At 46.8% G+C, this 60948-nt stretch overlaps 3 protein-coding genes across 6 annotated transcripts in view; 1 reads left to right on the top strand and 2 right to left on the bottom strand.

Annotated features, from left to right (window-relative positions):
• Positions 1-1810: 1810 nt before the first annotated feature.
• Positions 1811-31476, top strand: COG8 (component of oligomeric golgi complex 8). Of its 3 annotated transcripts, XM_038754898.1 has the most exons (7): positions 1950-2301; positions 13039-13246; positions 14939-15772; positions 15986-16154; positions 17659-17870; positions 28732-28942; positions 31139-31476. In XM_038754898.1, exons 1-7 carry the CDS (start codon positions 1964-1966, stop codon positions 31141-31143), a joined length of 1977 nt encoding a protein of 658 aa, XP_038610826.1. In that variant the 5' UTR covers positions 1950-1963; the 3' UTR covers positions 31144-31476. The 3 variants fall into 3 exon arrangements, with proteins under 3 accessions (XP_038610825.1, XP_038610826.1, XP_038610827.1); XM_038754897.1 differs by lacking the exons at positions 28732-28942; positions 31139-31476 and having other exon boundaries at positions 1811-2301; positions 17659-18201; XM_038754899.1 differs by lacking the exons at positions 28732-28942; positions 31139-31476 and having other exon boundaries at positions 16015-16154; positions 17659-18309.
• On the bottom strand, positions 31450-49968 carry VPS4A (vacuolar protein sorting 4 homolog A). Of its 2 annotated transcripts, none has more exons than XM_038754900.1 (11): positions 49896-49968; positions 42210-42321; positions 41968-42115; positions 40195-40256; positions 39989-40108; positions 39295-39451; positions 38719-38867; positions 37875-37956; positions 37062-37281; positions 34939-35079; positions 31450-34396 (listed from the first exon to the last, which is right to left on the bottom strand). In XM_038754900.1, the coding sequence occupies exons 1-11, from the start codon at positions 49914-49916 to the stop codon at positions 34295-34297; spliced, it is 1314 nt and encodes a 437-aa protein (XP_038610828.1). In that variant the 5' UTR covers positions 49917-49968; the 3' UTR covers positions 31450-34294. The 2 variants fall into 2 exon arrangements, with proteins under 2 accessions (XP_038610828.1, XP_038610829.1); XM_038754901.1 differs by having other exon boundaries at positions 39295-39328.
• Positions 49969-59340: 9372 nt separating this feature from the next.
• The window catches only part of SNTB2 (syntrophin beta 2), a 64953-nt gene continuing 63345 nt past the window's right edge, over positions 59341-60948 (bottom strand). Inside the window, exon 7 of the mRNA XM_038754833.1 lies at positions 59341-60948. This exon is cut by the window's right edge and continues 431 nt beyond it. The gene's annotated coding sequence lies outside the window, so the exon portion shown is untranslated.

Raw genomic sequence — 60948 nt, 5'->3', positions numbered from 1 at the left:
TTCTGTTTATTCTGATGGTATTGACACCTGTCTGCTTGATTTGTTTTGCTGTTGGTCTCCCCCTTTTAGACTGTGAGCCCGTTGTTGGGTGGGGACTGTCTCCGTTGTCGAATTGTACTTTCATTCATTCAATCATAAGGAGAAGCAGCGTGGCTCAATGGAAAGAGCGCGGGCTTTGGAGTCCGAGGTCATGGGTTCAAATCCCTGCTCTGCCAATTGTCAGCTGTGTGATTTTGGGCAAGTCACTTCACTTCAGTGCTTGGCAGTCCCTGAGCGACTGAACGAATGAATGAAATCGGATTGAATGAATGAATGAAATCAGATTGAATGAATGAATGAAATCGGATTGATTGATTGGATGAATGAAGTCGGCTTGATTGAATGAATGAAATCGGATTGATTGAATGAATGAATGAAATCAGATTGAACGAATGAATGAAATCGGATTGATTGATTGAATGAATGAAGTCGGCTTGATTGAATGAATGAAATCGGATTGATTGAATGAATGGATGAAATCGGATTGATTGAATGAATGAAGTCGGCTTGATTGAGTGAATGAATGAAATCGGATTGAAAGAATGAAATCGGATTGATCGAATGAATGAATGAAATCGGATTGATTGAATGAATGGATGAAATCGGATTGATTAAATGAAGTCGGCTTGAATGAATGAATGAAATCGGACTGAAGGAATGAATGAAATCGGATTGAATGAATGAAATCGGATTGATTGAATGAATGGATGAAATCGGATTGATTGAATGAATGGATGAAATCGGATTGATCGATTGAATGAATGAAGTCGACTTGATTGATTGAATGGATGAAATCGGATTGATTGATAGAATGAATGAAGTCGGCTTGATTGAATGAGTGAATGAAATCGGATTGAAAGAATGAAATCGGATTGATTGAATGAATGGATGAAATCGGATTGATCGATTGAATGAATGAAGTCGGCTTGATTGAATGAGTGAATGAAATCGGATTGAAAGAATGAAATCGGATTGATTGAATGAATGGATGAAATCGGATTGATCGATTGAATGAATGAAGTCGACTTGATTGAATGAATGGATGAAATCGGATTGATTGATAGAATGAATGAAGTCGGCTTGATTGAATGAGTGAATGAAATCGGATTGAATGAATGAAGTCGGCTTGATTGAATGAATGAATGAATGAAATCGGCTTGACTGAACGAACGCATGAAATCGGGTTGCCTGAGCGACTGAGCGAAATCGGGTTGACTGAATGAATGAAGGAAATCGGACTGAGGGAGCGAAATCGGGTCGACTGACGAATGACTGAACGAAATCGGCTTGACGGAATGAACGCATGAAATCGGATTGCCTAGCGACTGAGCGAAATCGGGTTGGCTGACGAATGAATGAATGAAATCGGCTTGCCTGAATGAATGAAATCGGCTTGCCTGAATGAACGCATGAAATCGGACTGACTGACTGAATGAAGGAAATCGGACTGAGCGATCAGGCGAGCGAAATCGGGTCGACTGACGAATGAACGAATGAAACCGGCTCGACGGAATGAACGCGTGAAATGGGGTTGCCTAGCGACTGAGCGAAATCGGGTCGGCTGACGAATGAATGAAGGAAATCGGACTGACTGAATGAACGCGTGAAATCGGGTTGCCTGAGCGACGGAGCGAAATCGGGTTGACTGAATGAATGAAGGAAATCGGACTGAGGGAGCGAAATCGGGTCGACTGACGAACGACTGATTGAAACCGGCTTGACGGAATGAAATCGGACTGACTGACTGAATGAAGGAAATCGGACCGACTGACTGACGAACGAGGAGAGCAGTCGGATAGACGGCGGGTCCCAGGCCGGAAGTCCGCGCCCGCGGCGGCGCCCCCCAGCGGCGGCGCCCGTAACGACGCCGACGGCCGTGAGGAGAACGACGACGACGACGCCGACGACGCCGACGAGGGCCGTAATGGCGGCGGAGGCTGAGGAGGAGGGCCTGCTGGCGTCCGTGTTGGAGGCCGGCGTGTGGGCGGGCGGCGATGGCGGCGACGGAGCCCGCGAGTCGGTGGTGCGGTACCTGCGGGAGCTGAGCGGGTCGGGGCTGGAGCGGCTGCGGCGGGAGCCGGAGCGGCTGCGGGAGGAGCGGGCCCAGCTGGGCCAGCAGACGCGGGCCTTGGCCTGCCGCAACTACCAGACCTTCATCCGCGGCGCCCGCTGCACCCAGCAGGTCCACGGGCTCTTCGCCACCGTGGAGGACGCGCTCGCCCGCCTGCTCGCCCGCCTGCCCGACTTCCAGCACCGCTGCAGGTGAGCCAGCCGTCCGTCCGTCCATCCGTCCATCCATCCATCGATCATCAATCGATCGTATTGATCGTATTGATTGAGACCCGTCCATCAATCAATCAATCATATTGATTGAGCGCTTACCGTGTGCACCGCACTGGACTAAGCGCTCGGAAAGTCCCAAGTTGGCCACATCGAGAGACGGTCCCTACCCGACAGTGGGCTCGCAGTAGGGGGAGACGGAAAACCAAACATACTCACAAAATAAAATAGAATAGATATGTACAAGTAAAATAAATAGAGTGATTGGTGATGATGGCATTTATGAAGCGCTTACTGTGTGCCAAGCACTGTCCTAATTATAATGATGGCATTTGTTAAGGCCACATCGAGAGACAGTCCCTACCCAACAGTGGGCTCGCAGTAGGGGGAGACGGAAAACCAAACCAAACATACTAATAAAATAAATAGAATAGATATGTACAAGTAAAATAAATAAAAATAGAGTAATAGGTGATGATGATGGCATTTATGAAGCGCTTACTGTGTGCCAAGCACCGTTCTAATAATAATGATGGCATTTGTTAAGGCCACATCGAGAGACAGTCCCTACCCAACAGTGGGCTCGCAGTAGGGGGAGACAGAAAACAAAATCAAGCATACTAATAAAATAAATAGAATAGAAATGTACAAGTAAAATAAATAAAAATAGAGTAATAGGTGATGATGATGGCATTTATGAAGCGCTTACTGTGTGCCGAGCACTCTTCTAATAATAACGATGGCATTTGTTAAGGCCACATAGAGAGACAGTCCCTACCCAACAGTGGGCTCGCAGTAGGGGGAGACAGAAAACAAAACAAAACATACTAATAAAATAAATAGAATAGATATGTACAAGTAAAATAAATAAAAATAGAGTAATAGGTGATGATGATGGCATTTATGAAGCGCTTACTGTGTGCCAAGCACTGTCCTAATAATGATAATGATGATGGCATTTGTTAAGGCCACATCGAGAGACATTCCCGGCTCACAGTAGGGGGAGACGGAAAACCAAACCAAACATACTCACAAAATAAAATAGAATAGATATGTACAAGTAAAATAAATAGAGTAATAGGTGATGGTGGCATTTATGAAGCGCTTACTGTGTGCCAAGCACTGCTCTAATAATAATGATGGCATTTGTTAAGGCCACATCGAGAGACAGTCCCTACCCAACAGTGGGCTCGCGGTAGGGGGAGACGGAAAACCAAACCAAACATACTCACAAAATAAATAGAATAGATATGTACAAGTAAAATAAATAAAAATAGAGTAATAGGTGATGATGATGGCATTTATGAAGCGCTTACTGTGTGCCAAGCACTGTCCTAATAATGATAATGATGATGGCATTTGTTAAGGCCACATCGAGAGACAGTCCCGGCTCACAGTAGGGGGAGACAGAAAACCTGACCAAACATACTCACAAAATAAAATAGAATAGATATGTACAAGTAAAATAAATAGAGTGATAGGTGATGATGGCATTTATGAAGCGCTTACTGTGTGCCAAGCACTGCTCTAATAATAATAATAACGATGGCATTTGTTAAGGCCGCATCGAGAGACAGTCCCGGCTCACAGTAGGGGGAGACGGAAAACCAAACCAAACATACTCACAAAATAAAATAGAATAGATATGTACAAGTAAAGTAAATAAAAATAGAGTAATAGGTGATGATGGCATTTATGAAGTGCTTACTGTGTGCCAAGCACTGTCCTAATAATAATGATGGCATTTGTTAAGGCCACATCGAGAGACAGTCCCTACCCAACAGTGGGCTCGCAGTAGGGGGAGACGGAAAACCAAACCAAACATACTCACAAAATAAATAGAATAGATATGTACAAGTAAAATAAATAAAAATAGAGTAATAGGTGATGATGATGGCATTTATGAAGTGCTTACTGTGTGCCAAGCACTGTCCTAATAATGATAATGATGATGGCATTTGTTAAGGCCACATCGAGAGACAGTCCCGGCTCACAGTAGGGGGAGACAGAAAACCAAACCAAACATACTCACAAAATAAAATAGAATAGATATGTACAAGTAAAATAAATAGAGTAATAGGTGATGATGGCATTTATGAAGCGCTTACTGTGTGCCAAGCACTGTCCTAATAATAATGATGGTATTTGTTAAGGCCACATCGAGAGACAGTCCCGGCTCACAGTAGGGGGAGACGGAAAACCAAACCAAACATACTCACAAAATAAAATAGAATAGGTATGTGCAAGTTAGAGTAATAGGTGATGATGGCATTTATGAAGCGCTTACTGTGTGCCAAGCACTCTTCTAATAATAACGATGGCATTTGTTAAGGCCACATCGAGAGACAGTCCCTACCCGACAGTGGGCTCGCAGTAGGGGGAGACAGAAAACCTGTCCGAACATACTCACAAAATAAAATAGAATAGATATGGACAAGTAAAATAAATAAAAATGGAGTAATAGGCGATGATGATGGCATTTATGAAGCGCTTGCTATGTGCCAAGCACCGTTCTAATAATAATAATGGCATTTGTTAAGGCCACATCGAGAGACAGTCCCTACCCAACAGTGGGCTCGCAGTAGGGGGAGACAGAAAACCAAACCAAACATACTCACAAAATAAAATAGAATAGATATATACAAGTAAAATAAATAAAAATAGAGTAATAGGTGATGATGGCATTTATGAAGCACTTACTGTGTGCCAAGCACTGTCCTAATAATAATAATAATAATAATGATGGCATTTGTTAAGGCCACATCGAGAGACAGTCCCGGCTCACAGTAGGGGGAGACAGAAAACCAAACCAAACATACTAACAAAATAAAATAGAATAGATATGTACAAGTAAAATAAATAAAAATAGAGTAATAGGTGATGATGGCATTTATGAAGCGCTTACTGTGTGCCAAGCACTGTCCTAATAATAATGATGGCATTTGTTAAGGCCACATCGAGAGACAGTCCCTACCCAACAGTGGGCTCGCAGTAGGGGGAGACGGAAAACCAAACCAAACATACTCACAAAATAAATAGAATAGATATGTACAAGTAAAATAAATAAAAATAGAGTAATAGGTGATGATGATGGCATTTATGAAGCGCTTACTGTGTGCCAAGCACTGTCCTAATAATGATAATGATGATGGCATTTGTTAAGGCCACATCGAGAGACAGTCCCGGCTCACAGTAGGGGGAGACAGAAAACCTGACCAAACATACTCACAAAATAAAATAGAATAGATATGTACAAGTAAAATAAATAGAGTGATAGGTGATGATGGCATTTATGAAGCGCTTACTGTGTGCCAAGCACTGTTCTAATAATAACGATGGCATTTGTTAAGGCCACATCGAGAGACAGTCCCTACCCGACAGTGGGCTCGCAGTAGGGGGAGACGGAAAACCAAACCAAACATACTCACAAAATAAAATAGAATAGGTATGTGCAAGTAAAATAAATAGAGTGATAGGTGGTGATGATGGCATTTATGAAGCGCTTACTGTGTGCCAAGCACTGTTCTAATAATAATGATGGCATTTGTTAAGGCCACATCGAGAGACAGTCCCTACCCAACAGTGGGCTCGCAGTAGGGGGAGACGGAAAACAAAACCAAACATACTCACAAAATAAAACGAATAGATATATACAAGTAAAATAAATAAAAATAGAGTAATAGGCGATGATGATGGCATTTATGAAGCGCTTACTGTGTGCCAAGCACTGTCCTAATAATAATAATAATAATGATGGCATTTGTTAAGGCCACATCGAGAGACAGTCGCGGCTCACAGTAGGGGGAGACGGAAAACCAAACCAGACATACTCACAAAATAAAATAGAATAGATATGTACATGTAAAATAAATAGAGTAATAGGTGATGATGATGGCATTTATGAAGCGCTTGCTGTGTGCCAAGCACTGTCCTAATAATAATAATGATGGCATTTGTTAAGGCCACATCGAGAGACAGTCCCTACCCAACAGTGGGCTCGCAGTAGGGGGAGACAGAAAACCAAACATACTAACTAAATAAAATGAATAGATATGTACAAGTAAAATAAATAAAAATAGAGTAATAGGTGATGATGATGGCATTTATGAAGCGCTTACTGTGTGCCAAGCACTGTCCTAATAATAATGATGGCATTTGTTAAGGCCACATAGAGAGACAACAGTGGGCTCACAGTAGGGGGAGACAGAAAACCAAACCAAGCATACTAACAAAATAAAATAAATAGAATAGATATGTGCAAGTAAAATAAATAAATAGAGTAATAGGTGATGATGGCATTTATGAAGCGCTTACTGTGTGCCAAGCACTGTCCTAATAATAATAATGATGATGGCATTTGTTAAGGCCTCATAGAGAGACAGTCCCTACCCAACAGTGGGCTCACAGTAGGGGGAGACAGAAAACCAAACCAAACATACTCACAAAATAAAATAGAATAGATATGTACAAGTAAAATAAATAAAAATGGAGTAATAGGCGATGATGATGGCATTTATGAAGCGCTTACTGTGTGCCAAGCACTGTCCTAATAATAATGATGGCATTTGTTAAGGCCACATCGAGAGACAGTCCCTACCCAACAGTGGGCTCGCAGTAGGGGGAGACAGAAAACAAAACCAAGCATACTAATAAAATAAATAGAATAGAAATGTACAAGTAAAATAAATAAAAATAGAGTAATAGGTGATGATGATGGCATTTATGAAGCGCTTACTGTGTGCCGAGCACTCTTCTAATAATAACGATGGCATTTGTTAGGGCCACATAGAGAGACAGTCCCTACCCAACAGTGGGCTCACAGTAGGGGGAGACAGAAAACAAAACATACTAATAAAATAAATAGAATAGATATGTACAAGTAAAATAAATAAAAATAGAGTAATAGGTGATGATGATGGCATTTATGAAGCGCTTACTGTGTGCCAAGCACTGTCCTAATAATGATAATGATGATGGCATTTGTTAAGGCCACATCGAGAGACAGTCCCGGCTCATAGTAGGGGGAGACAGAAAACCAAACCAAACATACTCACAAAATAAAATAGAATAGATATGTACAAGTAAAATAAATAGAGTAATAGGTGATGATGGCATTTATGAAGCGCTTACTGTGTGCCAAGCACTGTCCTAATAATAATAATGGCATTTGTTAAGGCCACATCGAGAGACAGTCCCTACCCAACAGTGGGCTCGCAGTAGGGGGAGACGGAAAACCGAACCAAACATACTCACAAAATAGAATAGGTATGTACAAGTAAAATAAATAGAGTAATAGGTGATGATGATGACATTTATGAAGCGCTTACTGTGTGCCAAGCACTGTCCTAATAATAATAATGATGGCATTTGTTAAGGCCACATCGAGAGACAGTCCCTACCCGACAGTGGGCTCGCAGTAGGGGGAGACGGAAAACCAAACCAAACATACTCACAAAATAAAATAAAATAGATATGTACAAGTAAAATCAATAAATAGAGTAATAGGTGATGATGGCATTTATGAAGCGCTTACTGTGTGCCAAGCACTGTCCTAATAATGATAATGATGATGGCATTTGTTAAGGCCACATCGAGAGACAGTCCCGGCTCACAGTAGGGGGAGACAGAAAACCAAACCAAACATACTCACAAAATAAAATAGAATAGATATGTACAAGTAAAATAAATAGAGTAATAGGTGATGATGATGGCATTTGTTAAGGCCACATCGAGAGACAGTCCCTACCCAACAGTGGGCTCGCAGTAGGGGGAGACGGAAAACAAAACAAAACATACTAATAAAATAAATAGAATAGATATGTACAAGTAAAATAAATAAAAATAGAGTAATAGGTGATGATGATGGCATTTATGAAGCGCTTACTGTGTGCCAAGCACTGTCCTAATAATGATAATGATGATGGCATTTGTTAAGGCCACATAGAGAGACAGTCCCGGTTCACAGTAGGGGGAGACGGAAAACCAAACCAAACATACTAACAAAATAAAATAGAATAGATATGTACAAGTAAAATAAATAAAAATAGAGTAATAGGTGATGATGGCATTTATGAAGCGCTTACTGTGTGCCAAGCACTGTCCTAATAATAATGATGGCATTTGTTAAGGCCACATCGAGAGACAGTCCCGGCTCACAGTAGGGGGAGACAGAAAACCAAACCAAACATACTCACAAAATAAAATAGAATAGATATGTACAAGTAAAATAAATAAAAATAGAGTAATAGGTGATGATGGCATTTATGAAGCGCTTACTGTGTGCCAAGCACTGTCCTAATAATGATGATGGCATTTGTTAAGGCCACATCGAGAGACAGTCCCTACCCAACAGTGGGCTCGCAGTAGGGGGAGACGGAAAACAAAACAAAACATACTAATAAAATAAATAGAATAGATATGTACAAGTAAAATAAATAAAAATAGAGTAATAGGTGATGATGATGGCATTTATGAAGCGCTTACTGTGTGCCAAGCACTGTCCTAATAATGATAATGATGATGGCATTTGTTAAGGCCACATAGAGAGACAGTCCCGGTTCACAGTAGGGGGAGACGGAAAACCAAACCAAACATACTAACAAAATAAAGTAGAATAGATATGTACAAGTAAAATAAATAAAAATAGAGTAATAGGTGATGATGGCATTTATGAAGCGCTTACTGTGTGCCAAGCACTGTCCTAATAATAATGATGGCATTTGTTAAGGCCACATCGAGAGACAGTCCCGGCTCACAGTAGGGGGAGACAGAAAACCAAACCAAACATACTCACAAAATAAAATAGAATAGATATGTACAAGTAAAATAAATAAAAATAGAGTAATAGGTGATGATGGCATTTATGAAGCGCTTACTGTGTGCCAAGCACTGTCCTAATAATGATGATGGCATTTGTTAAGGCCACATCGAGAGACAGTCCCTACCCAACAGTGGGCTCGCAGTAGGGGGAGACGGAAAACAAAACAAAACATACTAATAAAATAAATAGAATAGATATGTACAAGTAAAATAAATAAAAATAGAGTAATAGGTGATGATGATGGCATTTATGAAGCGCTTACTGTGTGCCAAGCACTGTCCTAATAATGATAATGATGATGGCATTTGTTAAGGCCACATAGAGAGACAGTCCCGGTTCACAGTAGGGGGAGACGGAAAACCAAACCAAACATACTAACAAAATAAAATAGAATAGATATGTACAAGTAAAATAAATAAAAATAGAGTAATAGGTGATGATGGCATTTATGAAGCGCTTACTGTGTGCCAAGCACTGTCCTAATAATAATGATGGCATTTGTTAAGGCCACATCGAGAGACAGTCCCGGCTCACAGTAGGGGGAGACAGAAAACCAAACCAAACATACTCACAAAATAAAATAGAATAGATATGTACAAGTAAAATAAATAAAAATAGAGTAATAGGTGATGATGGCATTTATGAAGCGCTTACTGTGTGCCAAGCACTGTCCTAATAATAACGATGGCATTTGTTAAGGCCACATCGAGAGACAGTCCCGGCTCACAGTAGGGGGAGACAGAAAACCAAACCAAACATACTCACAAAATAAAATAGAATAGATATGTACAAGTAAAATAAATAGAGTAATAGGTGATGATGATGGCATTTATGAAGCGCTTAGTATGTGCCAAGCACTGTTCTAATAGTAATAATAATGATGGCATTTGTTAAGGCCACATAGAGAGACAGTCCCTACCCAACAGTGGGCTCACAGTAGGGGGAGACAGAAAACCAAACCAAACATACTAACAAAATAAATAGAATAGATATGTACAAGTAAAATAAATAAAAATAGAGTAATAGGTGATGATGGCATTTATGAAGTGCTTACTATGTGCCAAGCACTGTCCTAATAATAATAATAATGATGATGGCATTTGTTAAGCGCTTACTATGTGCAAAGCACTGTTCTAAGCGCTCGGGGGGGGATACAGTGTGATCAAGTTTTCCCCCGTGGGGCTCACAGTCTTCATCCCCATTTTTACAGATGAGGGAACTGAGGCTCAGTGAAGTGACTTGCCCAAGGTCACACAGCAGACTTGTGGTGGAGCTGGGAATCGAACCCACGACCTCTGACTCCAAAGCCCGGGCTCTTTCCACTGAGCCACGCTGCTTCTCTGGGGAAGAGAGTTCCCCTTCTGACTGCTGGGGAGGTGACAGGGTCATCAGGTTGGCCCACGGGGGGGCTCACGCTCTTCATCCCCATTTTACAGATGAGGGAACTGAGGCCCAGAGAAGTGACTTGCCCAAAGTCACCCAGCTGACAATTGGCAGAGCCGGGATTTGAACCCATGACCTCTGACTCCAAAGCCCAGGCTCTTTCCGCAGAGCCACGCTGCAGGTGACCCACGGCCGAGACGAAAACCATCATCATCATGGCATTTGGGAAGCGCTTACTACGTGCCAAGCACTGTTCTAAGCGCTGGGGAGGATCCGAGCTCGTCAGGTTGTCCCCCGGGGGACCCACAGTCTTCACCCCCATTTTACAGAGGTCACTGAGGCCCAGAGAAGAAGAATAGTGGCATTTGTTAAGTGCTTACTATGTGCTAAGCGCTGGGGAGGATCCGAGCTCATCAGGTTGTTCCCCGGGGGGCTCACAGTCTTCATCCCCATTTTACAGAGGAGGTCACTGAGGCCCAGAGAAGAAGAATAATGGCATTTGTTAAGCGCTTACTACATGCCAAGCACTGTTCTAAGCACTGGGGAGGATCAGGTCTTCATCTCCATTTTACAGAGGAAGTCACTGAGGCCCAGAGAAGAAGAAGAATGTCATTTCTTAAGCGCTTACTACGTGCCAAGCACTGTTCTAAACACTGGGGAGGATACATGGTCATCAGGTTGTCCCCCGGGGGGCCCACAGTCTTCATCCCCATTTTACAGATGAGGGAACTGAGGCCCAGAGAAGAAGAATAATGGCATTTGTTAAGCACTTACTACGTGCGAAGCACTGTTCTAAGCGCCGGGGAGGTCACAAGGTGACCAGGCTGTTCCCCGGGGGGCTCACAGTCTTCATCCCCATTTTACAGAGGAGGTCACTGAGGCCCAGAGAAGAATAATGGCATTTGTTAAGCGCTTACTACGTGCCAAGCACTGTTCTAAGCACTGGGGAGGTTACAAGGTCATCAGGTTGTCCCCAGTGGGGCTCCCAGTCTTCACCCGCATTTTACAGAGGAGGGAACTGAGGCTCAGAGAAGTTAAGTGACTTGCCCAAGGTCACACAGCAGACGTGGCGGAGCCGGGATTAGAACCCACGGCCTCTGACTCCCAAGTTAAGTGAGAAGCAGCGTGGCTCAGTGGAAAGAACACAGGCTTGGGAGTCAGAGGTTGTGGGTTCAAATTCTGGCTCTGCCATTTGCCAGGAGTGACTTGGGGCAAGTCACTTCACTTCTCTGGGCCTCAGCGACCTCATCTGGAAAATGGGGATGAAGAGTTTGAGCCCCACGTGGGACAACCTGATCACCTGGCATCCTTCCCAGGGCATAAAACAGTGCTTTGCACAGAGTAAGCGCTTAACAGATGCCATCGTTATTATTAAGTGACTTTTCCAAAGTCACACAGCAGACAAGCGGGGGGAGCCGGGATTTAAGCGTTTACTCTGGGCCCAGCACTGTTCTAAGCGCTGGGGGGGATACAAGGTGATCAGGTTGTCCCACGGGGGACCCCCAGACTTCATCCCCATTTTCCAGGTGCGGTCACTGAGGCACAGAGAAGTGAAGTGAGTTGTCCAAGGTCACACAGCTGACGAGTGGACCCCCCTCACCCCCCGCTTCAAAGCCTTATTGAAGGCACACCTCTTCCCAGAGGCCTTCCTAGACTAGGCCCTCACTTCCACTTCTCCCACTCCTTTTTCCGTCGCCCTGGTATTTGGATTTGTTCCCTTTAGTCCCCTCAGCCTCACAGCACTTATGTACGTAGCCATAATTTACTTAGATTAATGCCCGTCTCCCCTTCTAGACTGTAAGCTCGCTGTGGGCAGGGACCCCGTGTCTACCTACTCTGTTGTATGGTGCTCTCCCAAGCGCTTAGCACAGTGCTCTACTATAATATTATTATAATAATATAATTAATATTGTAATATTATTACAATATTAGTAGTGTAGTGTAATATTAGTAGTGTTAGTATTGTCCCCCGGGGGGCCCACACTCTTCATCCCCATTTTACAGATGAGGGAACTGAGGCCCAGAGAAGAAGAATAATGGCATTTGTTACTATTACAAATAAATAGTAATTATTTATTACTATTACTAGTGTTAGTAATATTAGTAGTGTAATATTATTACTCTATTCATTTATTATTACTCTATTCATTTATTTATTTATTTTACTTGTACATGTCTATTCTATTTATTTTATTTTGTTAGTATGTTTGGTTTTGTTCTCTGTCTCCCCCTTTTAGACTGTGAGCCCACTGTTGGGTAGGGACTGTCTCTATATGTTGCCAATTTGTACTTCCCAAGCGCTCAGTACAGTGCTCTGCACATAGTAAGCGCTCAATAAATACGATTGATGATGATGATGCTCTGCGCACAGTAAGTGCTCAGAAAATTGATTGTGGGGACAGGCGACTGTGGCTAGGGAATCCGGGGCTTTCTGCGGAAGGTCAGAGAGGCCCTTTGGGATCCCCCTTGGGTTTTGACGGCCGTAAAAGTCGGGCCCCTTTCCCGTTCCCTGTCAGGAACTTTGTGAAGGAAGCAGAGGAGATTGGTTCCAGCCGCCGTATGAATAGCCTGACGTTGAACCGGCACACGGAGATCCTGGAAATCCTGGAGATCCCTCAGCTCATGGACACCTGTGTCCGCAATGGCTACTACGAGGAGGCCCTGGAGCTTGCCGCTTACGTGCGCCGGTTGGAGAGGAAGTACTCTGCTATTCCCGTTATCCAGGTATCCCTCCTGGAAACGACCCGGGTGGATCCCCACCCTGCGCCACCGTTCAGTACCATTTTACTCTGTTGCTGTAGCGGAATAATCATCATCATCGTCATCATCAATCGTATTTATTGAGCGCTTACTGTGTGCAGAGCACTGGACTAAGCGCTTGGGAAGTACAAATTGGCAACATATAGAGAAAGTCCCTACCCAACAGTGGGCTCACAGTCTAATCCCTCAGTGGCATTTATTGAGCGCTTACTGTGTTCAGGCCACTGTACCAAGTGCTTAGGGGAGTGACACACAAAGGGGGAGGTCTGGACGATTCCTGCCCTCAAGGAACTTACAGACTAGAGGGGGAGACAGACATTAAAATAAAGGCCCTACTGAGAGCTCACCTCCTCCAGGAGGCCTTCCCAGACTGAGCCCCTTCCTTCCTCTCCCCCTCGTCCCCCTCTCCATCCCCCCCATCTTTCCTCCTTCCCTTCCCCACAGCACCTGTATATATGTCTATACATATTTATTACTCTATTTATTTATTTATTTTACTTGTACATATCTAGTCTATTTTATTTTGTTAATATATTTGGTTTTGTTCTCGGTCTCCCCCCTCTAGACTGTGAGCCCACTGTTGGGTAGGGACTGTCTCTATATGTTGCCATCTTGTACTTCCCAAGTGCTTAGTCCAGTGCTCGGCACACAGTAAGTGCTCAATAAATACAACTGATTGATTGATTGATTGACAGATGAATATGTACACAAGTGCCGGGAGTTGGGGAGGGGAGAATATCCAAGGGCTTACGGAGTGCGAACCCAAGGAGACAAAAAAAAGAGGGATGATAATAATAATCATTGTGGTATTCGTCAAGCGCTTACTAGGTGCCAAGCACCGTCCTGAGCCCTGGGGTAGATGGAAGCAGATCGGGTGGGATACAGTCCCTGTCCCACATGGGGGTCACGGTCTCCATCCCCATTGTACAGATGAGGGAAAACCGAGGCACGGAGAAGTGAAGTGACTTGCCTGAGGTCACACAGCAGACGAGTGGCGGAGCCAGGATCGGAACCCATGACCTGCCGGCTCCTAGGCGCCTGCTCTACTCCGCTGGGCTAAGAGAGTGGTGAGGACTTAGTCTTGGAAGTCCTCTTGGAGATGTGATTTTAGTGGGACTTTGAAAACGGGGAGAGAAGTGGTCAGTCAGAAAGAAAGGGGGTGGACTTTCAAGGCCGAGGAATAATAATAATAATAATGATGGCATTTATTAAGCGCTTACTATGTGCAAAGCACTGTTCTAAGCACTGGGGAGGTTACAAGGTGATCAGGTTGTCCCAAGTGGGGCTCACAGTCTCAATCCCCATTTTACAGATGAGGTAGCTGAGGCACAGAGAAGTTAAGTGACTTGCCCAAGGTCCCACAGCTGACAGTTGGCAGAGCCGGGGTTTGAACCCCTGACCTCTGACTCCAAAGCCCGGGCTCTTCTCCACTGAGCCAAGGACACGGGTAAGGGGGCGGTGGCGAGAGACATGAGCGAGGAGGCTGGGGGGAGAGGAGCCAAGAGGTAAAGCCCCGCGACCGACGGACCGTCTCTGTGTGTTGCCAACTTGCGCTTCCCAAGCGCTCTGCACACAGTAAGCGCTCAGTAAATACGATGGATTGATTGATTGATTGGACGTGCCGTTGACGGGCCCCTCCCCTGCCTTGGCTCGCAGGGCATCGTGAACGAGGTCCGCCAGTCCACGCAGCTGATGCTGAGCCAGCTGATCCAGCAGCTGCGCACCAACATCCAGCTCCCGGCCTGCCTGCGAGTCATCGGCTACCTGCGGCGCATGGACGTCTTCACCGAAGCGGAGCTGCGCATCAAGTTCCTGCAGGCGCGCGACGCGTGGCTGCGCTGCATCCTGGCGGCCGTCCCCGGCGACGACCCCTACTTCCACATCACCAAGACCATCGAGGCCTGCCGCGTCCACCTCTTCGACATCGTCACGCAGTACCGGGCCATCTTCTCGGACGAGGAGCCGCCGCCGCCGCCGCCGCCCCCGGCCGCGGGCGAGCGCCCCGTGAACGAGAGTGCCATCTTCCACGGCTGGGTGCTGCAGAAGGTGTCGCGGTTCCTGCGAGCGCTGGAGGCCGACCTCCGCCGGGGGGTGGGAGGCCGCCTGGACTCCCTCCTGGGCCAGTGCATGTACTTCGGCCTGTCCTTCAGCCGGGTGGGGGCCGATTTCCGCGGCCAGCTGGCCCCCGTGTTCCAGCAGGTCGCCGTGGGCACCTTCAGGAGGGCCGTCGACGAAGCGGTGGAGAAGTTCCGGGAGGAGATGAACTGCTACACCCTGATCTCCGCCCCGGCCATCCTGGGCAGTACCGCGCCCCCCGGACCCCCCGGCACGCAGCCCGGGACCCTGCAGCCGCCCATGGTGCTCCTGGATTTCCCGCCCCTCGCCTGCTTCCTCAACAACATCCTGGTTTCGTTCAACGAGCTGCGCCTCTGTTGCCCCGTGGCTCTGGCCCGGGACGTGACGGTGTCTCTGGAGGACGCTCTTGTAAAGGTGGGGGGCCTCCGGGGGATTTACCCCCCGAGTCTCTAGCCCCGTTTTACCGACGAGGCGACCGAGGCCCGGAGTCAGCGAAGCGGCTTGCCCGAGGTCACGCGGCTGACAAGTGGCGGGGCCGGGATGCGGGCTCCGCGCACGGGGCCACGCTGCTCGTCCCGGGTGCGGGGTCGGGTGGGGTGACTGACGCCGTCTCCACCGTTGTTTCAGGTGACAGAGATCATCCTGGCCTTCCACAGGGCGGAGAAGGCGGCCTTCAGCAGCCGGGAGCAGGAGCTGTTCGTCCAGTTCTGCACCGTCTTCCTGGAAGACTTGGTCCCCTACCTCAATCGATGTCTTCAGGTCCTTTTCCCACCGGCTCAGATTGCACAGACTTTAGGTAGGGTAGCAAGGAGGAGGAGCCCTCGAAGCTCTCTTTTTTTTTTTTTATCACTTTCCCTCTCTTCTCTTTTTCTGAAAGTGTTCGACTCCTCGCTTTGGGGAAAGTCCCCACTTTGCGGAAACAGCGGAAGCACTTGCCAAGGGGTAGCGAGATCCTTCTGTCGGCCCGTTCTCTAACGCGGTTTGTGTTGTGATCTCCCCATATAACACAGTCGACCGTAGAAGGCTCTCCTGGGGTGTTGTAGCTCTACCGGTGCGGTTCATTAGCTGGAACCCAGATGCTCTAGCTGCCTCTTCTCCTATTTCTCATGGAAAGGGGCAGTCTTCCATTACCAAGGGTCTTTGGGTAGCGTGTGACTTTGGGCAAGTCACTTCACTTCTCTGTGCCTCAGTTCCCGCCTCTGTAAAATGGGGATGAAGACTGTGAGCCCCCTGTGGGACAACCTAATCATCTTGTAACTTCCCCAGCGCTTAGAACAGTGCTTTGCACATAGTAAGCGCTTAACAAATGCCATTATTATTATTACCAATCATCAGTCAGTCGAACATCATCGACTCTGCCTCCCAGCCCCACCACCTTGGCATTATCCTCATCTCATCCCGCTCTCTCTCAGCCCCCGTAGCCGCTGTCACCAGATTCAGCCGGTTCATCCTTCACATTTCCAGGTGTCCCTTCCTCTCTTTCCGAATGACCGCCACACTGGCCCGGGCACTTGTCGTACCTCTGCTTCGTGGCCGCGTCGACCTCCTTGCTCCTCTCCCTGACTCCAGTCTCTCCCCTTGCCAGCCCCGTACTTTGCTGTCCTGATGATTTTTCTGTAGCGTTTTCTGCACACATCTCTCCGTCACTCCAAAATATCGGATAGTTGTCCTTTCCTCCCTGCGTCGAGCGGAAACTCTTGACCAGTGGCTTTAAGGCTCCCAATCAGCTCTCTTCCTCCTACTTAATGCTCTTCTCTCTTCTGCTCACACTCTTTAAGTTAACGCCCTCACTGAACTTTTGTTCTTAGCTCTCACAACGGCCCCTTGCTCCTTTCCTTTCCACACACAGGAGACCAGCCCTCTCTCTGTCTGATATCCCCCAACTGCCACCCCACCCAAACGCTTTTAAGGGCTCCTGACTCACTTTTGTAGATATCGCATATACTCTGTTGCTTCCTATTTGTGATTTATTTGTCTCCCCAACTAGATAGTAAACTCCTTGAGGGTATGGATCGTGTAAACTAACTTCTGTTGTGTGCTTAGTTCAGCGCTGGGCACACAGGTGCTCAATAACGCTTTTCATTGATTACTGATTGATCCCGAGCACCCAAGTGCGGAGCACTGTACTAAGCATCCGGGAGCCAACGACAGAAGCAAAACACGTGTTTCCTCGTCTTGAGAAGCTTATGATCGAACGGAGGTGTCTCACTCTCCCTTAAAGGCTTCTCTGAATGACATTGGTTTGTGACGGACTCCTTGGGTAACTTTGCTTCTCCCGTTTTTCTCCCTTACTGAATCAGGTGTCCCCCCCACTCAGCTCTCCAAGTTTGGGAATCTCGGACACGTGAACGTCAGCGTGGTCCAGGAGCCGCTGGCCTCTGTCCTGCCAAAGAGGGAAATTGTCTTCCCTCCGGACGAAAAGGAGCTTCTCCCGGAGCCCCCGGGAGCGAGTTCGGAACTTCCGGAACCGGAGCGGACTCCGGAACCCGCCAGCCAACCTTCCCTCGGGACCGTGGAAGACGAGACTCAAGAAGAAGAGGAGGAAGAGCCTTTGCAGGTCGACCCTTCGGCGGGGCCTGCCTAAATTCAAGGAGGTGGAGTCCACGGGACTTCAAAACGGGACGTTTTACGAGCCGCAGCTGGGATTCTGGTGCCGGGCGCGGTGGTTTGGTCAGGCGGGGGAGTTCTCCAGGGTTTGGTGTCTGTCCAGACTCCGTGAACTTAAATTCAGCCCAGCCAGCGAGAAAGGAGATTGCCTTAAATGATTTAAAAATCTTTTCTCCTGAGACTGGCTCCCTGAAATTATGCCCCGAGAAAGCGAGACAGTTCAGAGAAGACGGTGGGTGAGTCAAGTCACTTCTTGGGTTTAAAGTCGTCGGGTGATGTGTATATATGCAGAGATGGAATACTTTGAGCACAGCTGAAATAAGGAATAAACCTGATTAACCTTAGGCTGATCCCCGAGTAGTTATCGTCGAGGATTGAAAATAGGCTGTTTCCCCCGTCCCTGCCACGCAGCGATAAGCAGCGTGGCTTAGTGGCAAGATCGTGGGCTCGGGAGTCAGCGGTTGTGGGTTCTAATCCTGACTCCGCCCCCTGTCCTTTGTGACCTTGGGCAAGTCAGTTAAGTCCTCTGTGCCTCAGTTTCCCCACCTGTAAAATGGGGGCGAAGACCGTGAGCCCTACGTGGGACAACTTGATTACCTTGTATCATCATCATCATCATCATCAATTGTATTTATTGAGTGCTTACTATGTGCAGAGCACTGTACTAAGCGCTTGGGAAGTACAAATTGGCAACATATAGAGACAGTCCCTACCCAACAGTGGGCTCACAGTCTAGAAGGGGGAGACACACTTAGAACCGTGCTTGGCACAACACCCATTCATTCATTCGGTCGGATTTATTGAGCGCCAACTGGGTGCAGAGCGCTGGACTAAGCGCTTGGAAAGTACCATTATTAATCTGTTTATTTATTTTACTTGTACATATTTATTCTATTTATTTTATTTTGTTAATGTTTTGTTTTGTTGTCCGTCTCCCCCTTCTAGACTGTGAGCCTGCTGTTGGGTAGGGACCGTCTCTAGATGTTGCCAACTTGGACTTCCCAAGCGCTTAGTACATGCTGTGCATACAGTAAGCGCTCAAGAAATACGATTGAATGAATGAATAGTAAGCAAATCATTATTATCATTAGGAGCCGTCGAGTTGTTTCCGATTCACAGCAACTCAGTGAATATACTTTTTCCAGAACGTCCTGTCCTCTGCCTTAATCCGCAACATTTCTAATTCATTCAGTCGTGTTTATTGAGCGCTTACTGTGTGCAGAGCACTGTACTAAGCGCTTGGGAAGTACAGTTCCGCCCCAGATAGAGACAACCCCTGCCCTAATGGTTCTTCCGTTATCGTTATTAGGGTCTCTATCCATCTAGCTACCCGTCTGCCTCTTTCGCATTTTCCCCGGACTTCTCCAAGCATTATTTTCCAGAAAATCAGTCTTCCTGATGATGGTTCCAAAACATGCTCCTCCAAGTCGAGTCATTTGGCCTTCCAAAGACCATTTTGGTTGAAATTGCTCTAAAATCCATTTGTCCGTCTTTGAGGCAGTCCGTGGCAAAAGCCTTCTCCAGCATCACATTTTGAAGGAATGGATGTTCTCTCCTGTTTTTTTACCGAAGCAGCGTGGCTTAGTGGAAGGAGCCCGGGCTTGGGAGTCAGAGGTCGCGGGTTCTAATCCCGGCCCTGCCACTTGGCAGCTGTGTGCCTCGCTTCTCTGTGCCTCAGTTCCCTCATCTGTCAAATGGGGATGAAGACTGTGAGCCCCACGTGGGACAACCTGATCACCTCGTATCTCCCCCAGCGCTTAGAACAGTGCTTGGCACACAGCGCGTAGCAAATGTGAGCCCACTGTTGGGTAGGGACAGTCTCTATATGTTGCCAACTTGTACTTCCCAAGCGCTTAGCCCAGTGCTCTGCACACAGTAAGGGCTCAATAAATACGATTGAGTGAATGAATGAATGAAATACCATCATCGTCATTATTAATCATTCATTCTCTGCGCGCTTACTGTGTGCAGAGCACTGGACTAAGCACTTTCTAGACTGTGAGCCCACTGTTGGGTAGGGACCGTCTCTATATGTTGCCAACTTGTGCTTCCCAAGCGCTTAGTACAGTGCTCTGCACACAGTAAGCGCTCAATAAGTACGATTGAATGAATGAATGAATGAAATACCATCATCGTCATTATTAATCATTCATTCAATCATATTTGTGGCGCGCTTACTGTGTGCAGAGCACCGGACTAAGCACTTTCTAGACTGTGAGCCCGCAGTTGGGTAGGGACCGTCTCTATATGTTGCCAACTTGTCCTTCCCAAGCGCTTAGTCCAGTGCTCTGCACACAGTAAGCGCTCAATAAATACGATTGATTGATTGATTGGGAAGTACAAATCGGCAACATACAGAGACGGTCCCTACCCACCAACGGGCTCACAGTCTAGAAGGGGGAGACAGACAACAAAACAAAACAAGTAGACAGGTGTCAATACCATCAGGATAGCTGGAATTATAGCGAGATACACATCATTGATAAAATAGAGTAATAAATATGTACAAATGAAATGAGTAATAACAAATTATACAAGTGTTGCAGGGAGGGGAAGACTTGGGATTCGAACTTTTAGACTGTGAGCCCACTGTTGGGTAGGGACTGTCTCTATATGTTGCCAACTTGTACTTCCCAAGCGTTTAGTACAGTGCTCTGCACACAGTAAGCGCTCAATAAATACGATTGATGATGATGGCGGGACAGGCGAGAATGAGGCCCGGTAAGGAGGTAAGTGGAGGCAGAGGAGCGGAGGGTGCGGGCTGGGCTGGAGAAGGAGAGAAGGGAGGTGAGGTAGGAGGGGGCGAGGGGATGGATGGACAGCCTGGAAGCCCAGGGTGAGTTTTTGCTTCATGCGAAGGCTGACAGGCAACCACTGGAGATCTTTGAGGAGGGGAGTGACGTAATAGTAATAATGACATTTGTTAAGCGCTTACTATGTGCAAAGCACTGTTCTAAGCGCTGGGCAAGATACAAAGTGATCAGATTGTCCCCCATGGGGCCCCCAGTCCTCATCCCCATTTTCCAGAGGAGGTCACTGAAGCCCAGAGAAGTGAAGTGACTTGCCCAAAGTCACCCAGCTGGCAAGGGGGGAGCTGGGATAATGATGGTATCTGTTAAGCGCTTACTATGTGCCAAGCACTGTTCTAAGTGCTAGGGTAGACTTCTAGACCCCTTCTAGACTGTGAGCCCACTGTTGGGCTCTATATGTTGCCAACTTGTACTTCCCAAGCGCTTAGTACAGGGCTCTGTACACAGGAAGCGCTCAATAAATACGATGGACTGATTGATAGGGAGGATCCAAAGTGATCAGACTGTCCCCCATGGGGCTCACAGTCCCCATTTTCCAGAGGAGGTCACTGAGGCCCAGAGAAGTGAAGTGACTTGCCCGGAGTCATCCAGCTGACAAGAGGCGGAGCCGGGATTAGAACCCACAACCTCTGACTCCCAAGCCCGGGCTGTTTCCACTGAACCACGCTGCTTCTCAATTGGACTTTCCAAGCGCTTAGCCCGGTGCTCTGCACACAGTAAGCCCTCAATCAATATTATAATTCTATTTATTCTGACGGTTTTGACACCTGTCTGTGTTTTGTGGTGTCTGTCTCCCCCTTCTATAACAATAATAATAATAATGATGGCATTTGTTAAGCGCTTACTATGTGCAAAGCACTGTTCTAACTGCTGGGGGGGGATAAAAGGTGATCAGATTGTCCACGTGGGGCTCACGGTCTTCATCTGGCTTTGGAGTCAGAGGTCATGGGTTCGAATCCTTCTCTGCCACTTGTCAGCTGTGTGACTTTGGGCAAGTCACTTGCCTTTGCTGGGCCTCAGTTACCTCATCTGTAAAATGGGGATTAAGTCTGAGCCCCACGTGGGACACCCCAGGGCTTAGAACAGTGCTTTGCACATAGTAAGAGAAGCAGCATGGCTTGGTGGAAAGAGCCCGGGCTTTGGAGTCAGAGGTCATGGGTTCAAATCCCAGCTCTGCCAATTGTCAGCTGTGTGACTTTGGGTAAGTCGCTTAACTTCTCTGTGCCTCAGTGACCTCATCTGGAAAATGGGGATGAAGACTGTGAGCCCCCCGTGGGACCACCTGATCACCTTGTAACCTCCCCAGCACTTAGAACAGTGCTTTGCACATAGGAAGTGCTTAATAAATGCCACCATTATTATTGTTAGTAAGCAATTAATAAATGCTATTATTATTTATTTATTTAATGTAGCAAATATATAAATGAACATATAATATATAAAATATTTTATTTATTTGTTTATTAAAAATAAATTTTCCAGATGAGGTCACTGAGGCGCAGAGAAGTGAAGTGACTTGCCCAGAGTCACCCAGCTGACAGGAGATGGAGGCGGGATTAGAACCCACGACCTGTGACTCCCGAGCCCGGGTTCTTAATAATCATGGTGGTATTTGTTAAGCGCTTACCATGTGCATAGCACTGTTCTAAGCGCTGTGGGGGGGCTACAAGGTGATCAGGTTGTCCCACTTGGGGCTCACAGTCTTAATCCCCATTTTCCAAATGAGGTAACTGAGGCACAGAGAAGTTAAGTGGCTTGCCCAAGGTCACATAGCTGACAAGTGACAGGGTCGGAATTCGAACCCATGACCTCTGACTCCCAAGCCCTCTCTCTTTCCACTGAGCCACGCTGCTTCTCTCCCTCCAGCGTTTTCCGTCCAGCTTTCGGCGGCCCAGAATGATGGTGATGGCATTTGTTAAGCGCTTACTATGTGCAAAGCACTGTTCTAAGCGCTGGGGAGGATACAAAGTAAGAAGGGAGGTCGGGGCGGACTACAACTCCCAGCATCCTTGGCGCCGGAAGTGGCACCCATCCTTCCGGCGCGGAGCCCCAGCCTGAGCGGGCCTGGTCCGGAAGTTGCCCGAGGTGAGGGACTGCGCCTGCGCGCCGCGCCTCGGAGAGGAAAGGGACTGCGCCTGCGCGCCGCGCCTCGGGGAGGAACGGGACTGCGCCTGCGCGTCGAGCCTCGGCGAGGACCGGGACTGCGCCTGCGCGCCGCGCCTCGGTGAGGACCAGGACTGCGCCTGCGCGTCGCGCCTCGTGGAGGCCTGCACGTCGAGGGGTCCACGGACTGTCTCCATCTGGTGCCAACTTGGGCTCTGCAAAGCGCTCAGTCCAGTGTCCTGCACCCAGTCGGCGCTCAATAAGTACAATTGAATGGATGAATGAATGAAAGGATGGCACTCTTCCCTCTCCAGGACTTCCCAACGCCCACCTCCGCACCCAGCCCGAAGGCTTCTCCCCCCGCTGCCAGGCTGTCCACAGCCCAGGTGGGTCGGTCCTAATCATCATCATCATCATAATTACCGTGTTAAGCCCTTGATATTTATTCATTCAATCGTATTTAATAATGCTAATAATAATAATAATAATGATAATGAGCCCCCTCCTTCCTCTCCCCCTCCTTCCCCTCCCCGCAGCACCTTTCATTCATTCATTTTTTTAAAATGGCATTTATTAAGCGCTTACTATGTGCAGAGCACTGTTCTAAGCGCAGGGAAATTTACAAGGTGATCAGGTTGTCCCATGCGGGGCTCACAGTCTTAATCCCCATTTTACAGATGAGGGACCTGAGGCCCAGAGAAGTTAAGTGACTTCATCATCATCATCAATCGTATTTATTGAGCGCTTACTGTGTGCAGAGCACTGTACTAAGCGCTCGGGAAGTACAAGTTGGCAACATATAGAGACAGTCCCTACCCAACAGTGGGCTCACAGTCTAGAAGGGGGAGACAGAGAACAAAACCAAACATATTAACAAAATAAAATAGAATAGATATGTACAGGTAAAATAAATAAATAAATAGAGTAATAAATATGTACAAACATATATACAGGTGCTATGGGGAAGGGAAGGAGGTAAGATGGGGGGACGGAGAGGGGGAGGCGGGGGAGAGGAAGGAGGGGGCTCAGTCTGGGAAGGCCTCCTGGAGGAGGTGAGCTCTCAGTAGGGCCTTGACTACTGTGTGACTTGTCCAAAGTCACACAGCTGACGAGTGGTGGAGTTTGGATTTCAACCCATGACCTCTGACTCCAAAGCCCGGGCTCTTTCCACTGAGCCACGCTGCTTCTCTCATTCAATTCATTCACTCAATCGTATTTATTGAGCGCTTACTGTGTGCAGAGCACTGGACTAAGCGCATGGGAAGTCCAAGTTGGCAACATAATAATAATAATAATGATGGTATTTGTTAAGCGCTTACTATGTGCAAAGCACTGTTCTAAGCGCTGGGGAGGTTACAAGGTGAGCAGGTTGTCCCCCGGGGGGGTTTCACAGTCTTCATCCCCCTTTACAGATGAGGGAACTGAGGCACAGAGAATAATAATAATGATGGTATTAAGCGCTTATTTATGTGCAAAGCACTGTTCTAAGCGCTGGGGAGGTTACAAGGTGAGCAGGTTGTCCCACGGGGGGTTTCACAGTCTTCATCCCCCTTTACAGATGAGGGAACTGAGGCCCAGAGAATAATAATAATGATGGTATTTGTTAAGTGCTTACTATGTGCAAAGCACTGTTCTAAGCGCCAGGGAGGTTGCAAGGTGAGCAGGTTGTCCCCCGGGGGGCTCCCAGTCTTCATCCCTCCCTCCCCACATCTGCCAAGCTCGCTGTCTTCCTCCCTTCAAAGCCCTACTGAGGGCTCACCTCCTCCAGGAGGCCTTCCCACACTGAGCCCCCTTTATCCTCTCCTCCTCCCCATCCCCCCGGCCCTACCTCCTTCCCCTCCTCACAGCACCTTTATTTATGTATATATATTTGTACGTATCTATTACCCTATTTATTTTATTTGTACATATTTATTCTATTTATTTTATTTTGTTAATATGGAATGCCCTCCCTCCACACATCCACCAAGCTAGCTCTTTTCCTCCCTTCAAAGCCCTACTGAAAGCTCACCTCCTCCAGGAGGCCTTCCCACACTGAGCCCCCCTTTTCCTCTCCCCCTCCCCATCCCCCCGGCCTTACCTCCTTCCCCTCCCCACAGCACCTGTATATATGTTTGTGCAGATTTATTACTCTATTTTACTTGTACATATTTACTGTTCTATTTATTTTGTTAATGATGTGCATCTAACTTTACTTCTATTTATTCTGATGACTTGACACCTGTCCACACGTTTTCTGTTGTCTTTCTCCCCCTTTTAGACTGTGAGCCCGTTGTTGGTTAGGGACCGTCTCTATATGTTGCCAACTTGTACTTCCAAAGCGCTTAGTCCAGTGCTCTGCACACAGTAAGCGCTTAATAAATACAATTGAATGAATGAATGAATCCCCCTTTACAGATGAGGGAACTGAGGCACAGAGAATAATAATAATGATGGCATTTGTTAAGTGCTTACTATGTGCAAAGCACTGTTCTAAGTGCTGGGGAGGTTACAAGGTGAGCAGGTTGTCCCACTGGGGGCTCCCAGTCTTCATCCCCATTTGACAGATGAGGTCACTGAGGCACAGAGAATAATAATAATGATGACGGCATTTGTTAATTGCTTACTATGTGCCAAGCACTGTCCTAAGCACTGGGGGAGATCCGAGGTCATCAGGTTGTCCCACGTGGGGCACACAGTCTTCATCCCCATTTTACAGATGAGGGAACTGAGGCACAGAGAATAATAATAATGATGGCATTTTTTAAGCGCTTATTATGTGCCAAGCACTGTTCTAAGCACTGGGGGAGATGCGAGGTCATCAGGTTGTCCCACGTGGGGCTCACAGTCTTCATCCCCATTTGACAGATGATGGAACAAGGCGCAGAGAAGCTAAGTGACTTGCCCAGGGTCACACAGCAGACGAGTGGTGGGGGCCGAATTAGAACCCACGACCTCTGACTCCCAAGCCACGCCGCTTCTCACGTTCATTCATTCAGTCGTATTTATCGAGCGCCTACTGTGTGCAGAGCACTGGACTAAGCGCTTGGAAACTACAATTTGGTAACAGATAGAGACGGTCCCTACCCAACAACGGTAGGGACTTTCTAGACCGTGAGCCCACTGTTGGGTAGGGACCGTCTCTAGATGTGGCCAACTTAGTACTTCCCGAGAGCTTAGTACAGTGCTCTGCACACAGTAAGCGCTCAATAAATACGACTGAATGAATGAACAACGGGCTCACAGTTTAGAAGGGGGAGACAGACAACAAAACAAGTCAACGGGCATCAGAGCGTCAAGAGAAATAGAATTATAAATGTATACGCACATCAAAACAAGTAAACAGGCAGCAACAGCACCAATATAAATAGAATTATAGATATATAGACATCGGAACAAGTAAACAGGCATTAATATAAGTAAATAGAATTACAGATATATTTATGTATACGCAAGTGCTGTGGGGCGGAAAGGGGGTAGAGCAAAGGGAGCGAGTTGGGGCGATGGGGAGTCGAGGAAAAGGGGGGCTCAGTGTGGGAAGGCCTCCTGGAGGAGGTGAGCTTTCAGTAGGGATTTGAAGGGGGGAATTGGGATTGGCGGATTTGGGAAGGGCGGGCATTCAAGGCCATTCATTCATTCATTCATTCGATCGTATTGATTGAGCGCTTACTGTGTGCAGAGCACTGGACTAAACCCTTGGGAAGTTCATTCATTCATTCAATCGTATTGATTGAGCGCTTACTGTGTACAGAGCACTGGACTAAGCCCTTGGGAAGTTCATTCATTCATTCAATCGTATTGATTGAGCGCTTACTGTGTACAGAGCACTGGACTAAGCCCTTGGGAAGTTCATTCATTCATTCAGTCGTATTTATTGAGCGCTTACTGTGTACAGAGCACTGGACTAAGCCCTTGGGAAGTTCATTCATTCATTCTAATTGTATTTAATTGAGCGCTTACTGTGTGCAGAGCACTGTACTAAGCGCTTGGGAAGTCCAAGTTGGCAACATCTAGAGACGGTCCCTACCCAACAGTGGGCTCACAGTCTAGAAGGGGGAGGCAGAGATCAAAACAAAACATATTGACCAAATAAAATAAATAGAATAAATAAGTACAAATAAAATATAAATAGAGTAATAAATCTGTACAAACATATATACGTATATACAGGTGCTGTGGGGAGGGGAAGGAGGTAAGACTGTGAGCCCACTGTTGGGTAGGGACCGTCTCTATATATTGCCAACCTGTACTTCCCCAGCGCTTAGTACAGTGCTCTGCACACAGTAAGCGCTCAATAAATACGATTGAATGAATGAACGAATGAAAGTAAGGCGGGGGGGGGATGGGGAAGGGGAGAGGAAGGGGGGGGGCTCAGTCTGGGAGTTGGCAACATATAGAGATGGTCCCTACCCAATCAATCAATCAATCAATCAATCAATCGTATTCATTGAGCGCTTACTATGTGCAGAGCACTGTACTAAGCGCTTGGGAAGTACAAATTGGCAACACATAGAGACAGTCCCTACCCAACAGTGGGCTCACAGTCTAAAAGGGGGAGACAGAGCACAGAACCAAACATACCAACAAAATAAAATAAATAGGATAGAAATGTACAAGTAAAATAAATAAATAAATAAATAGAGTAATAAATATGTACAATCATATATACGTATATACAGGTGCTGTGGGGAAGGGAAGGAGGTAAGGTGGGGGGATGGAGAGGGGGACGAGGGGGAGAGGAAGGAAGGGGCTCAGTCTGGGAAGGCCTCCTGGAGGAGGTGAGCTCTCAGCAGGGCCTTGAAGGGAGGAAGAGAGCGAGCTTGGCGGAGGGGCAGAGGGAGGGCATTCCAGGCCCGGGGGAGGACCCAACAGCGGGCTCACAGTCTGGGAAGGGCGTGGGCCAATCTCCCAACTGCTTAGTACAGTCCTTTGCATGCGCACAATTGATTGAATGAATGAATGAATGAATGAGTGAACCTCCACCCAGGAAGAGTGACCCCCTGTCCATCCATCCCCACCCAATCTGGGCCCAGCCTCGAGCTTTAAGCTCCGAGCTTTACACCTGACACTTTGGAGGGGCCTCGGGGAAGCCAGTGTGGCAGGAGATGCAAGTCAAAGCGGACCATCTTTTACCCCTTGTTCTAGGCTGGAATAACACCCGTGCCCCGCGCAGAACTTCCACAAGCACACCGCGAACACATCGGCAGCTTTGGAGGTGGTGGGATTAAGTATAGGGATGCCGGTCGGGCCCGGAGGACAGACATACCCGGCCATCACGCTCTTCCTAGTGCGGTGAATTTCCCCAGATGAGGAACTTCCCAAATATGTCAAAGCTGGGAGAGTAACTTGGTTTCACATCGATGGGGACCTTATCGAAAGGAGAGACGTTTAATTGTTACCTTGTATCTTCCCCAGCTTTTAGAATAGTGTTTGGCACGTGGTAAGTGCTTAACAAATGCCACGATTAATTATTATTATTATATTATGGCATCACCTTTGCCCCTTCTTCAAAGCTCAGGTTCTTATCAGAGGTTAGGGGAAACAATCACTTTATAACCATAGGAAACTACAGGTAATATTTTCCCTGTCCTTTCTCTGGAAGAAGACAGCTGTGAGCTGTCAGAACTAAACCCGTGTACTACCTAGGTTTAATAGCACATTATATGCCACGTGAGAGAGAGAGGGGTGAGCTGTTTTCTAAAATAAGCCCTTGGCGATGCCCAATGTGTAAATCACCGGGGTGACAGGTGACAGGCGGGGAAGTGGTGTCCGGTTGGAAATCGTGAACGATTCTTAGCACAAAGTGGTATGAAAACGGCAATGCCGAGTACGTTGATTTGCCCGTGTTATGACTTCTCTGCAGGGCTGAATGAGAATGGAGAGCCTGTGGTGTGGCCGGCCGGCGTCATCCAGCACGAGATGGACGACTTGCAGGGCATCCCCTACGTTGATAAAATGGACAGCAGGACTTTCACAAACGTACGGTGGGTGGAGGCGAATGACCGAATTCCCCCTCTCCTGATCGCTCCTTCCTCACACAATTTCCTGGATCTCCGGCTTCAGGTCGAGCTTCTCGGGATTTGGGGTAAGCTTTCAGCTGGCCCATTTAATAATAATAATAATAATGATGGTATTTATTAAGCGCTTACTACGTGCAAAGCACTGTTATAAGCTCTGGGGAGGTTACAAGGTGATCAGGTTGTCCCACAGGGGGCTCACAGTCTTCATCCCCATTTTACAGATGAGGTAACTGAGGCACAGAGAAGTGACTTGCCCAAAGTCACACAGCTGACAATTGGCAGAGCCGGGATTTGAACCCATGACCTCTGACTTCAAAGCCCGGACTCTTTCCACCGAGCCACGCTGCTTCTGTACATAGCAGCGTGAAAGCTAAATAAACGACCAAAGAAAACTCAGCCACCCGTCCTGCGTTGACACTAGATTGTGGATTCTGATGAGGAAAGTCTCTGTCCTTATTAAAATTAGGGCCTTGGGCCCTCCAAGGTGAGAAATAAATGCCTCTGAATTCTGACTGGACGCGGATCCATTTTCCTGGCAGACTTGCTATCTGAAGTAGAGCGAGGCAAGAAGGCAGCTCCTGAGAGCTGCTCGTAGAAAATGGTTTTGTGCTGTTTAGGGTTATGTTTTAATAGGGTCTAGACTTGCGATAAAATCGAGCATTTTGCGGACTTAGTTGTCTAGAGCAGATAATAACGGTCCTGCTGTTTGCCGGCTGGCACCTTGATGCAGAGTTCTCGATTTTTACATTTTTGGGCACGGAAAGCTGCCACTTTTGTTGTCTTGAGGCTTCAGGAGCCCCGAGACCCAGTGCAGAGTCAGGCTGGTCGCCTCCCTTCCCTCACGTTTGGGTTAGGCAAGCTCACCCTTTATTTTTGTTGCCAATTTAGGGGTGGAAAGTGCTGCTACATCCAATCACCATGGCATTTGTTGAGCCCTTACTATGTGCCAAGCACTGTGGTAGATATAAAATAATCAGGTCCTGCGAGGGGTTCACCTTCTAAGTAGGAGGGAGAACGGGTACTGAACCTCCTTTTGCAGGTGAGGCAACCGAGGCACGGAGAAGTTGTGACTTGCGGCAGGTAAGCGGTGGAACTGGGATTGGAACTCAGGTCTTCTGACTCAGGCCCGTGCTCTTTTCACTAGACCATGCTGCTTCAGTTCTTCATTCTATAAAACTTCAGCCACTGAATTTCTTGATTGTTTTTAATTCCAAATCGGACCTTATCGGCTTTCAGCAGAAAGCTAAGCTGTTGAATCGGCCCTGATGATAATCTGTCTGACATTCTAGAGTTGGGCAGTGGCTGGGTGAAAAGATGGCACAGTAGGGGGAAGGGGCATCCTGAGATACTTTTCCCCCCTGCCCCGGCCATTAATAATAATAATAATGGCATTTATTAAGCGCTTACTATGTGCAAAGCACTGTTCTAAGCACTGGGGGATACAAGGTGATCAGGTTGTCCCACGTGGGGCTCACAGTCTTAATCCCATTTTTTTACAGATGAGGTAACTGAGGCACAGAGAAGTTAAGTGGCTTGTCCAAGGCCCCACAGCTGACAAGTGGCGGAGTCGGGATTCGAACTATTCGTAGGTGCCCACCTTTCTTCCCATGGTAGATTGCTTGGGAAGGTGAAGGGACACGGAATCTTGTTATTGAAGGGAAAACAAGGCCCTGCTCCCGAAGGCAGGATCAATTTGTCCGTGAGGGAGTGCAAAAACTCCCAATTAAGTGCCCGTGAAGGGAACAAGCAAAAGCACACTGGCCCTCAGCTCAGTAAGATGCAGTTAATGGCAATCTTTATCAAAGTAAATACCCCCTCCCGCCCCCAAAAGTGGTATCAGGCTCAGAAAATTTTCTATTTTCTGGCTTCTCCAGCGCTTAGAACAGTGCTTTGCACATAGTAAGTGCTTAATAAATGCTATTATTATTATTATTATTATTAATGGTTTCAGGAGGCTGAGGAAACAGCTCTTCCTTTCATCAAAAGCTCTACCCCAGCGTAACTGGGTCAGCTAGTCACCAGGTGCCGGGCGCCCGAGGGACTTAAACGGTAGAGATGAGCCTCTCCGTCATATTTTGGATCATTAAAAGCCTAAAATCTACCGCAGTATCTCACCGTTTTTGATTTCCAGCACGTCAACAGAATAGACCAAGGAGAGGAAGCATTTTTTTCACGAGGCACTTGCTGCTGAGACCAGTGGGCAACTTTATTTGCATACTGACTGATTTCTAACTTTTGTCTCTCCGATCTTTTTTGTCCAGGCTAAGTAGTGTGAAATGGGAAAATGAAGCAAGACTGTTAGGACGTGTTGGGAATACCGTATAAGCAGAAGAAAGTCTGAGAGAGTGTAGGGGTGGAAGAAAGCGTCTGAAGCTTTGTTACCTAAGCCTCGGAAAGGCCCTGTCTACCGCCTCCAAATTCTGAATATTGTGGTCCCAGAGTAGGCCAGCGAAGCAGAGCTAGAATTGGTCTGCCTCATCGGGAGAAATAATCTGACCACGTTCAGGTGAGTGGACTCGGCTACAAGAGAAGGAGCAAAGGGGAAGCACCAGTTAAAATTCAGGGTCACTTGTTTGTGCTCAATAAATATTTATTGTTGTTGGAAAACATTCAGAGGGAGTTTTTTTCCAAAGACATCCAAAAACTTAAAATTAAACTCACTTGTGTCGTTACCTGTTATCTGAACAGTAGTGGTATCACACTTTAGCTGCTTGCATTTTTACCGAGATCAACAAATCTTCATAACCCCGATGAGGTAAGTAGGTTTTTGTCCATTTTCCAAATACAGGATCCAAAACGTGTCTAAGGTTAGAATACTGAGACAACTAGAGATATCGGAGGTTCTAGTGCCTGGTACAGTGCTTGGCCCAAAGTAAGCACTTAACGAACACCACAATTACTATTATTATTGTTCTGCCAGTCCCCTTAGGAGGGATTGAGGCTGCACCTTTCTCCTGAAGTGCTATTTCAGCAGTCTTCCCCATTCCTGATGTATCTGCCGCGCCAATACCTTCGCCCCACTTAAAGATTGTGAGCACACCTCCCCACCCCCCAGGGCCAGGGACCATCTCTGTTAATAATAAAGAATATTTGTTAAGCGCTTACTACGTGCCAAGCACTGTTCTAAGCACTGGGGTAGATACCGGTTAACCTGGTTGGACACAGAGACTCTCAAATTCCCACTTGCGTATTCTCTTCCAGCATTTAGTGGAGTGCTCGCCACACAGCGAGCACTTAATAAATACTCTACTGTCTCTATCACGCCAACCAGGGAAATTTCCCGATCCCCAAGTAATTTCGGCAAGAGTCGCATTCTTAGAAAGATGATTGGAACCACTCAGCAGTGTAGAAGCCAAAGTACACTGCCCCTTTTTTGCCTCAGTGAGTACAATGGCCTCAATGGAGTACAAATTGTAAAGAAAGAATTTTGGAGAAGTTGGCTGGAAGGTCTGATTAGTTTCTTAGGGCAGGGTAATCTACAGATGCCAAGGTACTGAGTTTGGAATGAAAGTCCCAGAGTTAAGTTAAAACCATCAAAAGGTAGCCCAGGAGGAGGAATGCAAAAGAAATCTGCCACCTTCAATTAGTCTAAAGAAAGACGGAAGTCAGAATGCATAGCTCCTTCACTGAGAAATAAATCAATGTGGACTGAGATCAGTATTTCAAAACATTTATAATTTTGTTCAATGGCAAGCTGCCGATAAGGTCAAGTACTAGGATACCAAGAAGGGCAGTAGAAATGGGCACTAGAAGGCAGGGGAGGCTTCTGGGCCAAAGTGGGCGAGAGAAAAAGCCTCGTGAAAAGAAGAGTTACTGGTATAGTTGGCTGAACAGTGTTTGAGTTTAAAGAGGAGCGTCCTATTATTCAAACTTGATTCCAGCATAACAGAAATAAAAGCCGGCGGTTAAGGGAACAAAATAACCAATCACCCATATAAGGTACCCCATTTTACTGTGAAGAGAATTCTCTTAGCTGAATGGGTCCCCTGCTGATTTCAGAGTCAGGGACAGTTCTTATTTAAAAAGAAAAGGTAATAACAAATCCTGAGTTAACCACTTGGGCCCGAGATTGTCCCCACTCCCCTTTTCATCAATCGTTGCTTTCATCAAGCACGGAGAATGAAGCAACACCGCGCTGCAGGAAACTAAGGCTGTAACGTGCCTTCTTTGGATTATTCACGTTATCTCTGTTATTTCTTCAGCCTGGAGATCAGAGCAGCCCACTGTTGGGTAGGGACTGTATATGTTGCCAACTTGTACTTCCCAAGCGCTTAGTACAGTGCTCTGCACACAGTAAGCGCTCAATAAATACGATTTATGATGATGATGATGAGGCATTTCCATGGTTGCCAGCTCTTTAGCTTGTGAGTTAACCCAGCCAGTGTAAAAAGAACTATTAATTCCTGTTAAAATCCTACCAAACGAGGGCCGCAAACCAAACTCCTGCGATCTTAGAACCCAGGGTCAAAAACCACAAAACACAAACCTGAGAACAGCTGCAGATATTTGGAGACTAAGTGGGACTATTATTGCAGAAGCTAGGTGCCACATTTTACGTTCGCTCACCCACTCTTCACTCAAGAACATTTTTACTGGAAGATAACGAGTTTCACAGGAGCTAGGCGTATCGGATTATGGCTTGGGGGAAGGGCTAGAGAAAGGTGAACAGTCAAGTGGGTGAGAAGGGGGGGACATTAATTAGACGCCTTTTCCAGGAAGGGGTCCCTTAAGACACCAATTTGCAGGGCATAATTTGGCGTTCCCTAAAGGCAATGGGGGAAGATGAGCTATTTCACTTGAAGAAGTCTCACCGCCTTCCTCAGGAGAAACACGCTCCCTTGTACCTAACCTCACAGCCGGGCCGGCCAGAAATCCGTAATTTTAGAAGTCCCGGAACTGGGATCCACAGGGACACAGCCGAACGTTTCCCAACTGGGAGGGGGAAGCAGGAAGGGTGCAGCCTAGCAGGCAGCTCAGAGGAACCCAGCGACTGGCCGAGCCGACCGCTTCAGGAACAAGGGTGTTTCCACTCCTTGAGGTTTTTGGGTGATTTTATTTTTACTTAGAAACAAGACAAAAATCCAAGCAGCATTAATTTAGGGAGAAAAAAAGTTTTTTTTGTTTTTTTTTAAAAAAGGACAAAGCAGAGCAGGAAAAGGAGCTAGATAGCACCGGGGGAGGAAGCATGTAGGACCGGGCTTCCCCCGGGGCCAGCTGGGCTCCCTACTGTCTCTGAGGAGGCAGAGGAAGCGCTTCTTCCTCGCACCCCCCAGCTGGTTGCCAGACGGCAAGGTGGATTTGGTAGGGATTTTAGAATTAGCCCTGTTGGGCCCCGCCTGACGGCCAGCACCAGGGATGCTGTGGACGTGCCCTCATCAACCTCCTGCCCTCACCGTCACCCCAAAAGAGAAGCTTTTTTAACCTTCTTGTCCAAAGTCCTCTGAGAATTTTTTCACTTTCAGCAGGTCTTCGTCGTTTACAGTGGGACGGGTGGTGACCAGAGACCGCAGCATATCTGTCTGCAAACACAAGTGACACCTGGAACTGACGGTTCGGGCTGGAGGTGGGGTTTCCCCCGCCGCCCTCCGTGCTATGGAGAATCGTTCCAGGCAGCTGAATAAATTCAGTACGGGGATTCTAGCCTTTCACCTCAAAAGACACTAGGTCAGCCCTGCAGCTCACTAGGAGTCCCCAATCCCCCTCCCGCCACACAGGTAATTCACTTGATCAAAAATGGGGTCTGCAGGTAGACAGAAAGGAATGGAGTGAGGTAGAGGGCTTGACTATTGTCAGTCAAAAGTCACACCCAAGCACTGAGAGCCAACTTCCTTTCCCTTGCTTTTTTTACTTTTTCTTTTGCTAAGTGAAACCGAGGTTGCTTTTTCCTTCCTTGGGAGTCCCCTCCCACTTAGACTAATAGGGTTTTTTGTTCAAGATGTTCACTGCAATGAAGTGGAGCAATCCTGGAATTTTACTCTTGCCCCAAGATCCAGGATTTCCTCCAATTCACGGGTGCGGCGATGAGCTCGGCTTCCTGAGCGGGCCCGCGCCAGGTACTTACCATGCACACCACCGGCTCCAGCAGCTTGTCACTGGGCACGTCCATCCAAGTCATCTCGATGGCTCCTGGGTCGCCCGGTGAACACGGTGTCAGGAGGTCGTCTATAATGATGCCAGGATTGGTACGAGAAGGACCCTTGACCTGGAACCAAACACGAAACCCCGGTAGCTCAGACTTCGTCGGCACGCCCCAGGTAGAGTTTTAGGACCTGCAGAGCCGAAGAAGGACCCTCTAGTACGAGATGACTCCTGTGGGAGGCCAGATTTCCAAGCCAACCAAATACACCCAGAAAGGGGAGGTCAACAGAGTTGGGCAGGTATCATGCACGCTTCGTTTCTTTAGCAGTTTCCGAGAGGGGTTGTACGTTTTTTGGTCACCGATCCTTAATTTTGGTACCCTCCACCTCCCACTCCAAGACCCTCTCTACTCTTCTTCTCCTTAAGTCCACTACCCTCCTCTTAAATGTACCACATCACAGAGTCAGGCGTTAAGTGCCGGAGTCCGACCGGTCTCAGACAGGGGACAAAAGGCAGGATCTGGATGGACTCAAGTAGGGCGGTTGGCGCTTACTCAATTCTGGAGGCTACACGAGGCTGCTGTGCCCGTTCAGATGTTTCTCCTACGTACGGAAGCATCTCTACCAAGCTACAAAACTCTCTCTTGCTGATTTCTACACACAGACGGTTATCACCGGACTGCCAGAACTGTAAGTCGCAGCAGCCGATAAACGAGAATGCCTCTATTGCATGTCCAGCTGCATCCCCCGGGAGTAAGGCCGGGCACTCTCTAATGCCAGATTTGGGTTCCCGGGTCGGGCCGCATTACCGATGAGGGGACGCTGAGCTGATCATTTACAGAACTCTCTTCCGCGGTGCCTCAACTCAGTGGCCCCGTACCTAACATCAGGGACACGGACTCGAGGCCACACATTTTTCCCCTCCGAGTACTCCAATCTACTGACTAAAAATACATCCCGCCTGAGCTCCGACTCAGAGCTGGGAGGGGGATCTTTTCCCTAAGCTTTCCGCTACAAGGCAGTCTCGGGTATCAGCGGAATTAAACAGCACTCGTGGAGAGCCCTCAATCCCGCTTCCTTGCCCACGGGCTCCGCTGAAATATGCAGCTGCCAATGGCATACGGCAATTTCCTTTTTGGAGTCCTGGCCCAGGAGATTAGTTACGCGGAGTCATTCGCGCCAAGGAGAGAAACGGGGGCTGGGATGGCTTAGGCTTGCGCGGAGTGTGTCTGGCTACAGGAGCCCAGGTGGCTAGGCAGCTACTTCATCATCATCATCATCATCAATCGTATTTATTGAGCGCTTACTATGTGCAGAGCACTGGACTAAGCGCTTGGGAAGTACAAATTGGCAACACCTAGAGACAGTCCCTACCCAACAGTGGGCTCACAGTCTAAAAGGGGGAGACAGAGAACAAAACCAAACATACTAACAAAATAAAATAAATAGAATAGATATGTACAAGTAAAATAAATAGAGTAATAAATATGTACAAACATATATACAGGTGCTGTGGGGAAGGGAAGGAGGTAAGATGGGGGGATGGAGAGGGGGACGAGGGGGAGAGGAAGGAAGGGGCTCAGTCTGGGAAGGCCTCCTGGAGGAGGTGAGCTCTCAGTAGGGCCTTGAAGGGAGGAAGAGAGCTAGCTTGGCGGGTGGGCAGAGGGAGGGCATTCCAGGCCCGGGGGATGACGTGGGCCGGGGGTCGACGACGGGACAGGCGAGAACGAGGCCCGGGGAGGAGATTAGCGGCGGAGGAACGGAGGGTGCGGACTGGGCTGCAGAAAGAGAGAAGGGAGGTGAGGTAGGAGGGGGCGAGGGGATGGACAGCCTTGAAGCCCAGGGCGAGGAGTTTCTGCCTGATGCGCAGATTGATTGGTAGCCACTGGAGATTTTTGAGGAGGGGAGTAATATGCCCAGAGCGTTTCTGGACAAAGATAATCCGGGCAGCAGCATGAAGTATGGATTGAAGTGGAGAGAGACACGAGGATGGGAGATCAGAGAGAAGGCTGATGCAGTAGTCCAGACGGGATAGGATGAGAGCTTGAATGAGCACGGTAGCGGTTGGGATGGAGAGGAAAGGGCGGATCTTGGCAATGTACTTCACCTTTTTGAAGTGCGTGGCTGACTGCACTTTGCGAACCGGCTGCATAAGGGAATCCCGAACGATGATGCTGATGTCGGCACCTGAGTAACCTTCGGTCCTGCGGGCCAGCTCGTGGATGTTGGCCTCGGAGAGGCTGTGGGGGGTGTTCCCCAGGTGCAGCCGGAACATCTGCGTCCGGGCCGCCTCCTCGGGCAGCGGGATGTAAATCCGCTTCTCAAACCTAGAGGATCGAGTCACAGATCAGTCAGTCCGTCAATAAATCTGGGGACTTACTGAGCGCCTAACTGGTGCACAACACGGCAAGGAGGGCTTGGGAAGACTACAATGGTAGCCAGATTGAATCTGACAGGTACGAAGGAAGGTTCGAAGGGGCCCTTCCTGACAAAAAGAATGCAGTGAGAGAATCAGTGGTATCTGTTGAGTGCTTACTGTGTGCAGGGCATGATACTAAGCGCTTGGGAGAGGAGGTTTGCCATTCTCTAAGCCCAGTGGTGCCCTCTTCATCCTGTCTGCCCCCTAAATAGTGCTGACAGGTAGAAGGAGGTAGGAAAACCAAAGGAGAGTCCCCCAACAACCGGATTTTTTTTTCCTACGAACTATTCCGAGAAGATGCAGTGTGTGGAGTTTGGGGATTCTACTGAGGTTCGGATTTGGAGAATGGCGCACACTGGTGAAGACAACGAGCCAGGCTACGGTCAGCTAAGATCAGAAGACACAGCTGCATAAAGCTGGGCTGAATGACGGTGTGAAGAGTGAAATTTAGAAGCCGGTATGTATCGGAAGAAGCATTCCTGTGAAACAAGCCACACTCACCTCCTTCTAATAGCCGAATCCAAAACCCACGGGATGTTTGTGGCACCTAGCACTAGGGTCCCATCGTTGTTATTCCCCACCCCTAGAGAAAGCAGTCAATCAATCAATCAATGCTATTTACTGAGCGCTTAAAGTGTGCACGGCACTGTACTGAGTGCTTGGGAGAGTCCAGACCAAAGAGTTGGTGGGTACATTCCCTGCCCGCAAGGAGCTTACACCTAGAGGGTGAGACAGACATGAAGTGCTGTGGGGCTGAGGGTGGAGGTGACTATCAAGTGCTTAAAGGGTACATATCCAAAAGCAGGAAACAAAGATGCTGACTGATTAACACCATTACCAAGGGGAGTTTTGTCTTCTCACCAACTGAAGCAGGCTCTAGGCAAACAGTGGGTAAAGTTCCAGGTGAAATCAGACTTAAGTTCTGGGCTCTGGACTCACGGTACCCGGTCCCATAATGGAGAACAAATACCGAGAAACAACTTGCGTTCTGTGATAGCGACTGACCACCGAAAGGCCAGTTCAGGAGGCTGGTAGAAACTCCCAGACTTTGCAAGGATGGTGTTGTGAGACCCTCTTTATCTCTCTCTACCCCAAGGATAACTGTAGATGTTACAGCAAAAACCCAGAGTCCATTACCATCAGTTATTTCCAGTTAAAAAAAAGTTGTTACCACTAAAAACAGTTAAATGCTGTTAACTTTAAACTAGGAACAACTGACAGTAACGGATTTCAGATTTGTATCATAACCCAGTCAATGAAGTCATTACTTGTGAACCTGCCCAGGCCTGACTTCCAGACTCGCCATGGACAAGGAAGGGACAGAGGAAAAAAACCACACGCATACCTTGCATTTGCACCAAGAATTCGGTTTTGATTCTCCGGGCTGCTTCGCTCTCATTTTCATTTCGGGACCCACACAGGGAATCCACTTCGTCGATGAAAATGATGGAGGGTTTGTGCTGCCTGGCCAGCTCAAAGAGATTCTTGACTAGCCTGCGATGAGAAATCGGAAGGTCAGTAACACTGACAAGCACATGCGTAGCTTGTTCCAGAGCCTACCTGGGGTCCCAAGAGTTATCCCTTATTCCCGCCCCTGTATTCCCACCGCTTTAAATATCCCTGCAGTGGATTGTAGCTCTTCTACTATAAAGCCTTTATTGAAACACTTCGGTTCTCCTGGGCAACCTGAGTCTTTTGCTCTCATTTTCACGGATCTCCTCCAACGCTCCCACGGATAATTCCCCGTCCCCAAGCCGGTAGGACATTTTTCGGTTTATCTTCGTCGCCCCACTTTAGCACTTACAATGAGAGGCTTGGGCCCAGCACTGTCCCTTTTTAGCTTGTTGAAAGTCAACAGCACAGGGCTGGATCACAGCACTCTCACTGCCATCAGCGGAGTGGAGCCTGACTGCTGACTTACTTCTCACTTTCTCCCAGCCACTTGGACATGAGATCTGAGGAGGACACAGAAAAGAAGGTGGAGTTGTTGGCTTCTGTTGCCACAGCCTTTGCCAAGTAAGACTTCCCTGTGCCTGGGGGCCCAAAGAGCAGGATCCCTCGCCAAGGGGTACGCTTGCCTACAACAGAAAGAGTGCAGTGAGTGAGCCACCTCTCCGCTCCGGGAGATGGACAGAGAAAACAGAATCACAAGTCGCTCTACAGACAATGCAAACTTGGAGGACAGTACACGATTCTAGACCCCAGAGACTAAAGAGAACCGAGTTATAGGTACTAGGGTTTAATCAGATCTTGAACCGCCTTTTTCACACGAGCTCCTGCTCATCCTGAACTCACTGTTGCCAAAGGCCTCTTTGGCACTGCCTTAATCTGTGGGAAAAGCGCTGAGAACAGATCGTTAAGCCAGTTCGTATTTCTCCACCAGGGATGAGAGAGGCTACCGTACGGTGAAGGTTTCGGCCGGCTCACGTGGCACATCTTAACTGACCGGACACAAAGACCACTAACCAAATCGCTGGCATTTTTAAGCACTGGGCGGAGGGAAGGGGGGTATTAGAGTCTTCATACGCCTTCGGCTCCTCTCAAAGTAGCGATTCCCCCTGGCTCGGCTTCCTCGCGATGACCCGACGGTTTGGCTGTAGGAGCCTGACACTCACCTGTGAACAAGTGTGGGAACTTAATCGGCAAGATGACCGCCTCTTTGAGTGCTTCCTTGGCTCCCTCCAGGCCAGCCACGTCACTCCACCGGATGTTGGGCTTCTCCATCACGATGGCACCTGCGGCAGGGAAGCAGAACTTTCTACATGGGGACCGGTCGTGAATCACCTCAATGAAGGGAAAGGAATGGCTTTAAGCCTATTACCCATTAACTGCTCTTGGAGTTTCTTTTTCTCAGGATTCTCCCCTTCGCTGTCACTGTCGCTTCTGTGGAGATGAGAAAGCAAAAGTGACGAGCCGCTTTTTTCACGTTGGAGAAAGGGGGCTTTTTGGCGAGAAAAGCCATGAAGCCAAGATGACTGGCTGCTGCTGCGAGGGGAAGGAATGCTGCCTTCTAAGGACGCACAAGTCCCCCGGCCGGCTCTGATGCTCCTCCCGGCTCTACCGAAAGGCCTGGGGGGATCCCCAGGAATTGCACGAGAGGTGCAGAAACCTGGGAAGGAGTCGCTTGCTCATATCCTGCAGCTGTTTTTAAACTGGGAAGAGAAGGGACTGATGTCCTGCTCTCAAGGGTAACGGAAAGTCCTGGGGAGCAGGAGGAAGAACAAAGAGACAACTGGGAAATAGCAAGAGAATGGAAAGATGAATACGGAAATGAATAGGTAGATCAATAATAAACCTCTATAGCGATATATACAAAACCCCCACTCCCAGGATAAATCTCCCTACATCCAAGGAATTCCTCGCTTATTTGCACAGTCATCACCTTGGGAAAAAAAGAATCTCAACTCTCTGAATATTTCCTTTGACACCCTCAAAATATTCCCTCACCTCCCCCAGAAAGAGGAAAAAAAAAAAATCTTCTGGGACAGTACCTTTTACCTTTGACAATTTCCTAAATCTGGAAGGCTTTCTGGTACAATACCCTCACTTCAATCAATTAATTAATCGTATTTATTGAGCGCTTACTGTGTGCAGAGCACTGTACTAAGCGCTTGGGAAGTGCAGGTTGGCAACATATAGAAACAGTCCCTACCCAACAGTGGGCTCACAGTCTAAAAGGGGGAGGCAGAGAACAAAACCAAACATACTAACGAAATAAAATAAATAGAATAGATATGTACAAGTAAATAAATAAATAGAGTAATAAATATGTACGAACATATATACACCTCTCCTCTGGGGCACAGCCTCTCCCAAATGTCTCTCCGTAGCAAGCAGCCTCCATCAAACGACTACAAGTGCCAACTATGTGGGGCAGGGACCGTGTCCAACCTAATCTGTTTGTATCCACCCCAGCGCTTAATATAGTACCTGGCACATGGCGCTTAAACACCATAATAATTATTACTATTATTACAGTGCCTGCCCCGTGGTAAATGCTTAACAAATATCACTATCATCATCATTATTATTTTGAGTGTGGAGGTGAAAGGTGGAGGCAGGATTTTGGTGGGGGGAGGGAGTGGGGGAGATTAGGGTGGACAGGTTTCAGAGAGACACAATTTTGGGTCTTTTCAACTCTGATTAGAAACTCTCAGGTCTTGTCAGAGACCTGGGTGAACGAGGCGCAAAGCCCGGCTCTAAAAGTCGTGGGGACCGCGGCTCCTGTCGGCCTCGTCCCTCGTGGAGCGGACACCTATATCGAGGACACCTTCCCACCCACCTCCAGGCCTTTCTGTGTTCTCTCCTCCCATTCCGTGAATTTCAGCTGATTACCACTAGTGAAATCTGCAATCCTCTGAGCTCCTTCTCTGAGGAAATATATACTACAGCGGCCCCTCCCACACTGGCGTGTGAGCTGTGATTTGTGTCTTTGCTTCAACTGTACCTCCCTAGAAACACTTAGTACAGAGCATTGTACTCAGCGGCCACGCAAATACGACAACTGTCCAATTAATATCTGGTGCTTTCGGTCAATTTTCTCTGGACAACTGCATTCATGCACACTCTCTCTCTCTCTTTCTCTCCCTCTTACCCTTTGTTGTCATTTTGGGACTCTTTGACCGGCTTCTTGCTTTGCTTGTCTTTACTTCGCAAATAGTCCTTCAGCTTCTCAGCCCGGTCGAGGTACTGCATGCACTTTGCCCGGATGCTCTCCTTTGCTTTGTCACTGTGCGCCTCATCTGTGAAGGAGTAAAGAAAGCAACTGGGTCCTTTTTTGTCCCCACTCCTGCATGCCAGGTGCAGTTGGCAGCTCAGAGGCCCAGGGAGACTCACATTTGATGGCATGCAGGAAGTACTCTACTGCATGCTGGTAGAGTCTCAGTGCCTCTTCATAGTTCTTGGCTTTATCCTCCTCGGTAGCTTTGGTCACCAAATCAATGGCTTTCTGGAAAAGGAAAATTAATGGCACAGGGTTTCCAAACGGATCATGAGAACACCCAAGCGGTGCTGACGTGTTGGCATAAAGGCCTTCTAGACCACCCTCTTCCTCCGTCCTTTGGCATTAGATGGATCGCTCATGAGAGGGCACCGCTTTGGGAATCAGAAGACCTAGTCCCGATTCTGCCTGCAAACGGGCACTTTGCAAGGGACTGCCCTCCCGCACCCCCCGCCCCCCGGTTACTCATTTCACCCTGTCCCCCAGCTGGAACCTGACTAGCAGGAGCGTGACACTGGGAGTGATGTTGGGCAAGCCGCTGGCACTATAACCAATTCCTTAGGTTCCAGATGGGTGTCTCCATCCATTTAGATCGATAAATGGTAGCCAAATTCAGAGGGGATTTCACAGCCTAATGTGACCCGTTCCACAACCTAAATTCCAGCAATCAGAAATCATCGTGGTCAGTGATATTTATTGAGCACTTACTAGGTGCAAAGCACTGTACTAGGCGCTTGGGACAGCAGGACCTAAATTCCAAATCCCCCCCCAACCTGTAAGACTGGGTTTAAAAAGTAGTGGATGGAGACATTTGTACCTTCCTACTACTGCTACAAAAGAAATTAGTCACGGACTTGACTCTTTCAAGAAAAGGTCTGAACCCAAACAAACCAGAAGTGGCCCTTTCTCAATTCATGGCCAGAGCTTCCCAGTTCCCGCTGCATCCAGGAAAACCCCCTCATAATCAGCTTCAAGACTTCATCAACGCGTGCACATCTGCCTCTGCATCTGCTTCCTCCCCACACATTCTCTTCATTTCTCTTAAACCAGTCTTCTACCTAGATGTCACCCATCACTCTTTGGCTGTAATTTATTTTGTGTAATTTATTTTGCGTCTGTTTCTCCCACTAGACTGTAAAATCCTTGAGGGTATGAACTGTGTCTTCTAAATGCAGCACTTTCCTAAGAGTTTTATTTTATTTTATTTATTTTTTCTGTAATTTATTTTGTGTCTGTTTCTCCCACTAGATTGTAAAATCCTTGAGGGTATGAACTGTGTCTTCTAAATGCAGCACTTTCCTAAGAGTTTAGTGTAGCAGACCCCTGTGTAGACAGTGGACTTTCAAATTCCATCCCAGCTATTCCTAGTCACATGGTTCCCCGGCCCTGGAACTCCTTCTCATTTCCCAATCCAACAGACTACAGGTCTCCCCGTGTTCAAAGCCCTTCTAAATCTTACCTCTTCCAATAACCCATCCCTGATGAATCTGCAAACACCCTGAGCCACATCAACCCAACTGCCACCTCTAGCACTTGTGGATTTATTCCATCCCCATCCTCAGCACTTATATGTGTATAATTGAAGATTTAGTTATTGACTGAATAGCTTCAAGAGATGGGGAGTTTCTATTGTGAGCGAGAAGCAGCGTGGCGCAGTGGCTAGAGCGTGGGAGTCAGAAGGTCATGGGTTCTAATCCCAGCTCCTCCACTGGCCCGCTCTGTGACCTTGGGCAAGTCACTTCACTCCTCTGTGCCTCAATTACCTCACCTGTGAAGTGGGGATTGAGACTGTGAGCCCCAAATGGGACAGGGACCGTGTCCAACCCAAATTGCTTGCATCCACCCCAGCGCTTAGTACAGTGCCCGACATGTAATAATGATGGCATTTGTTGAGTGCTTACTATGTGCAAAGCACTCTTCTAAGCGCTGGGGGGAATACAAGGTGATCAGGTTGTCCCACGTGGGGCTCACAGTCTTAACCCCCATTTTACAGATGAGGTAACTGAAGCTCAGAGAATAATAATAATAATAATAATAATAATAATAATAATAATGGCATTTATTAAGCACTTACTATGTGCAAAGCACTGTTCTAAGTACTGGGGAGGTTACAAGGTGATCAGGTTGTCCCACGAGGGGCTCACAGTCTTAATCCCCATTTTACAGATGAGGTAACTGAAGCTCAGAGAATAATAATAATAATAATAATGGCATTTATTAAGCGCTATGTGCAAAGCACTGTTCTAAGCACTGGGGAGGTTACAAGGTGATCAGGTTGTCCCACGAGGGGCTCACAGTCTTAATCCCCATTTTACAGGTGAGGGAACTGAGGCACAGAGAAGTGAAGTGACTTGCCCAAGGTCACACAGCAGACATGTGGCGGAGCCGGGATTAGAACCCATGATCTCTGACTCCCAAGCCCGTGCTCTTTCCACGGAGCCACGCTGTAAGCACTTAACAAATACCATTATTATTATTCTTATTTATTGCCACCTCTGGCTCAGCCCTCAGTACTCTGCTGACAAAAACCTTAAAGAACTGGATCTTCTTTTGTAGAATCAACTTAAAGGCAACAAGACCCAAAGATATGTGTTATGTATTTGATTTTTTCCGTTTCCTTTGTCTTGTTAGGAGGCCTTCCCAGACTGAGCCCCCTCCTTCCTCTCCCCCTCCTCACCCCCCCACCCTACCTCCTTCCCCTCCCCACATCACCTGTATATATGTTTGTACAGATTTATTACTCTATTTATTTATTTTACTTGTACATATTTATTCTATTTATTTTATTTTGTTAATATGTTTTGTTCTCTGCCTCCCCCTTCTAGACTGTGAGCCCGCTGTTGGGTAGGGACCGGCTCTCTATGTTGCCAACTTGTACTTCCCAAGCGCTTAGTACGGTGCTCTGCACACAGTAAGCGCTCAATAAATACGACAATGAATGAATGAATGTTGCCAACTTGTACTTCCCAAGCACTTAGTACGGTGCTCTCCCTCCCTCTGCCCATCCGCCAAGCTAGCCCTCTTCCTCCCTTCAAGGCCCTACTGAGAGCTCACCTCCTCCAGGAGGCCTTCCCAAACTGAGCCCCTTCTTTCCTCTCCCCCTCATCCCCATCCCCCCCTTCTTACCTCCTTCCCTTCCCCACAGCACCTGTATATATGCATGTACATATTTATTACTCTATTTATTTTACTTGTACATATCTATTCTATTTATTTTATTTTGTTAGTATGTTTGGTTTTGTTCTCTGTCTCCCCTTTTAGACTGTAAGCCCACTGTTGGGTAAGGACTGTCTCTATATGTTGCCAACTTGTACTTCCCAAGCGCTTAGTACAGTGCTCTGCACACACAGTAAGCACTCAATAAACACGATTGATTGATTGATTGCTCTGCACACAGTAAGCGCTCAATAAATATGATTGAATGAATGAATGAATGACAAGTTGGACCATATCTTTTACATGGTCTGTATGATCTCCAGCATTTACTAAATGCTTATTAATATTAAACCATGAGTTGGTGCCAGCAATTCACACGGAAAAATACCTGCTTTAGGTACATACTTCTTCTCCACCTCAGTAGAGAAATCCTGGCTCTCTCACTCTAAGGAGGGTTATAATAGGGGAGATAAAGATCCACCGACTTTACAGCCCCACCAATAAAGGGTAGGAAAGGGAAAGGAGAGTGGCTAAACTGTAGGTGTGAACAGGAAGCTCTCGGGAGGACCTAACCCTTAGTACAGTGCTAAGTGCTTAGTACAGTGCTCTGCACACAGTAAGCGCTCAATAAATACGATTGATTGATTGATCACAAGTCATGTCTTATCTGGCTATTTGCTTTGGGCTCCTGTAGCACCTGAATGGGAAAAGGGGAGAAGTGAAGGGGGGAGAGAAAGAGACTTGCACTGAGCCACTTACACTCTCTTGCCCAGTCCCCTCAGAAGCCAGTGACACGCCTTGCGGGATGGTTGGTCAGGGTAAGGGTGCAGCGTGTGGTTGTAAAAAAAAACCATTGTGTCAACCGACTCAACTGTACTGTACTCTCCCAAATCCTTAACACAGAGTAAATGTTCAGTAAACACCACTGATTGAATCCTTGTTCACCACCTGGGCAGCTAGGCCCGCTGTGCCCTCACCCTGGTCGTACGCTCACATCTGCTGTACCAATCCGGACTGGACTTAGACTTTCAGTCTTTTAGACTGTGAGCCCACTGTTGGGTAGGGACTGTCTCTATATGTTGCCGACTTGTACTTCCCAAGCGCTTAGTACAGTGCTCTGCACACAGTAAGCGCTCAATAAATACGATTGATTGATTGATTGGACCAGTCAAGCTGGATTAATCAAACAAGAGTATTTACGGAGTGCTTAGGCAGAACACTGTACTGTGCGCTCGGGACACCCCGATAATCAATCAATCAACCAATCAATTGTATTTATTGAGCGCTTACTGTGTGCAGAGCACTATACTAAGCGCTTGGGAAGTACAAGTTGGCAACATCTAGAGACAGTCCCTACCCAACAGTGGGCTCACAGTCTAAAAGGGGGAGACATAGAACAAAACCAAACCAAGACTAACAAAATAAAATAAATAGAATAGATATGTACAAGTAAAATAAACTCCCTGCCCTCAAGGACCTTACAGTCTAGTGGGGAATTAATAATAATTAATAATGGTATTTGTTAAGTGCTTACTATATGCCAGCAGAAACAACCAAATTGGGTTGGACACAGTGTCTGTCCTATGTGGGGCACACCCTTATCCCCATTTACAGATGAGGTAACTGAGGCACAGAGAAGTGAAGTGACTTGCCCAAGGTCACACAGCAGACATGTGACTATATATATATATACATATATATGTATGTGCATATATATGTATATATACCTGTATATATGTATATATGCTTGTACATATTTATTACTCTATTTATTTATTTATTTTGCTTGTACATATCTATTCTATTTATTTTATTTTGTTAGTATGTTTGGTTTTGTCTCCCCCTTTTAGACTGTGAGCCCACTGTTGGGTAGGGACTGTCTCTATATGTTGCCAATTTGTACTTCCCAAGCGCTTCGTACAGTGCTCTGCACACAGTAAGCGCTCAATAAATACGATTGATGACGACTGATGATGCGACGGAGCGGGGATTAGAACTCCCCAGCCCATGCTCTAGCCACTGCAACCTGCTGCTTCTCTAACAAGACACTAAAATAAATTACAAGAAGGGAGAAACGGCATAGTTTAAAGATATTTTGCATGCGTGCTACTGAGTTGGATGTTTATTTGCCTCACCCACAACCCCACAGCACTTAGGTAGCTACCTTTAAATTATACATTATCAATTCCTTATTTATTCATATTAATGTCCATCTCCCCCTCTAGATTGTAAGCGCGTTACGGGCAGGCATCATGCCTGCTCATTCTGTTGTGTTATATTTTCCTAAACACTAAGTACAGTGCTCCGCATACATTAAGTACTCAATAAATACCACTGATTGATTGATTGGAGGGAGATGAGGTCTGTAGATGACTGGAGCAGAAGGTCTCCGTGTCTCCGTGGGCAAAGACAGAAAAGTCAGTCCCTGCCCACGAGGGACTAACACTCTAATGGAGGCACCACACATACAAAACATTTACAGATAATGGGAACGGAAGGAAAAACAATGATCAGTTTTGGTTGCCGAGAGACTATGCCAGGATGCTTATTATGGGCAGGGGACGAGTCTGCTGATTCTGTTGGATCGTACTCTCCCAAGTGCTTAGAAAAGTGGTCTGCACAGAGTAGGCGCTCAATAAATACCACCGACTGATTGATGCAACGGCAGAATAGATAACTGAATACACACACGCGGTAAGAGCTGAGGACGGGAGAATTGGATCTGTGCTGGGCGTGGTGGCCGGATTGAATGGAGAGAAGCACCGTGGTTTAGTGAAAACAGCACGGGTTTGGGAGCCGGAGGACGTGGGTTCTAATCCCGCTTCTGCCACTTGTCTGTTGTGTGACTGTGGGCATGTCACTTAACTTCTCCGTGCCTCAATTACCTCATCTGCTAAATGGGGATTAAGACTGTGAGCCCCATGTGGGACAACCTGATTACCTTGTATTCCCCCCTACTCCCCAAGGGCTTAGAACAGTGCTTGGCACACAGTAAGTGGTTAACAAATACCATTATTATTATTATTCAGCCCATTTTGTCTCGGAGGCTCAGTGGGGCAACGGGAATGGCCAAAAGCGGGTGGCCAGGAGGTGAGCTGGTTGTGGGCGGGGATTGTCTCTCTCTACTGCTGTAGTGGACTTTCCCGAGGGATTAGTGCGGCGTTGTGCACAGAGTGAGCGCTCAATAAATGCGACTGAGTGAAGGTGGGTGGGGGGCCGGCCCTCGGGGCCCGGGCGGCCCAAGGCCAGGGGCCGGCGAAGGGCAGGACGAGGCCCGGGCCAACGCTGCGGCCCGCTGGGCCCCGGCACCTGGGGGGGGGGGGGGGGGGGCTCCTGGGGGGCCGGGGGGGGGCAGGGGGAGGAGGAGGAGGAGGAGGAGGAGGAGAAGGAGGTGAGGAGGAGGAGGAGAAAGAGGAGGAGGAGGAGGAGATGAGGAGGAGGAGGAGGAGATGAGGAGAAAGAGGAGGAGGGGGAGATGAGGAGGAGGAGATGAGGAGGAGATAAGGAGGAGAGGAGGAGGAGGAGAAAAGGAGGAAGAGGAGGAGGAGGAGGAGGGTGAGGAGGAGAAGAGGAGGGGAGGATGATGAGGAGGAGGAGATGAGGAGGAGGAGGAGAAGAGGAGGAAAAAGAGGAGGAGGAGGGAGAGGAGGAGGAGGGTGAGGAGGAGGAGGGTGAGGAGGAGAAGAGGGGAGGAGGAGAAAGAGGAGAAGGAGGAGAAAGAGGAGAAGGAGGAGAAAGAGGAGAAGGAGGAGAAAGAGGAGAAGGAGGAGAAAGAGGAGGAGGAGGAGGAGGAGGAGGAGAAAGAGGAGGAGGAGGAGGAGGAGAAAGAGGAGGAATAGGAGAAAGAGGAGGAATAGGAGAAAGAGGAGGAGGAGAAAGAGGAGGAGGGGGAGAAGAGGAGAAGGAATAGGAGAAAGAGGAGGAGGAGGAGGAGGAGGAGAAAGAGGAGGAGGAGGAGAAAGGAGGAGGAATAGGAGAAAGAGGAGGAATAGGAGAAAGAGGAGGAGGAGAAAGAGGAAGAGGAGGAGGGGGAGAAGAGGAGAAGGAATAGGAGAAAGAGGAGGAGGGGGAGGAGGAGAAAGAGGAGGAGGAGGAAGAAAAGAGGAGGAGGAAGAGAAAAAGGAGGAGGGTGGGGAGGAGAAGAGGAGGGTGAGAAAGAGGAGGGGAGAATGAGAAGGATTAGAGGAGGGGAGAATGAGAAGGATTAGAGGAGGGGAGGAGGAGGAGGGTGGGGAGGAGGAGGGGAGGAGGAGGAGAGGAAGAGGAGAGGGAGGAGCCCACTGTTGGGTAGGGACCGTCTCTGTATGTTGCCAACTTGTCCTTCCCAAGCGCTTAGTCCAGCGCTCTGCACACAGTAAGCGCTCAGTACATACGATGGAGTGAGTGAGGAGGAAGGAGGAGGAGGAGGAGGAGGCGGAAAAGGAGGAGGAGCAGGAGGAAGAAGAGGAGGGGGAGGAAGGCTCCTCCGGGGGAAAAGGCGGTAGCAGCAACAGAAGCGGTGCTGGGAAAGCATCGGGCGGAGGGGGACGGGAAGAGGGGGGAGGGGGAGGGGAGGGGCCCCGTGGCAAGGCCCGACACACCGGCGCGGGACACCGGACCGGGACACCGGCGCGGGACACCGGCTTGGCCTGGGCGGCGGCTGCTACCTGCAGGGTGGAAGTTGTCATTTCATCTCCCGGTTTCGCCCCGACCTAAGGGCGGCCGGAGGGCGGGGGGGCGGGCGGGCGGGCCTCGGGCCTCCTCCTCCTCCTCCTCCTCAGGCCGCCTCCTCCTCCTTCTCCTCAGGCGGCGGCGGGGGCGGGGGCGCGCGCGCGCGCGAGCAAGGAGGGCGGCGCGGGCCAGAGCGGCCGGGACCCCAGCGCCGACACCGCCGCTGCCGCCCCGAGCGGCCGGAGGCCGGTACTGCAGCCCCGCCCCGACGCCGCCGCCGCCCCGAGCGGCCGGAGGCCGGTACTGCAGCCCCGCCCCGACCCCGCCGACCCCTAGTCATCATCATGATAAGGGCACGTATTAAGCGCTTACTCTGTGCAAAGCCCTGTTCTAAGCGCTGGGGAGGTTACAAGGGGATCAGGTTGTCCCACGGGGGCTCAACACGGTGTTAATCCCCATTTTCCAGATGAGGTCGCTGAGGCCCGGAGAAGCGAAGCGACTCGCCCAAAGTCCCCCAGCTGACAGTTGGCGGAGCCGGGATTTGAACCCACGACCTCTGACTCCAGAGCCCGGGCTCTTTTCCACTGAGCCACAGTGCATGGTATTTGGTAAGCGATTACTATGTGCAAAACACTGTGCTAACCGCAGGGGAGGTTACAAGCTGATCAGGTTGCCCCCCTGGGGGCTCACAGTCTTCATCCCCATTTTACAGATGAGGGAACTGAGGCCCAGAGAAGTGAAGTGACTGGCCCAAAGTCCCACAGCTGACAATTGGCGGAGCTGGGATTTGAACCCATGACCTCTGACTCCAAAGCCCGGGCTCTTTCCACTGAGCCACCCTGCTGATGATGGTATTTGTTAAGCACTTACTATGTGCCAAGTACTGTTCTAAACGCTGGGGGGGGGGGGGTAAAAGTTGATCAGTTTGTCCCACGGGGGGGCTCACGGTCTTCATCCCCATTTTACAGAGTAGGGAACTGAGGCCCAGAGACGTCGAGTGACGCCCAAGGTCACACAGCCAAAAAGTGGCAGAGCCAGGATTGAAACCCATAACCTCTGACTCCCAAGCCCAGGCTCTTTCCACTGGGCCACGCTGCTTATCATTCATTCTTCTATCATATTCATTCAGTGCGTACTAGGTGAACAGCACTGGACTAAGTGCTTGGGAGAGTACAACAACAACAATAATAATAATGGTATTTGTTAAGTAATAATAATAATGATGATGGCATTTGTTAAGCGCTTACTAGGTGCCAAGCACTGTTCTAAGCGCTGGGGAGGATACAAGGTCATTAGGTTGCCCCACATGGGGCTCACAGTCTTCATCCCCATTTTACAGATGAGGGAACGGAGGCCCAGAGAAGTGACTTGCCGAAAGTCACCCAGCTGCCAAGTGGCTGAGTGGAAATTGAGAGGACGACCCAAAACAGAGCCTTGGGGGAGACCAACAGCTAGTTAGGGAATGGGAGACGGAAGATCTGGCGAAGGAGGCTGAGAAGGATTGGCCCGAAAAGTAAGAGAAGAGCCAGGAGAGAAAATGGTCGGAAACAACAAGGCTTTCATTTTTCTAGAAGGGAGTGGTCCACAGTCTCAAAGACTGAGAAGCCGAGAAGGATGGAGTAGGTTGGCAAGGTCACTGGAGGCCTTGGAGGCTTGATTTGCTCACTTCTGTTCATTCTCTGAGGTCTCTTCTCATATTAATTGGGAATCAGTGAATTTCCTAAAAGAGGATTAAGGTAAAGTGAACAGAAACCAGCTCCCTTTAGGTGGGGTGGGAGGAGGCCAAAAGGACACATGGTTATACAGAGAAGGGAGAGAGGAGATAGAGGGAAGAGGATCAATCAATCAATCAGCAGTATCAATGACCACCTACTATGTGCAGAAGACTGTACTCGGCAATTGGGAGCATACAGTTCAGAAGATAAGGGTCGGTACTTACTATTCTCTGCTGTTCCAGAGGGCCCAGCCCAATGCCCAAGTCTTTTCCTCTCCCCACGGTTCAGGCTGCACAGATCTTGCGGCTGTGTTCTGGGGGACGGCGGCTTCTCCTCGGTAGTCTAGATGCCAGGGTCCTTGTTGCCATGGCCTGGATGTCGGGGGTGCTCCCACTCTCCCAAGTGCTTAGTACAGTGCTCTGCACACAGTGACCGTTCAGTACACGGCAGCTCCCTGGGCCCCGTCCTGACAGACAGAAGTACCTAGTTAATCTGAACAGCCATGGCTAGAAAGCTAGTATTGCAGGGTCACGTCTTCCACCCTTCATTTCCTCTTTCCCTGCTCCTGGTCTCTGCCTCACCCTCTGTCCACCCACCTCTCCTCCTCAGCTGCTTTTTTCCTGGACCGGAATGTCCCTTTTCTTTGATTCTCCTCAGCTTCGCTGTCCCTTTTACCTTCAGGTCTCCCCTGACTGATTCTCGCCACTTTACCCTCCAATCAATCAATCAATCAATCAATCGTATTTATTGAGCGCTTACTGTGTGTAGAGCACTGTACTAAGCGCTTGGGAAGTACAAGTTGGCAACATCTAGAGACAGTCCCTACCCAACAGTGGGCTCACAGTCTAGAAGGGGGAGACAGAGAACAAAACCAAACATACTAACAAAATAAAATAAATAAAATAGATATGTACAAGTAAAATAAATAGAGTAATAAATATGTAAAAACATATATACATATATACAGGTGCTGTGGGGAAGGGAAGGAGCTCCCGTGCCTCTTACCTGCAGGCCAATAAGGAATGGGTCCAGTGGTCCAGGTCGGCTATTGGGTGGCAGAGGTTGGCACTGCCGCTGCCGCCACAGAAGAGGAACAGGTCGGGCATCCTCTTCCCTACCCTTCCCATTTTCCTCCATCAATGGCAATGTTCTTTCCACTTGGGAGATGCCAGCAATGGCGATTTTGGGGATTGGCAGAAGGTGATAACAGCAGCTTTCTCCCCTCTTCTTGTCCTCGAGTCTACCCTTCCCCACATCTCTTTGCCCCCAGCCACTTCGACTGGTAACCTTGAAATCTGATCATTTTAACTCAGCATTACCAATGATGGAGCCATTGCTAGTGTTTTACTCAGAGAACATGTTGCTATGCAATGCTATTATAAATTGATTTATGCCTTGAACTCTAGGTAAGACTAAAGAAATGCAAGTCTAAAAGCAATTTTTTTTATTTACAATATAAAGATTACAAAGGAATATATATATTTCCCTTAAAGTCACACATTTTCATTGTAATGTACAATACTATACAGTTAACATGCAGCTCAAGAGGAAGTTGGTTATGTATCTATATTTATAGAGTACACATAAAGCTTTCCTCAGGATTGAGTATAAAGAATACAAACATTGCCCTGCTTCTCACCTTGGATATTTTGATTTGGTAGCTTAGAAATACCAGATTGGTGGTGATAAAAAAAATCTCAAAAGGAAAAAAAGTTTTGTTTAAATACAGAACTGTACCAAGAGAGAAAAAACGATTCATCTATTTTAAAATCTTCATAACAGTAATTTAAAAGACCTCTAGGCCTTGGTACTTAGAAAATAAAATATTCAGCTATAAAGAACTGCATACAGGATACATATTTAAGAGTTTGTAATAAACTTTGCACATAGAGCGGAAATAGGCCTTTTTAGGTAGCGGTTTGTCACAAATTGTTTTCCAGCATCCTGGGGCTCATTGTTTCAAAAGGAAATTCTATTTTTGGTGCCAAGGCCTTGTAATGCTTGTATATTGTAAACATAACACAAGTACCCTGCAGTGAGCAAGAACTCCACGCTGGTTCATTCCACCACACAGGCTCATTTGCTACAACGAGGCAAGAACACCCAAACAGACAATTGTACAGACAAGATTAAAATTCATGTTTTGGTTTTGTTTTTCAAAAGATGAATACTAACAGTAAAGGAAAATGCACAATCGTTATTCATTATAAAAAGGAATGAAGCTTAGCGTTCTCTGCAAATTATGGACCGCAAACTCACATAAAAACTTATGGTATTTGTTAAGCATTTACCAGGTACCGTACTAAGCGGTGGGGTGGATACAAGCAAATTGGGTTGGACACAGTCCCTGTCCCACATAGGGCTCACAGTCTTCATCCCCATTTTGCAGATGAGGTAACTGAGGTACAGAAAAGTGTGTTTAACACACACGGTGAATTCAAATCGCCCCATCCAGAATCCTTTGGGTATGAGAATGTATCAAAGCCCATTCTGGGGGTCTCCTTGAAAGGGGCTAGAAATAGAAATTCATATACCAAAATTTTCACCAAGTTTTTGAGCACAACTGCTTACGCTTGAAAGTTGAATCATTGTGATAAATTTCCCAACATCCATCAAGTGCAGTTGCTGTATTTCCTGAGCCCATTTGAGAATTTCCTTTGAACAACTGACTCGTATTGTGAGAGCAGAGGCAGGAGGCACAGCCTCTTTAATTATGCAGGCTGAAGAAGGGGCTTTGGTTAATGTATAGGATGAACCGACTCAACATGTTTTCTTTAGTACATCTCATTTTCAGACCCTAAGCCTTTCTACATTTCCTTATGTATCATCTTCATACTTCGATTTGGATAAATCAGCCACTAGTGGGGTAGCACTGGATTGTCGGGGAGGGATCTCTAAGTAGGTGATGTTAAAAGCTCCAGAAATTCATCCCTCAACATTGTTCTAAAGCGTTGCTTAGGAGAACAGTTGGGGAAATGAGTATAAAGCCTCACTGCATGGAGTTTTGTGGTATGCAAAGGGGCCAGCATCTTTTTTTTCTTCCCTTTCTAGCCATTACAATTTCACTGAAGACAAAATACCTTGCTTTTTGGTCACCTTAGTAAGGAAATAAAATTCTACAACTTATAATTTTACTCTCTCAAGTGCTTAGTGCAGTGCTCTGCACTCAGTAAATATGATTGATTAATGATGGGCTTTTTTCCCCATCACCTCACAGTCTCCTCGGTTCTAACATCTGGTGGGGTTTTGTCCTGCAAATATTGGCTGGGAGTATTGGAATAGTACCGCCTTCGAGCCATACATGGAAGCAATGTCTTCACACTAACTAGGCATGCACCACACATTTTCCAGTTTTTCATCATACTAATAGATTAATTTTTTAATCCATTTTTAATAGATTAATTTAATCTTTTTTTAGTGTTAACATGGAACATTTGAATGTAATTCATAAAAGGCACATGTTTTCCTTTCATCCTAGGTAGAATAGTAACTCATGAAACTGGAAAAGTGTTTCAAAGCTCCTTGTGGGGAGGAATTGTGTCTTCCTACTTTATTATATCTTCCAAATGCTTAGTACAGTGGTCTTCACACAGTAAAGATTCAATAAACACCACTGATTGATTGATTGATTGATTGAAGCTCTTTTATTTGAGGGGAAAGTAAGGTGGGTGGCAACAGATTTTTTAAATCTAACAATTAAGGGGAAGTTAATCAACTTCATTAAAATCCTCCTCATTGATAAATATTAATCATTGTGATAAATATTTACCACACTGATATTCTTTAAAGCTGAAGCCCCTTCGATCAACAATATGCTAAATCAGTTGCCTGCTGCGTGACCTTCGGCAAATCACTTAAACTTCTGTGCCTAAATTTCCTCATCTGTTAGACCATGTTCAGTGTGGGACAGGAACTGTGTTTGATCTAATTTTTTTGCATCTACCTTAATGCTTAACACATCGCTTGGCACACAGCGAGCGCTTAATAAATACCACCATTAGCAACAGAATTTTTGTTTTTAGTTATGGCCTGGGGTCAAATGAAGGAAAGGTTGGAAGGAGGTACCATATTTATTTATTGCCATAGTAACTGCTAAAGGGCTCATGTCAGAGAAAGTCTATCATGAGGTTATGGGGCAATATGGACCCAAACCCCACTACAGCTGATTTAACAATTTCAAGTCTGACCACCAAATCATAATGCAGGTTTTTGCGAAAGGCCTCAAAAGCAGCTATTCCAATACGATGAAGTCAATCTAGATATTAAATCTTATGAGAATTTTTGCATCTCAGAAGATTCAGGAAGGGGGAGGGGCATGCCAAAGCAAGAAACCAAAAGCATAGCTATTCTTTTTTGTCCTAAGCTACCTCTTTCTTATATATTGTGCTATTTGGGATCATTGTGAGTTCTAGTAAAATACATTTTTGCTATATCTAATGCTGCACCACTAGAAAGAAATCTCAGCAGCTAAAATGGAAGCGGAAAACAAAAGAGGTCTGTAGATTCCCTCAATCTGCAGAAAAGCGGGTACAAAAACAACCAAAATTTAATTCAAGAACACATCCAAATGCATGCAACTATAGTTCACCTTTATACAGATGTTAGAGTCTCACCAGGCAAAGTGTTTAGATCAAAATCAATTTAACCTTTTACTAGTTTTTTTAATTGTATAGGACCAAAAAGCCACCTTTGGTTTTCCTTCCTGACAGTAAATTATGGCTTAGGTAGGACTGAGTAGAGTTCCTTTTCAATGGCGGTAGCGAGCCCAAAATATGTGCTGGATTTTTGGACAGTCAATAGTTCAAACAACATCTAAAATCAATAGCTTTTAACTATAAATATTTAAAATGCAAACATAATTCATCTTAAGAATATCAGAGTACAGTTTCAAAAAGCCGAGAAAGTGCGTAAGTTTACAGGTCTTCCCTGAAAGCCTCAAGAAAGCTTCACCCTTTAACAAGGCAGGGTATTTGAGAGAATATGCATAGCAGCTTATTAGGTAGTTTGCAGTTCAAAGAAAAATATGGATAGGGTTTTCCCACCTTAGGAAATGGGAAGATATGAGTAGCGTGCACATAAATTATACAACAGGACCCGGATGATATTCCAGATGAGAAAAAAAAGCATTATTTTCCCTCAGCAGTATCATATCTTATCAGTCAAAACCATTTATAACAAAACCTTTTTCTATGAGCGGCAGATACATGATCTTGTCCACGTCCCACACAAAATTAAATGTAATCCAAAATAACTGATGATAAATTTTGGTTTGGCAGCTAAGTGCATTTAAACCCACAGATTTTTTTTATTAAAAATATATTTAGAGAAATGAACCCTAAATGGTTTAGTTGTTAAAGGATTTTTTTCCTGCTGAAGGATTTACCATGTGAAGAATTAAAAAGCTCTAACTTTCCAGTGGTAAAATGTCGATAAAGTTCTTGAGTGCTGATTCAGGTAGCATTTTATGAACAAGCTTTGACTAACAAACATCCTTGCTAAAGAAGTGCTAAAATATGGCTTTTAAAGAGCTGAGTACTAAAAATAATATTCTGAATATGGGAACATATCCAACATTTCTTTTGAAATAGAATTGGGGTAGATACAGTTTACAGTTACTCAAATAAATATTGAATGCATATACACTAAAGAAAATACCTCGTTATATAATGATAGATACAAACCCCGCCCTCGTCAGGCTACATTTAGACTTTGAGTAGGGAGAGGATTAAAACGGTTCTACCTTTAAGTACATTAAGAGACCACCAGGTAAAAAGATTTTGATAACACCATTCTGGAAGAGCTGGTATCGGCAAGAGCAGGGCTGCTAGCAGGAGAGCACCAGATTGTTTAAAGTGCTCGAAGACTCGAAATTCTCTCTCTGACTCAGCATGCTCAGACTCCAAGCATCTCAGCCCAAGGACCATTTCCAGGGAGCTGATGAATGGCAGTGGCAGGGCTCTGTGCCCCTGATATGTCTGGGATGACCCCCATCTCTGTGTCTTTGGTGCCAACATTGCCTTAAGTGACCTGGGCAGTAGCTTGCCCCTGACGCTATCATTAGAGACCACAGAATGGATTAAGAATTCACCCTTCCCAGGTAGGGGCCCCAAAACTCATGAGAATCTGTGAACGAAAATGACTAAGACAACCCATATCTGAAATTACATGGAAAGTTACGCTATATGAATAAAAAGCTCTTGGTTGTGGTTTTTCCCTACAAGCCTCCTCAAGGAGAACCCAGTTCACTCACGTGTAGTTTCCTTAATGAAAAAATGTGGAAATTAAAGGTTAACTTGCTCTGACAAAGCAGCAAAAAAATCACGATTTTCTCATTATTCAACTACCACATAATGTTTTGCAAACTTAGTTAAAAAAGATACTTATGTTTATTAAGGCCACCCAAGCATGGAAATTTCTGTTATCTGAGGATGCCAGAAACTGCACTAGAAAAGCATTTTTTCCCCCACATCATCAGATACATATAAAAATGTCTGCATTATAGGTCAGAATATTTACGGACTGGTCAGTTCCAGAAGCAGGGTGGCTTAGTGGATAGAGCATGGACCTGGGAATCATAAGGACCTGGGTTCTAGTTCCAAATCTGTGTGATCTTGGGCAAGTCACTTCTTTGTGGCTCAGTTACCTCATCTCTTAAATAGGGATGAAGACTATGAGCCTCATGTGGGACATGGACTGTCCGACCTGGTTAGCTTCTCCAGCACTTAGTAGAGTGCCTGACACACAGTAAAAACTTAAATACCAAAATAACAATAGTTTCCCACAAACTTCCATTCAACCTCATAAATCTCTAGACTAATCCAAGCACTAGATGGGTCAGACTTTACAGATGCTGTAGAGAAGCAGCGTGGCTCAGTGGAAAGAGCACAGGCTTTGGAGTCAGAGCTTACGGGTTCAAATCCCAGTTCCGCCACTTGTCAGCTGTTTAACTTTGGGAAAGTCACTTTACTTCTCTGGGCCTCAGTTCCCTCATCTGTAAAAAGGGGATTAAGACTGTGAGCCCCACGTGGGACAACCCGATCACCTTGTAACCTCCCCAGCACTTAGAACAGTGCTTTGCACACAATAAAATGCCATCATTACTATTATTGTTACAAAGAAATCTCAAAAGAAGAAAAAAAAAACCTAGTCTTGGCTGCTGAAATTTAAAGTTGCAAAACAAAACTTTTCATCTGGAAAATAGGGGGCACAATAGGTGTTTACTATGAAAAGTTGCTACAGCTCAATTTGGAAAAAGAACAAAGCTTCTGGATATGGTGACAGTAAATGCTGAAATTCTGCTTCCAGAAATAATGATAGGACTTCCAACTTTTTTCTTTTTCGTAAACCTGGGTATAGAAAGATACATATGTATAAACAACAGTATAGCAACTCAGATATGATATCGCTTCCTGACCTGAAAAATTTGAAGTAGTGAAGATCTTATCAGTTTGCCAAGTATTAAATTTTCTAAACATAATAATAATAATAATTATGGCATTTGTTAAGCGCTTACTATGTGCCAGGCACTGTACTAAATGCTGGGGTAGTTACAAGCCAATCAGGTTGGACAGAGTCCCTATCCCATATAGGGCTCAAAATCTTCATCCCCATTTTACGGATGAGGTAACTGTGGCCCAGAGAAGTGAAGTGACTTGCCCAAGGTCACACAGCAGACAAGTGGCACAGCCAGGAATAGAACCCAGGTCCTTCTGACACCCAGGCCTGGGCTCTATCCACTAAACCACACTGAAATCAGTTTAACAAAATACAGAGATTCCATCTAGGAAAATAAAGAATTCCAGCTCCCAGAACTCCTAATTATTTAGGTTCTTCCTTTGAATTTTCACCTTTCTTGAAGGATTTTCAAGTAGGCAATGGATAAGATAGCTGATGCCAGCTAACCCTGCCCTACCCAGGAGCCTGATATTTTCCATATAGATCCTCTCGGACTGTGAGCCTACACAAAAGCGCCAGCCTCCAACTGATCCCACATATATAGTTCCGTTGTCCTGCCATGAAAATACACATGGCTAACATTTTCTGTTCAACACAAGACCCTTTAAAGTGGCCTTCCCAATTACCACCGTCAGCAACTAAGATGGGCCTCACAAAAGCATTAAACTAGCAAAATGAGACCCCTTTGCTTCACCTTCAGAGATCTTTTGATCAGATTCAGCAAATGTAAGATAGATCTTACATTTGCTGAATCTGATCAAATTTCCTATCAGAGAAAAGACATCTAATTTAGTTATTAGCCCTTTAACACAGCCCACAATTTATATCCAAGGTCTGAGATAACAAATATTGTTCTTTTGGATAACGACCATTTTCTATACAGTACCAGGCTTACAACCATCTTCTGAAAAACAAAGTAGAAGTATTCTCCAAAGTGACACAAAATTATCCCCCTCAAACACCTAGCAATATTTGAAGAATGCTAGAGGGAGTTTCTTTGTAGGCTCACTGGCATGGCCACACTCTGAGCTACATCACTGGCAGAAAGATAAGTTTTCAAACTGCTGGAAAGAAAGAGCGGATCATTACTCACTCCTCCATTTCACTCTGAAGCCATAACAGGAGTTGGAGAGTCTGTGTGTGGCCACGTGTATGTGTGTGTGTATGTGTGGCACCTGCTCACACTGCTTGTGCTGAAACCGAACAACTTGTCTTTCTAATTGGGATACGCCAGTTGAAAAACATACTGTGACAAAAACCACCTATGGATCTTTTTGCATTGGCAGTAGTAGTATCCACTTGGTGCAATTAATAAAACTCTTTTCACCCGAACCAAAGGCACATTTGGTAAGCAATAAAAAATGGTTTAGGATAAAATAAGGTGTGTTTTTTTAAAGTGTGCTTCACACCATAAATGACTAACCTTATCCCCCCAACTTAAATTAAATCAGAAAAAAAACCTTAAAATGAGTGTCTCTTCATGTAACACTACATTCTTCAAGCTTTTTACAACTGGCAGCTGATTTGAAACACAGGGCACACCTCATTAAAACTTTGTAGATACCGAATCCTCAAGTCAATCCAATAGTAAAAAGGGGGCAAAGGCATTTGCTATAGTGGGAGCAATGGGATTGAGTAAAAGCCAGCCAAAGTGGAAGGAAGTCTTGATGGTGAGCTCCCGTGGTTTCGTATAAGGTGAAAAGAAGTAGGTGAAAGGCTCCCATAAAAGCTTGTGAGCTCTCTGAAACATTTTTAAACCATGTTGGTTATGAGCCCAGGGGTTGAGCCCAATTACATCAATTGCTGTATGACAATGTCAGGTGGTCGATGCAGTGTGAAACTAATAAATGCCATCCTTGGTTTTCAGGAAGAGGAAAGG

Source organism: Tachyglossus aculeatus, chromosome 11, assembly GCF_015852505.1.
Source record: "Tachyglossus aculeatus isolate mTacAcu1 chromosome 11, mTacAcu1.pri, whole genome shotgun sequence".
Taxonomy (NCBI): Eukaryota; Metazoa; Chordata; class Mammalia; order Monotremata; family Tachyglossidae; genus Tachyglossus; species Tachyglossus aculeatus.
This window is presented reverse-complemented; position numbering and strand designations above follow the sequence as displayed.

What these genes read in the sequence shown, in the direction of transcription:
- COG8 (XM_038754899.1), top strand. Translation starts at nt 1,964, where the DNA reads ATGGCGGCGGAGGCTGAGGAGGAGGGCCTGCTGGCGTCCGTGTTGGAG. An exon ending in CTGCTATTCCCGTTATCCAG is followed by an intron (nt 13,247 to 14,938) that starts GTATCCCTCCTG and finishes CTTGGCTCGCAG; the next exon opens with GGCATCGTGAACGAGGTCCG. An exon ending in TGGAGGACGCTCTTGTAAAG is followed by an intron (nt 15,773 to 16,014) that starts GTGGGGGGCCTC and finishes GGCCTTCCACAG; the next exon opens with GGCGGAGAAGGCGGCCTTCA.
- VPS4A (XM_038754900.1), bottom strand. Translation starts at nt 49,916, where the DNA reads ATGACAACTTCCACCCTGCAG. An exon ending in TCCCAAAATGACAACAAAGG is followed by an intron (nt 40,257 to 41,967) that starts GTAAGAGGGAGA and finishes TCATCTCCACAG; the next exon opens with AAGCGACAGTGACAGCGAAG. An exon ending in CAGCCACGCACTTCAAAAAG is followed by an intron (nt 35,080 to 37,061) that starts GTGAAGTACATT and finishes GTTTGGTTCCAG; the next exon opens with GTCAAGGGTCCTTCTCGTAC.